The 60,956-nt window shown below is 36.5% G+C and overlaps 3 protein-coding genes across 3 annotated transcripts; 1 reads left to right on the forward strand and 2 right to left on the reverse strand.

Moving 5' to 3' along the window:
* The first annotated feature begins 20,447 nt into the window (after positions 1 to 20,447).
* LOC116113311 (O-acyltransferase WSD1-like) lies at positions 20,448 to 23,102 on the forward strand. The gene is made up of 5 exons (XM_031399466.1): positions 20,448 to 20,633; positions 20,787 to 21,365; positions 22,078 to 22,431; positions 22,604 to 22,741; positions 22,850 to 23,102. Exons 1-5 carry the CDS (start codon positions 20,463 to 20,465, stop codon positions 23,012 to 23,014), a joined length of 1,407 nt encoding a protein of 468 aa, XP_031255326.1. The 5' UTR covers positions 20,448 to 20,462; the 3' UTR covers positions 23,015 to 23,102.
* A 1,246-nt stretch (positions 23,103 to 24,348) lies between these two features.
* LOC116113320 (O-acyltransferase WSD1-like) lies at positions 24,349 to 25,098 on the reverse strand. The gene is made up of 2 exons (XM_031399478.1): positions 24,920 to 25,098; positions 24,349 to 24,702 (listed from the first exon to the last, which is right to left on the reverse strand). The coding sequence occupies exons 1-2, from the start codon at positions 24,974 to 24,976 to the stop codon at positions 24,349 to 24,351; spliced, it is 411 nt and encodes a 136-aa protein (XP_031255338.1). The 5' UTR covers positions 24,977 to 25,098.
* A 4,499-nt stretch (positions 25,099 to 29,597) lies between these two features.
* Positions 29,598 to 40,785, reverse strand: LOC116113321 (O-acyltransferase WSD1-like). Its single transcript, XM_031399479.1, has 5 exons — positions 40,557 to 40,785; positions 39,711 to 40,286; positions 38,272 to 38,625; positions 38,041 to 38,178; positions 29,598 to 29,744 (listed from the first exon to the last, which is right to left on the reverse strand). The coding sequence occupies exons 1-5, from the start codon at positions 40,758 to 40,760 to the stop codon at positions 29,598 to 29,600; spliced, it is 1,419 nt and encodes a 472-aa protein (XP_031255339.1). The 5' UTR covers positions 40,761 to 40,785.
* Between the last annotated feature and the right edge of the window lie 20,171 nt (positions 40,786 to 60,956).

Consider the following 60,956-nt stretch of genomic DNA (forward strand, 5'->3'; position numbering starts at 1 on the left):
TAAAACGGTGCTAAGGGAACAAATCTAGTAGCACAGAGCTCCTCCCAACAATTTCTTTTTCATTGTAAATGGAAATCACAAAATTTTCATCCCCAAATTTAGTTAAATTGAGAAAGCGTTTGAAAAAAGAGAGTAAACGACATGTTCCCTCCTAAGGTTTCGCGAAATGGCAAGGGTCCACCCTTGGTTTCATAAATTTCAGATTCTCACTCTTAAATTAACAAAAAAATTGTTTAATGTAATGGACAAAGAGTAAAGTGATTATTTGCATTGCATTAAATATGAAATGAAAATGAAAATTTTAAATTAACCCTCCACATCTCAAACTGCTCTCACAAGCACCCTCTCTCTAAAACTTTTTCTCTTCTGCCGCTTCTTTCTCCCTCCCTCACCACATCCTCCCATTTCTCACCCTAACCAATATCCATGCTCCTCTCTCCCTCCCTAACCCTTAACCAAACCCTGATCTCCTCTTCAGCACCGTGGGGAGGCCTTGTGGTGGCCAGATTTGGAACTTTGCTTGGGCCAAATGGTTGCTTCTAGGCCCTCGCGGTAGCCAGATTTTGACCGCCATGTTAAGGCCTTGTGGCGATTGGAAATCACCCTCGACACCACCATTAGCATCATCGGCATCCCTTTACCAAAACCCCCAACACCTCATACCATAATTGCCCGTCGATCACCACCCATAGTTTTGTGTGATTGTCCTAGAGTTTGGGGTCGTTTTTTCACTTGTTCTTGGAATTGAGTTGTAGTTTGTGTTAATTTGGAGTTGATTGTCGATTTATAGTGTGATTTTTTGTTCATTTGATTGATTTGTAGTTATTTCCCTAGCTATTTTCCTCGTCGTCGGCCTCTGCTAACCTTGCCACTGCCCACATCCACCACATGTTCAACCAATTGCCCTAACCAGCACCCAGGCCCTGCGTGCACAAGCAGCCCACACACAACACACCCAGCGCATACAGGTGGCTGGCTGGCGGTGGCGACAGTGGCTAGGTGGCGGCAATGGCTAGGTGGTGGTGGCAGTGATAGTGGCAGTTACTAGGTGGTTGGAGATGGGGATGATGTGAAGGTTGAAGAAGAGGGTGTCATTGAAATAAATTTGAAAGTAAGATGATTATTTTCTAACTCTACTAATTTGAGGGTTAAAAAATAATTTATTAATTTATTTGTCAAGGGCAATATGGTAACAATAATACTATACTTACAAAGAAATCTTACAAAGATTTGCATACAAAGTGAGGTGGCAAAAAATGAATGGAAGAGTGAAACAAAAAGTCAAACTTATTAAATTCACTATTCCATTCATTTTTTGACACATCACTTTGTATGGAGATCTTTGTAAAATTTCTTTGTAAGTGTAGTATTACTCATATGGTAATAACACTGTCAGAACCTAAAAATCACTAATGATATTGCTTTAAGGGTGGGCATTTGAAATTTATGAAACCAACGGTGAGAACTTGTTTTTTCGCAAAACGTTGGGTAGGAACATGTTGTTTACTCAGAAAAAAAAAAAAAAAAAAAAAAAAAGAAGGTGGGAAATGACTATTTTATTACATGACATGTCACTAAAGAAAACATGGTACAAAGAAGATTGTACATTTGTAAACATATTTAATCAACTTCCGAGAATAAGTTGATTAAAAGTTAATAATTACCCGAAAATTTTGAGTTTAAAAAACTATAGGATGAGTAAAGATTTTCACTCCTTTAATATAAGATGTAACTTTAAAAGATAAGTGTCGTAATTGTTAATTTGGGGGGTTGGGGTTCACAAATTTCTTGTCTTTTGACTGACTTGAAGGATGGTGGTGGTACTTATAAGACGTGCACAACTGCACTTTCGTTTCATCTTGCCAACTTGTACATTATCCAAACTCCAAGCTCTTCTCTGCAACTATTTAATAAAATATAGCAAATTATTATGCACACTTTGCATTCATATTCTAATGAAATATTAAAGATTATTCCATTTTATGAATTATTGAAAACTTTACTAGCATGAATGTTCAGGGAAGTCAATATTTGCTTAATTGCTTCTTTGCACCAACCAAATCACACAAGAATGTTTGCCCATTGTGTTGCTTCCACAAAAGTAGTTAGACTTCAATATTTTAACATATACTCATACAATTTGGGTCACTCAATTTTTTTTTTTTTTTTTTTTAACTAAGGGTGTTCGGACCAGTTTGCACGTATCTCAACTAATCTCTCGGGACCCTGAAACTACTGACGGGGTAAGAGCTCTAGAGGCCACCCCTATTAACAACAGTGCAGAATCGAACTCGCGAGATTATGTTAGATCTTCCTCTTGCTCTTTTACCATCAAGAGAACTCAAACTTAGGAGACCATGTTAGATCTTTCTTTGCTCTTTTACTATCAGGTCGCTCAATGGTGGTTCAAATTTATTGTTTTGATGTAAATGCTTTTCTTTTATCTTCTAAAAAATAGATTTGTGCTTTAAACTAAAATTATATATGGGTAATATATTTTTCAACATGCATTTTTAAGAATACTAAAAAAATTAAAATTTTAAATATATCAATATTCTTTATGTATAAAATATTATTTATTTCCTTTTTCTTTTTAATCTTTACATGACATATGTTAACCTCATACTAAGATATTTGCGAGCCTTAATATTTATTGGTATTAGGGTGTTTGAATTTGCTATTCTAGTGTTTGATCTTCTGTAAGTTACAAGTTACAGCAGTTTTCTACTCAAGTAATTGCTTAATTAAAGAAATTGATTAAAATTGTATATATCCTAAAACGAAGACAAGATAGGCTTTGATCGGAAAATAATATGACAAGCTTTTTATAGCCAATCAAAGGAATAGATTCTATGGCTGAAGGACAGATGGTTTCTTATTATTGTTGGGAATCTAGCGTAAGAAAAGCCAACCACTTTACAACCAAGACCGTAGTTAAAGGATTCTCATGTGAAAAATCATCCGTGTTTGTTTAAGTTTTTAAACCCTATCCTATCCTATCATCCAATTCAATCTAGTAAAATCTATATTTGTTTTAATATTGATTATTAAATTCAAAATCCAATCATATTATATTAAACTCAAAACATTTAATAATTACTTTTCTCAATAAAAGTTTATAAATTAACAAAAATACTCTCACCTACACAACTATTGCTGGCAGCCGACCACCACCGTTAGACGGTGGTCGGAAGTCACCAGAATGGCACACAATCGGATGTATTTGGCTGATCGTGCACTGATATGGCCGTTTCCAGCCAAATCCACCATGGATATGGCCAGAAACAACTAGATCTATTGTCAAAGATGGATCTGGCTAGAAACGGTTAGATCTGCAGCTAATCATCGTTGATAGCCAAATGACGGCCAGACAGATTTTCTAGCCGTTGTTTGGATCCGGCCGTCAACGGCTAGATCTTTGGCCGTAGATCTAGCCGAAAAAGGTTAGATCGACGCACAACCAACTAGATCCAATCGGTTGTGAGCCATTCCAGTGATTTCTAGCCCTCGTCCGATGGTGGTGGTCGACTATAGTTGGGTGAGTGTTTTTGTTAATTTATAAACTTTTTATTGTGGGGGGTGCTTAATTAAATTAACAAATATAGGGGGTTAAAAAATAATCTAAATATTTTCAGAAAATATTTTTCAAAAATGTATCAAACACATTCTCAGAATCTTATCCTATTTGATTAAATCCTATTAAGAATAGAATATTATTCTAAAAATGTAAACAAACGCAGCTTTTTTCCAAAAATTATAATTTAGAAGGAAATACTAAGAAATATTTGAATATATTATGTTATATTCTTTTTAGCAGAGGGAAATAAATTTTCTTCGGGAGGCCAAGGCAAAGATCAAACTTCATACAGAGAATTTCTAAATATATTATATTATGTTCTCTATTGTTATGCCTAAAAAGTCAGGGCTAACATAAGCTTACGTCAGTAAGCACCAATCAGAGTTTAGGAAGGCTTTGTACCGTCTAGGAGTTGCCACGTCGCTCTATGACAGAAAGAGTATGGCTATCACCAACTTGGCAGATTCAGGTTTCGTCTATGAGTGAATGAGGGTCGCACACTTATCCAAGCCCCAAGTAATTTGAGGATATTTCCCAAGTTATCAGCCAATGGGACGCAAGGAAGGACTTGCACGACAACTATCCACTTGTAGATTTATAATCATTACCTTGAATTCCTCAACTATAAATAGAGGACTCCCCCTTTCACTTTTGGGATTCTGATATGGAACCCGCATTCTAATTAAATCTTTATTTCTAAAGCAAAGACAACCTAAGAGAAAAAGACTGACTTAATATTCAATTTGAATATTCAGTTATTGTACCTCTATTCGCTATATGCGACCTCCTATAATCTCTCATAAATAAAATAGTAGTGGATGTAGGACTCGCTTTAAGCATCCAAACCATTTTAAAAATCATCTTTCATTTATTATTCGATCTTTGCATTTGCTTATCATAATTATTCACATGTAATTTCTAAAAGCTGCTTAACACTTTGCACGTGCGAGTTGTTGGTGTCAAAATCAAGCATCAACAGTTTGACGCTAGAAGGAGGGCTTGATTTAGTATCCACTCTTCATCAGGAATCTCTGATCAATCAGTTCTATTCACGAACAAATGGCTCGTGGTCTTGAAGTCGAGCGAGCTAACACCAGCAACGAGGAGATCCCCCGGGTACAGGATGATACTTCTCCTAAAGTACCTCCAATCCCGCAAGGTACCATGACGAATATTCCCTCGAGCTCACAACTCGACCTAGCTGTGATGAATTACCTAGAGAGGTTCAACAATACTCTCCAAACGGTCAGTCAAAGGCTAGATCGTTTGGATAAGGTTGTACCGCCCAATTCCGATAAAGCGATGCTGCCACCGAAGACGTTTGTAGGTCGCGCTAAAGCGCGAAAACGGGTGAAAAGCCATGTCACGCGCACTACAACGTGTAAAGATAAGGGGAAACATGTGGTCGACAATGGGCCAAAGGGCTCCAAGGGAGCATCGAATACCGGTCGTGAAACAGGTAGAATACCTGTGGCTTTGCGACTTGGTGGTATGTCTCATCATAAGCCATCCAACGCCACATTGCATGGGCACCACCCCCACAAGAGTGCAAAACAAGGAGATTCTCATTATCGCCGGCGTGATAGTTCTGACCATCTTTGCGAGGGAAATGCCCACCATCCGCAAGTCGGTTCTGACCACCGCAAAGGACAGGATAGCTCCCTTGGCCATTCAGTGCCTCCACATGGCTCCAACCAGCGTCTGTCAAGGTATGTTAGAGGATCCGACTGAGGTGAGGAAGAGTCCGACCTGCGATATTTCCTCAACCGCAATCATGGGGGCGAACCCACGTCGCGGAAAGTGATCCCTAGATAGCTCTGCTTTCTTAGATTGAGGAGTTACAGCAAGCTCTGGATCAAATTAGAGCTCAGCAAAATGAGCAAGGGCAGGTCGTTGAGACGTCTCTCTTTTCTCCAATAGTACTGACTGCTCCTCTCCCGTCAAGATTTAGAATGCCTGACATGGGAGCGTTCGATGAGAATTTTGATTTGTAAGATCATCTTATGAGTTTAATGACCTCATGGAGCTTCACCAAGTTTCCAACTTAGCTAAATGTCGCTACTTAGCAGTGACTCTGACTGCCCATGCCAAGCACTAGTTTAGATCGCTTCCACTAGGATCTATTAATTCGTGGCAACAGATGAGTTCATTATTTCTGAGACACTTTTAGGTTAATAGGAAGTGCTCAATGCCGTTAAGCTATCTGAGCAACATACGAAAGGAGAGGAATGAGTCCCTCTAGTCCTATATTGATAGGTTCCACAGGGAGCTGAATAAGGTGGCTAATACACCCGAAGATTCAGTTCAGACTCTTATTATTATGGGAGTTCGCACGCAAACAGACCTGTGGAAAAAGCTGCAGTCTGAGGATGATATTTTCCTCACCTGTTTCTACAACCTCATTGAGAAATATCTCAAGATTGAAAATTTAATGGCCGCCTTGAACCGCCACGACCTCGGTCTTTCGACTAGCGCTCCTAGTCAGAGGGAGAAAAATCGGGGGGAGGGTAGTAGAAAGCCTGATCGCAAATGGGCTAATGATGATCAGAGAAAGTGAAAGAAGCAGCGATTTGAGCCCAAGAAGTCTTATGCCTAGGTCCCTTGTCGTGATCGCGACAAGAATCAGTATACTCCGCTGAATGCATCGGTATCAGCTATTTTGGATAAATCAGAATAAGCTAATCTGCTCGGAGAGTTAGTGCCTATGAATAATCCTCATTCAGCTAGAAATAGCAAGAAGTATTACCGTTATCATCGAGATAATGGGCACCATATTGATGAGTGTCGAGCCTTTAAGTAGGTAATTAAAGACCTCATTAAAAAGGGATACTTCAAAGAGTATGTTGATGGTCCAACTCCTACTCGGGAGAAGGATCAAGGGGACCAGGGGAAGAAGAGCCGTGGTCACAAGGGCCTCCATTTTGTTGGAACTATATTTGGAGGGTCGCACCTTGCTGGGAATTCTTGAAATGCTTGGGAGAAGTATGCTTGAGAAGCTTTCCATGACCCCATGAGTGTCATGAGCATAACGTCGTGATCTACAAAGGTGCGCAGAGAGGAGAAGATTACCTTCTTAAAAAAAGACGCAGTACGATTACATCACTCCCATGAAGATGCACTTGTTATCGTTCCTGAAATAGGTTGGTGTGAAGTCCACATGATGTTAGTGGATAATGGTAGTGCCGTGAATATCCTATTTCAGCTACTATTTGAGAAAATGCAATTGGATAGGGCAGATCTAAAGCTTGCCTCTATCCCAACTCTATGGTTTTACAAGGGATCATCTGATTCTCAAAGGAACAATTGCACTTCCTGTCACTTTGGGTGAGACCCACGAAGTGACTAAGATGACATAGTTTTTGGTAGTAGACTGCCCGTCCACTTTCAATGGCATATTGGGATGACCTCTACTTCGGAACTTCAAAGCTAGGACCTTCATCTATCATCTGAAGACGAAATTTCAACACACCGACAGGGTGCGGGGAAGTTAAGGGTTCTTAGAGTGAATCTCATGACTGCTATGTAGGAGCAATGCAAATGGCGTGCAAAGGGAAAGAGAAGCCAGTCGACATTCCCGAGTAAGCTATGGTGATTAGTAGGATCAAACCATATCCAAGTCCAATGGAAGACAGTATATATCCTCATGTTCAAGAGAAGTATTCCCACGGTGGGCCTGTTGAGACTTTATTCGAGGTACCAGTCGACTAGAGTGAGTCGACCCAACCCGTGTATTGAGAATTGAAAGTAATCTCACCCCTCAGCTCACTGCGGATCTAACGAGTTTCCTCGAACAAAATATTGATGTTTTCGCGTGGACTCATGCTGACATGGTCACGATCAACCCGAATGTAATATGTCATGCGCTTAACATCAACAGTGAGATTAGGCTAGTTCGTTAGAGAAAAGAGAACTAGTGACCCAGAGCATTATGCTGTTCTTAAGGTTGATGTGGATAAGTTCCTCTCAATTAGGTTCATTCAGGAGGCTCATTACCTGAGTTAGTTCACTAATCCTATTTTGGTGAGGAAACCTAACGGCAAATGGCAAACTTGTATTGATTTCACTAATCTCAACAAAGATTGTCTGAAGGACAGTTTTCCTTTGCCTATAATCGATCAGCTCATTGATGCCACTTTTGGGCAGGAGTTGTTAAGCTTTATGGATGCCTACTCGTGGTATAATCAGATCCCGATGTATGTGTTTGAGGAGGAGTATACCTCATTCGTCACAAATCGAGGGCTATACTGTTATAAAGTCATGCGCTTCGGTTTGAAAAACGTTAGGGCAACCCATCAACATTTGGTTAACTGTATGTTTTCCAAGCAGATCGAGAAATCAATGGAAGTCTATGTCGATGACATGCTGGTCAAGTCGCATGTCGCTTCAGGTCACATAGTCAATCTCACAAAGATGTTCGACACACTTTAGAGATATAAAATGAAACTTAATCCTCTTAAGTGTTCATTCGGAGTATCCTCAGGGAAATTCCTGGGGTATATGGTTAACCATCGAAGAATTGAAGTCAACCCCAAAAAGATCTAAGCTATCTTAGATATGAAGAGTCTCGCCAACCGAAAGCAAGTTCAGAGCTTAAATGGAAGGACAGTGGCTCTCAGTCACTTCATATCAAGAGCGACAGATCGTTGTTTGCCATTTTTAATATACTTAAGGCCAACAAGAGGTTTGAATGGACTTCAGAATGTAAGCAAGCCTTCTAGAGTATAAAAGAGCATCTTGGAAAGCCACTTCTCCTGTCCAAGCCACTTCCCAAGGAAATCTTATTTCTTTACCTGTCTGTCTCTCAGTATACAGTCAGTGTAGCTCTCATTCGGGAAGAAGACAGAATTCAGTGGCTAGTATATTACACGAGCAAGCGACTACTGGACTCTGAGACACGGTTTCCAGAGATGAAATGATTAGCTTTTGCCCTGCTGATCGCTTCCAGGAAGCTGGGACCTTATTTCCATGCTCACACAATCCATGTATTAACTAGTTACCCACTTGATCCAAATCCAACCAATTTGCAACAACAAACAACACAATAATATGCCCTAAACTCAAGCTTAAATTCGGCCTAACTCAAATGGAGGCAATGTCACACTTACTTGCAATTTTAGGTGAAGACAAGAATGAACACTTCAAGCATAAAGCAATTCTCCACCAACTTGAATCGATTCACCACCAAATCTCCTTGCCAAGACTTGGATAAAGAAATCTCAATAAGAACACAAAGTTCTCTCAATGGTTAAACAAGTGTTTTTGATATTTCATGAACTAACTTTACAAGGAGAATAGTTGCCTTTATATAGGCAATTACAAGGTTAAAAGGTAATCAACAAATACAATACAAGAAAATGAAAATTAATAAATATTACACAAAAATTACAAGCCTTCCATTCAAAAAATAAGGCCATACCCATTTAATGCAAAAAGGGACATGATTCTAATTCTAGGGTTCATGTCTTTAACCACCCCATTAGTTGAAAAAACTCACTTTATTAGCCCAAAACTTGATCAATGATCCTAATCAAGTCTACTAATGAGGGTGTAAGAGATTGGGCCTTGAAGATCTTGCAATTGGATCCAATAAGGGTTTAAGTGGACTTTCCCCTTGGAATGAGAATTGGCCGAATGGGTGCACTTCAACACTTGGGCTTCTCTCTTGGTGGACTTGAGCTTCCTTTGTTGGGCTTGGACTTGGAATGGGTTGGGCCGAAGTGCTTGGGCTCTCTCTCCCCTTGGAACTTGCTTGGGCCGAATCTCCTCCAATGCTTTCCACACTCCACAATCCAAGTGTTTTAGGACTTGGAATGAAATTCTTTGATTCAACCGAATTAGCAAGTGTTTTAGGACTTGTAATTCCTTGTCCACTCATATTTACAAGTGTTTTAGGAATTGTAAACATTGATTAAGTAGGCAATGGAACTAAGTCAATTCGATCTACATTATAGACCAAAAACAACAATCAAAGGGCAGGCTGTTGCTGATTTTATTTCAGAGTTTTCTCATCAGCCAGATCGGGGATCCGAACAGCCAGCCAACAACATTGTCTAGGAAACTATTCAAAACTTGTCAACCTGGAGCCTCTATGTTGATGGGTCTTCGAACAGGAGAAGAGTCGGAGCTGGCTTTCTACTCATCAGTCCCGAAGGGACTTGTATTTATGGAGTCTTTAGGGGTTCAAAACTACGAATAATGAGGCTGAATATGAGGCGTTATTTGTGGTCTATGACTAGCAAGAGAAATGGGGTCAGATATGATCAACATTAATAGCGATTCCCAACTGGTTGTCAATCAGATTTTAGGAGAATATCAAGCCAAAGAAAAGAATATGATCAGTTATTTGAAGAAAGCTAAGGTCGCGCTCAAGCCCTTCAAACATTATACGATCAAGCAAATCCCAAGAGACAGTAACTCTATCGTGGATGTTTTGGCAAAGATAGCCTTATCGCTGGATTCTGATACTCTAGACATTATTCCTGTTTGATACATTGAGGTTCCCAGCATCAGCTCGTTTGAGCAGACCGTAGCTACAACCGAATCTATTTCCTGGATGACTCTGATTATTCAGTATCTCCGAGATAGGATTTTGCTCGATAGCAAGACTAAGGCAAGACTCTTGCGAACTCCAGCTACCCGTTACACTCTCATCGGAGATCAATTGTATAAGCGAGAGTTTAGCACTCCCCTCATCCGATGTGTGACGAATGATGAAACATACTATATCATGAGAGAGATACATGAAATGATCTATGGTAATCACACTATTGCATGATCTCTCGCCAATAAAACTATCAGTCAGGGATATTATTGGCCCTTACTTCATGAAGACGCCTTCAACTTTGTGAAGAAGTGTGATAAGTGCCAGAGATTCGCGAACATCCCACGAGCTCCTTCCCACCAGTTAATGACGATGACTAGTCCCTGGTCATTCTCTCTGTGGGGAATTGATCTCATCAGGTCCATGCCAACTAGTAGAGAGGGCATTAAGTATGCAGTGGTCGCTGTGGATTATTTCACTAAGTAGGTCGAGGTCGAGATCGAGGTCGAGGCAGAGCCTTTAGCCGTGATCACTACAAAGAAGCTCAAAGACTTCACTACAAAGAAGCTCAAAGACTTCGTCTTCAAGAATATAGTATGCCGCTATGAGATTCCTCATACAGTCATCTTTGATAATGGGAAGCAGTTCAACAATAAGGAATTCAAGCCGTTTTGTGAAGAGTTGAGGATTCATAAGAAATTTGCCTCAGTAGCAAGACCGTAGGCTAATGGTCAGGTTAAAGTTGTCAATTAGACTATCACCTTGAAGGCCAAGCTTGGCGCAGCCAAGGGCAATTGGGCTGATGATCTCCCAGAAGTTCTATTGGCATATAAAACAACTTCGAGAACATCTACTTTATAAACACTCTTCTCGCTAGCATATGGCTGCGAGGCAATGGTTTCGGTGGAAGTAGGTGTTAGTGTATGCCCTAGGAACCAATCGTGTCGTCGGTTCCAAGGCATTATGTTTTGTATATATATGTGAATATATATAGTTTGTATATACATTTTATCTTATCAATAGAAGAAAGTGTTCTTATTTCACATGTGGTTTATTGCTTCATTTATATATATGTATTACATGTGAAATGTCCGGATGATACAAATCTTTAGAAGATCAAAATCATCAAAGTATTCCCTACATAGGTAATATTAATTGGGCAATAATATTACATAGTAGGCATGCTGAATGCCTCCGTAGAATATCATGTGATGGTATTGGTGTGGGTGATTATAAAAGTTATATCACTAGGGCATTAGCATGGATACGCGGTTAGTGAACTGTTTATCGAATATGGCCATTTATGATGAATCACATGGACATTTAAAATGTAGTCAATGATTTATCATAAGATCGTACTAGTGTATTATTAATCCTTAGACCTGAGATATCACGGTTGGATTCTGCATAAACGCATATGGTTCATATGGTGTATAAACATGAGGCTAATCATGCCATGTGTTAATAAGCCGATTTGGCCATGTGTTGTTTATGTGTGAGGACAAGTGATAGTCAAGATGGGATCCGTTGACTTGGTATAGATTGATATCAAGTTCCAAGACAAATGTCAAGATACATTGGAAAAGGGAAATCTCCGGCTGGGGTATATAAAATGTTACATGAAAGGTTGTTTCATGGTGACACGTTCCATATGTATTGAATTAAAATTAAGATAAGGATTTTGACATACCATGAATCCGTTCTTAATTGGGATTAGACAACGGAAGGATTTGATTATACGTGTATGATTGTAAAAGGTTTGTTGGAGTATATCTTCATTGTGACTTAGGGGTTATAGAGCATTGCTAGATGCCTACCATAATCAGTGGGAGTTTTATTCATAAAGAGTTATGACAAAACATATCGAAATAAACTGTGATATTAGGCCTATGGCTAGGCCATAGTGAACCTAAGAGGTCACACATAAAAACTAAGGAGAGTGGAGAAATAGCCAAAGAGAGTTGATCATCCAAGGTTGGCTAGCACCTACCAAGGGTAATAAAGTTATTTATATTAAACATTTTCTTTGTATTAAATTGGATTTTACAAGGGGTTGTAATTGTAAACAATTAAGGGTTAAATTGTTAGGTAAACAATTTAAGAGTTAAATTGTTAATTGTGATTAAATGTTAATAAAATGTTATCATTTAAAGAAGTTTAACAACTTCATAACAATTATGGAATTGTTTAAGGAAGTCCAAAACAATTATTGAATTGTTTACAAGGATTCCTATATAAAGAAAATGATATATCAATTTTTGTGTAGAAAAAAAATCTCTAAGAACCCTAAATCTCCCTCTTGGTCAAATCTCTTCTTCCCTTGGTGTGGATACTCTTTTGCTTAATTTCTCTTGAAATTAAGAGGCTCCAAGGTTGCTAAGGGCTTAAGGTAACATGTTCTACCTTACTTATTTCAATTTGATTGAATTTTTTTTTTAAACTATGACTATACTTGTTATAGTATGATATGCATGATTCTCCATGCATCCATCTTACAGTAGGTACTAGCTTTCTTCGGAGGGAGTTTTATAATAAATCAGACAATGAGGCACTCTTACATGCAAGTCTAGACTTAGTTGAAGAACACCGCGATAAAGCTCGATTAAGGATAACTTCCTATCAGCAACAGGGGAAACGATTCTTCGACTCTAAAGTTAGGAGAAGAGACTTCCAGGTTGGCAAACTAGTTTTGAAATAAGTCATTCTCGGCACAGGAGAACTAAGTGCGGGGGTATTGGGACCTAACTAGGAAGGCCCATATCACGTCGCCAATGTAATACGACCTGGAATGTATCACCTTAAGAGGCTTAATGGTTCTGAGATGTTGCGAGCTTGGAATGCTGAGCATTTTCGCCCTTATTATCAGTAATTCCGAACTTGCTTTTAGCTTGATCACTTTTTTTTTTTAATTGTAAAGTTCTTATCATTGTAAATATCATGAATAAGATTGTTCCGATTCTCGTCAAAGAAAGTTGCAATCTCAAGTTTTTAACAATCTTGTTATTTATAACATTTTACAAGATTCAATGATCGGATATGTTATTTTTGTTTTGTGAAGTGCTTTAGTTATAAAAGTACAATCACAATTGGTCAAATTTCCTTTTTATATATTTCATGAATATGTACAAAGGATGACCAGAAGCTACATCAACAAAAGATAAGCAAAAAATACTTTATTTAAGCAGAGAAGAGAGAGATCACTGGTCTTCATTTTTGGGATCCCTAGCCACAACCTCTTGGTCCTTTGGTTGACCGCGGGCCTCCGAGTTATCTGCTTGATCTTTAGGAATATCCATTTCTAGCTGATTGGCCCCTCGGGCAAGCTCTTGTTCCTCTCTCTCTTCGGCCTTGAGCATGGAAACGAGAGTGGCTTGGTACTCATCTGGGAGGTCGGAGATATCCATGTCCGGATTTCTCGACCGCAAGCTATAAATAGCTTGTATTGCCTAGTGAGCAGCCTTCCTCTCGAGCTCAGGTTCTATCGCTTCATCTGCCCGATCAGCGAAGTGTCTCGCCCTTAAGCCAGCTCGAGATTCATCTACAACGCCCTCTTCTGCTTTTTTGAGTTTTTCCATAACTCAGCCCAAGTCTTTTAAGTTGCTTTTTCGCACTCCGTGCTCGCTTGTAGCTCATTTTCTCTCTGGCCCAACTTTTTGGTGAGCCTCACCATTGTTCGTTGGAGCTCCTTGTTATCGTTGTTCTTCTTCTTGAGCTCGATCTCTTGAAAGTCAGCTGCTCACAGAACATAATTCCTTTCTATCAAGTACACGTTCACCTAAATATGGGAAGCCTTCACCTCTGCATCTGAAGCTGCGAGATCGTGCTTCAGTTTGGCAATTTCCTCCTTCAATTCGTGGAGTTTGCTAGCAGAATTGATCTTTATTTTCTGTTGGGCCACATTCAGGGCGAGCAAACACTGCATGGAAAAGAAATATAAAATTAGTTTTTTAAGATCTTAAAAAACTAAGAGGTCATTTTGTAAGGAAAAGTTCTCAAAGAGAGCATATCAATTTACCTGACTTTGCATTTGAAGGGCGGTGGTCACCAGGTCGGTGGGTCAAGAAGCCACAAACCTATCAAAGGTTGTGGCAAGTTGACATTCTAAGAGGGTGTAAACCATCGATCGTAAGTGGTTTGATAGTTGTCCTAATAGATCCAACACGGACGGGTCTAGCCTCGTGGGGGTAAGACCCCCTTTGACCCGTTGTTCGTCTACTTCTCCTTGAGCAGTCGTGGTCGACCCTTCTTCCCTTCGCGAACTCTTGGGGGCAACTGAGGTCCTGGGAGCCTCCCTTGAGGGCACTCCTGTAGAGAAGACCTGATAAGGCTAAAACCTATTTGGCAATGCCCCAAAGCCTTCTAATTCAGAATTAGTTTCTTCTTCGGTGGGTATTTTCTTTCTTTTCTTAGTCTTCTGGCCCGTGGTCTTTTTCTTTAAAGCGCGAGCAGCCGCGGACCAAGGATAGCTTCCTCGTGTCGCTTAAGGGGTTGTTGCCCTTCGGCACCAATTTGTATCCCCCTCGCTAGGATATCGCTGGAGGTCGCTCCAGTTGGTTTGGTCGGATTAATCCTGGGGAAGGTGAACCCCTCAGGTTTCTTCGATGTCTTCAGGGCCTTTGGTGGCATAGTTGTTGCATGACATGAAAAGGCATCAGCAAAGAGAGTCTTCCTTTGTTAGTAAAGACTTAAAGTTTTTCTGCATGAGAAATACTTACGTGCTAGAGCTTCCAAAGATGCCTCAGGGCTGAAAAAACCGTACTTTCGTAAATTGGCGGTAGTCATGAGCAGTTTTGCGTCGCAATTCTGGTCGGGCAATCGACCAAATGCCTCGATGCGACTGAAGTCAGCTAGTGTCGACAATCTGGTTGTTTTGTTTTCTGCAAGGAAGCAAAAAATTCATTAGCCTTATTTATCAAGGAAGAGTTAAAGGACGAGCAGTCTGAAAATTAAATGAAAAACCTACTCGGTTCATTAAATTTACAGATTCCATCGTATTCAAAGAAAAAATACCTGGTTTCGTAAGCCCCGACATCGCTAGGGTAACGAAATATCTCTCTTTCGATTGTTGATCGCTTGGAAAGGTAGTATGAATCCTTATCTTTACTCTTCTTTAGGTAGTAAGCGCAGTCAAGTTCCACTGTTATTGGCTCATTGAGGTTGTGTTTGCCAAACACGATATACATAACGACCGCTATCATATACGCATTTGGCGATAACTGGAATGGTGCGATCTAGAAATGGTCAAAAATCAACCTGATGTAGGGTTGGAGGGGTATCTTCACTCTACATTTAAAGATCGCTTCCAAAATTGCAGCCATTCCCTCGGGAGGGTCCTGAGCAGTGTACAACCTGTACTAGTACACATTTACATTGATCGCGTACTGGTCTAGTGCTTTTTGGATTTCATCCTTCGTGACCATTGTTCATACCACTTGCCTGGGGCTTGCTGAGGTGCCCGGTGGTTGCGAGCCTCCCTTTCTGGTTGTCCTCGCCTCAGGGGTGTCCATCGCTCTTAGAGTCTGAAAATGTGCGACATGTAAAGGTGACTTCGTCTCTGTTTACATTACCCCATACAGCGACTCAAAAGAGTAAAAAATACCTTGATTTCTCTTCTATAGCTGCCAAAACCCTAAAGATTTTTAAAAGTGGTTTTCTAAAGATCTATGCCTTAGGTTTCAACTCTTAAGAGTGTTTCTTTTTAAACACAACCCGAGGATGCTCATTGTCTAAGTCTATTAGACGTTTACGCCCACCATTACTGTAAAAACTAAGTTTTTTTTAACAGAAATAAAAAAGAGAAAAGGAAAAGAATTTTCTTTACCTCTTGGTTGCTAGGAATAGATGTTCTATCGTACCGACGAGTGCGCATTCACCGGGAAGTAGGGGTGGGAAAAATATTCTGGAAACTGAACCAAACCCTAAACTGGTCCGAAACCGAACTGAAAATTAGGTTGTTTTACAAACCAGTTCAGTTTGTAAAATTTAAAAAACAGAAAAACCAGTTCAGTTTTTTGTTTGAGATATTTCTCAAACCGGTTAATTGGAACAGGTATTTAAAACCGGTTAAACCCTAACTATATAAGCAACATGCATTTTGTTTTTAAAATTTTTTTTTTTTTCTCTTTAGTCGTCTTCGCCTCCAAGCTCCAATCTCCATTCTCCACACCACACACTCCACTGAGTAGCTCCACATCTGCCTCCACTTACTCCACTCCACTCTAGTACTCCACTCTATCTTCGATTCTTCAGCTTTGTTCTTCATCTGTTCGTTGGCAGCACCCAACAGCTCCACTCACTCCACTCCACTCCACTCCACTCTAGTACTCCACTCCATCTTCGATTCTTCAGCTTTGCTCTTCGCTTATTCGCTAGCAGCACCCAACAGCTCTACCTACAGTGAGTTGACAGTCCGACACCCATCCACTCCAACATCCATTTCGCCGACAGCCACTCACCCAATAGCACCATTCAGCACAACAACCACCCACTCAGTCACTCACTAGCAACGAGCCGACAACGACAGTCCACATTGTTGCATTGTAGTTCACAGCAACCCCCACTCCACCGCCGTTCAAATCTGTGACTGTAATTATATATAAAATAATAAATATTTGAATTTAGGGACTTAAATGTAAAAATTGAAAAATTTTAGGGGTTAATTTGAAAACCGGTGAACCGAACTGAAACCGGTCCGGTTTCGGTTTGCATTTTGTCTAAACCGAATAAACAATTTGGTTTCCGATTTTCCTAATCTGGTTCGATTAACCAGATTATCCCACCCCTACCGGGAAGAGGATGAACTGATCTCTTAAGTGTAAAAAACGTTGTTTTTCTCTCTGAAAGTTTAAGTTCTTTGAAAAACTTGAAATGGGCTTAGGGTTTTATAGGGAGGAAGACGAAGCTTGGTTTTCTTTTATAAGTGACATTTGGGCAGGACACGTTCATCAATCTGCGCGAAGAGTAACTATCACGCTTCGTGGAGATCAATCGACATTTCCCTTCATTGAAATCTTCAAACGTTGGCGTGATTATCTCCTCCACATTAAATGCGCCCTCATCTACATTTAATGCTTCAAAAGGGAATGTTGTTTCAGCATAGCTTGCATTTAATGCTCATGGTTGACACTTATTGCGTAGAGACACGTCTGTCAGATAAAGCTTAATTTATTGACCGAGATAGCTGTCAAGCGCAACGGATAACATCTGAAGAGGTCGTGCGAATAAAACACTCTTCTCTTTGTATCAAACTTGAAACGAAATGATTTTCAGTTTTCAACAGTGAAATATCCTAAGTGTTTTCAGATCGCTAAAGTCAAATAAAGCTCAAAACACGTCGTTATAACACTGAACAAGATCTGTCATGGGTCGTTGAATCTTTTGGAACAATCAACTCAAGTCGCTTGTGTAACTCTTGAAGATTCATGTCGTGACCTTCTGGCTCGTTGGTCGAGTGAAGCTATTAGCCTCATGTCGTTTGTAACAATGTGACTATCCTCAACTGATGGCTCAGGCAAATACTTCTCGTAACAAGTCAGGTCGCAACATAATCGTGAAGTTCTCAAGGTTCAATCCTTGAATCTTAAGAACTGGGGAGCTTCTGTTATGCCTAAAAAGTCAAGGCTGACGTAGGCTTACGTCAGTAAACACCAATCAGAGTTCATGAAGGCTTTGCGCTGTCTAGGAGCTGTCATGTCGCTATATGACAGAAAAAGTATGGTTGTCACCAACTTGGCAGATTCAGGTTTTGTCTATGAGTGAATGAGGGCTGCACATCAGTCTAAGCCCCAAGTAATTTGAGGATATTTCCTAAGTTATCAGCCAATGGGACACAAGGAATGACTTGTACGACACCTACCCACTTGCAGATTTATAATCATTACCTTGAATTCCTCTACTATAAATAGAGGACTCCCTCTTTCATTTTCGGGATTCTGATACAGAACCCACATTCTAATTGTATCTTTATTTTCAAAGCAAAGACAACCTAAGAGAAAGAGACTGACTTAATATTCAATCTGCATATTTAGTTATTATAAATTTGTTTGCTGTTTCCTATATGCGACCTCCTATAATCTCTCATATATAAAATAACAGTGGATGTAGGATTCACTTTAAGCATCCGAACTACTTTAAAAATTATTTTTCATTTATTATTCGATCTTTGGATTAGCTTATTATAATTATTCATATGTAATTTCTAAGAGTTGTTTAACACTTTGCTCGTGCGAGTCGTTGGTGTCAAAATCAAGCATTAACATCTATATTTTGATAGAAATAAATCTACATATATGTATAATTTTTTATGTAAATTGATATAATCACACAAATTGGTAATAGAGTTAAAAATTTATAATAGAAAAAATGAAGTTAAAAGGACAATGTTATAACAATAAAAAATAATGTCAACCCAGTTTATATATTACCTATATATTATTAAATTAGAAAATATTATATGTAAAAAGAAAAGCAAGTACGAAACCATATATATATATATATATATAAACGCACTCTTATCTTTGAATTGACCTTAAATAAGAAGTCAATGAACATTAAAAACTCTATCAAATCTATAAATTTATAATGACTAAAATAATTTAGATAATGTGACCAAGTCCAATGTTTTGGGCTTTGGCCGGCCTTAATGGTAGGATTGACAGCAATTTAATATATATATATATATATANTTTTTTTTCTCTAGAAACATTTTTCCTGATGAAGGCAACCATATAATATAATATCTAAGTAAATAATTTGAATAGTATTCATTATTAATTCATCCCAGTTACTCTTTGTGCAAGATCTGTTTTTTGGGGCATTATTAACAATAAGTCAAGAACCATGGTTTTTGTTCGTAGTGTTTACACATGTATTGTTTGATTTTGTTCCAGAGAAGAAGAAAACGACTTTATTACTTTAGCTCAAAAGCTTAGTTAATGCAAATGTTTATTACAGCTAAATACAAACTTTAGTAAACTCAGTAACTATGGTCAAGTAAACCAGTAAACCATAGTTAGGCTAACTAACCACAGCAGTTAACAACTAACCAACTGAATTCTAACTAACTAAAAACTAATTAAACCAACTTATCAACAAATTACAATTACATTAATAATCCAAGACCCCCCTCAAGTTGGTGGGTGATGAATATCCAGCACCCCCAACTTGGACAATAAATGGCGATGAAGAGTAGTACGAACAGCCTTAGTAAATAAATCAATAGGCTGCTCTTGTGTGGGAACATGAATAGGATGCACCAATCCTTCTTTAATCTTTGTACGAACAATGTGACAATCAATGTCAATGTGTTTCGTACATTCATGGAAAATAGGATTAGAGGAAATGTAAATGGCTGACTGATTATCACATCCAAGAGGAATGGGCAGCTGCAGCGAAAAACCAAGATCAATTAGAAGCTGAGTAAGCCAAATAAGTTCACAAACCATGGAACATGGCATGATATTTAGCTTCAGAGGAAGATCTAGACACTGTAACTCGTCGTTTAGATTTCCAGGACAGCAAAGAATTGCCCAAAAAAATACAGAATCCAGTTACTGATTTACGTGTCATAAGGCAAGAAGCCCAATCAGAATCACAAAAGGCTTGAAGATGCACTGTGACATGAGCTGGAAAGATACCATGTTTGATTTTGTTTCAGAGAAGAAGAAGACGACTTTATTACTTCAGCTAAAAAGCTTAGTTAATACAAATGTTTATTACAGCTATATACAAACTTTATTAAACTCAGTAACTATGGTCAAGTAAACCAGTAAACCATAGTTAGGCTAACTAACCACATCATTTAACAACTAACCAACTGAATTCTAACTAACTAAAAACTAATTAAACCAAATTAATCAACTAATTACAATTACATTAATAATCCAAGATGTATGACCAATCAATTGACATATATATATATATATAATTGTTTTGTCCTCTGTATTAAAACCCGGACCGGTTCGATCGGGACCTAGCAGCTTCTTCGGTTTGGTTCAGGGTTTATAACAATCGAAAGAAACAAATAAATGCAGTAACAGTTAGGTGAAGATGTGGAAATGGGTTGTTGGTCTTTCTTTGAACCGCGTTATCCCCATAAATGCAATACGACTTTTTTCTGTTCAAGTTGTTCTTGGTCATGTGGCCTTCAATAATATTTTTATACGTGCACCTACCAAATTAAACAGTTCCAAGTTGTGGTTGACAAACGAAAAGATAGATTTTTTGAGTGTATAATAGATGATTAACACAACAAACTGTTTAAATGCATTCGTATCAACTTGGGACTCTGATTATTATATATATGGAGTCACAAGTATTCACTACTCAAAGAAAGAAAAATTAGAAATGGAGCTGAGAGAACCTGTAAGTCCTACGGGTCAATACTTGAACAGCTCAGCTCTTTCGCTTAGTGTTTATGCTTTTCTGGAATTTGAAGTGCCAATTGATGATTTACCATTTATGCCGTTGATCAAGGATGTGTTTCTCTCCATCAACTCACGTTTCTCCTCCATCATGGTAATACGCCACTGATTTGCTACTGAAATTAATTGTTCTATTGCGTGCCATTATATATATTCAAGCACTTGTCCTTCATATATCATATAAATTACTTGTTATTATGGTATTATATGAGCTTATTATGTATTATATATGATAATTGATCAACAGATTGTAGATAAAAACGGAGAGAAACAATGGAAGCGGGTTGAAGTGGAGATCAAAGACCACGTAAACGTGCCCATTTTCCCCTCTGGACTTTCAGCGGAATCTTATGATAAACATCTTGATGACTATTTCGCCAAAATAGTAATGGAAGAGCTTCCGAAATCCCGACCTTTATGGGAAATCCATATAATCAAATACCCTACCAGCAGCGCGGCCGGTGTTATAATATTCAAGCTCCACCATGCCCTTGGTGATGGCTTCTCTTTAATAGGAGCCCTCCTTTCATGTTTACAGAGGGCTGATAATCCTTCTCTTCCATTGACATTGCCTTCTGTTCAGTTAACCTCCAACAGGAATGGTGACTGTAATCACAAAATATTGAGGAGTGTGCCAAAGATTTTTTCTTTGGTTTCTAAGACTGTAACAGATTTTTGTTGGAGCATATTCAAAAGTACTCTGGTTGAAGATGATCAAACTCCGTTACGATCTGGTGACGTTGGAGTTGAGTTTCGGCCAATCGCCATAGCAGCAATGACTTTCTCTCTTGATCGCATCAAGCAGATTAAGGCCAACAATGGAGCGGTATGGTTCGGTTCTTGCTGCATAAACTAGCTAAACAAAATATCATTTTAATTAATAATAATTTAATTAAAAATATCTTAATCAGATAGGAGTAACGGTCAACATGAATTCTTATCATAGTCGTAGTAATGGTCAGCATGAAAATCTTAAATAAGCGTTCAAATGAGTGGAAATTTGGACAGCGATATTCCATAAATCGATCATCATTTTTTTTTTTTTTTTTTGAAATGTTTCACTTTGAATAATGATATAATTTAAGTAACACTTAAATTATAAAAAAGTATGCTGAAAGTTGACTTGCTTACCTATCAACAACTTAAGTTTATAATATTTTGGATAGTTGGAAGTTGCTTACTAATTAACTTTTTCAACAACTTAATAAAATGTTATTCAGCTAGGGGCCTAACGAGTAAAGATTACTGCAACCTACTAAGTGGGGGAATCATAAGTTATGGGTTGAGGGAGTGATGTGGCATTGAAACCTACGATTGGTTGTGTTCCCATTCCAGCCGTAACTCTAAATGTTAAACTTCCATTAAGTCATGCATGAAGGTCTTGTCTATTTCGGAAAAACGGCCTATGAATTTATGAATAAAGTAAAGAAGGAACAATAATGCAATTCAAATTAATTACTCGAGCTGTTTAATTTTCTTCCTGTGTTTATGATATTTTTAGTTTTTCAATGAATTTTCTCTCACTGATATTATTACAGACGATTAACGATGTCGCTGTGGGAATAATCTTCTTGGGAATGCGGTTATATATGCAAGAAATGAGCCAGGACTCGTGCAAAGCGCAGACTACCGCGCTGGTGCTGCTTAATACCAGGGTGTTTCGAAGTTACGAGTCAGTGAAGGAAATGGCTATGCCTAGCGCCAAGACGCCGTGGGGGAATCGTTTTGCCTTCTTACATGTACCTATACCTCAGTTAACTGATGCTATATCTTCAAATCCATTGGATTTTGTCTCCAAAACACAGCAAGTTATGAATGACAAGAAAAGCTCCTTAGCTGTTTTCCTCACTGGTCAACTTCTGGAGTTTTTAAAGAAATTTAGAGGCCCTGAGGTACGTCTAAACATATATAATGAGTTTCCAGTGTTCTAAATAATCATATATTTGAAATTTTTTCAATCATTTATAACAAGAAATTATTAAAAGTATAACAAGTAAGTAGGCACCGGAAGATGTACACTAATTTTGAAGGAATATTGTTTCCTGGGCATATTTTGTGCTACAGGCAGCTGCTAGATATATTCATACCACTTTAAAGAACTCGACTGTGGGAATCTCAAACCTCATCGGTCCAACGGAAAAGATGGTTTTGGCTAATCATCCGGTTAAAGGTTTGTACTTCACGGTGGCTGGGGCACCTCAGGTACTTATTTTTCATTAATTTACAAGTATAATTAGCCACTTTAATTTGGTTGTCGTCCCCTTTATCATCTTGGAAGTAACGTGCTTCAATGGATTGGATTAATTACAGAGTCTTTGCATAACAATAGTAAGTTATATGGGAAAGCTTCGGGTTGCTGTGGGAGCAGAAAAAGGATTCGTCGACGCCCACAAGTTGAAGTCTTGCATAGAAAATGCTTTTCAGATGATACATACAGCTGCCTGTGGAATTGCTCCTCAACAAGCAAGAGCATGACACAAAGTGCTTTTTAATTATGAATAGTTTCAAACTAAAGTATTATGGAGATTAATCGGTGCTCGGTGGTTTTGCTAAAATACTAATACACATTAATAATGTTTCCTTCTTATTTATTATTTTTTTTTTTTTTTTTTGTTGGATGTTTTTGGGAATATTGTACACAAGTATGAAAAATAATATAACACTTACAAAATTTCTATGGAAAGTTTTTCATACAAAGTGATGTGTCAAAATATAATTAAATGAGTTGATGTAAAAATTATTCACTGTTATTTAATATATATTTATTAAGTTGATTTTTATATAAATTCATCTAATCATAATTTGGTATATCACTCTAAATGAAATACTTTGTATAGTCTTTATAAGTATATTATTATTCATGTATGATATAGATAGTGGTGTTGTGTATTTAATTTGTATCAGTAAATTATAAGAGCTTTATTCTTGTATTACTTTGGTAGTTGTCGTAAATGTTCTGAATTATTCTAGAAATTAGAATAAATAATCGATCCATTCTTCTCTTATGTGCATTATCTTAAAAATAAGCTTCCTGATCCGTTAAAGTACGGGGTTTATTCGAAGAAAGCTGTCATTTATTATCAATTCCTCATTAATACGATAGAATAATTATGATATAATATCTAAAATTAAGACTTTGTAAGAAAAAAGATCCCAACTGTGATTTGCGAATTTATTAATTTGTTGAGTGAGGTGACAACAATATTGTATATATCATCGAGTCTCTTCTATAAAAGATAAAATAAAAAAGTGCTATTTTGTATCACTTCGAAAGAAACAAAACGGTAACACATATGATAGAACCAAACTAAATATAAGGCTGACAATCAGCCTGGTGAAACTTAAATCAATGCTGGGTCCTAACTAGGCGTGCTTGTCACATCGTCACATAATGAAACACGTCAAAACAAAATATAATTGAATAATCCCTTTGATATAATAGCATGTTTATGAATGAAATTGGACAAGTCGATGATATGTATCAGTACCTGTGTGCTCTGCTCACGGTGCAGAACCAACCCACTCTCAATTCACGGTATTGAGAAGACCAAACAAGTGTTTGCAAAAAACTCTTCCCCCTTCCAAAACAACTCATGGTTACACATAGGCAATTCCGTACAACTTGGGAAACATGCGTATCCCATAATAATGAAAAACATTAACTACAAAAAACAAACAACCAAGCAAATAAAAGTAACAGACAAAAGTCTGATAATAGCCAGTAAAACAATAAATGATAATGAGATCAAATCCCGTGAATCAAGCAACGTAATCGGCCAACTTAAGCGAAACCTCCGAGTGTGTCTCCGTTACTCATTAATGCTGAAGTAGTCGACAACTCTAACAAAAGGAAGAGAAGGATCATCAGCTCTTTGTAAACATGAAAGAAGAGCTCTCATTAAAGAGAAGCCATCACCAAGCGAATGGTGAAGTTTGAATATTAAAACACCGGGTGCAGTGGTAGTAGGGTATTTGAATATATGAATTTCCCATAAAGGTCGAGATTTTGCGAACTCTTCCATTCCTATTTTGGAAATATATTCATCAAGATAGTTGTCATAAGATTCCGGTGAAAGTCCAGAGGGGAATATAGGCACGTTTACATGGTCTTCCAGTGTAACTTCCACTCTCTTCCATTGTTTCTGTCCATTTTCGTCTACAACCTGTTGATAAATTTCCACCCGTTAATTAACACCATATACACAAAAAGGGAAAATCATAGGGTTTGTTGCTTGTATATATGTATTAAAAAAGGTGAATTAATATATATGCATGATGCATGGTGGTGGTATTGAATGGAAAGCAGAAAGTTGTTTTCAATATAGTTCAATTAATAACTCTACATAGAAACAGACAGGAGATAACGAAGAGATTACGTACCATGACAGAGGAGAAACGTGAGTTGATGGGAAGAAAAACATCCTTGAGTGAGGACATAGTTTGAGAATCATCAATTGGTACTTCAGATTCAAGAAAACAAAGAACAGATAACGAAAGAGCTGAGCTGTTCAAGTATTGTCCCGTGGGGCTTACAGGTTCTTTCAGCTCATCCAATGTAGTTTTGCTTATTTGAGCCTATCTCTCAGCTACTAACCACAGACACTCTACTGTTTATATAATCCTAATTGTGTGTGTACACGTAAGCGTCAAAAAGAATAACATCAATGCCAATATGCTTTGGCCATGCTTTGTTGTCTCACAAATCTTGGAAGTTTGCTAGGATTATCAATTATGATTTGAATATATAAATAAAAAAAATCACTACGAAATGAATTCGATTTAAAAAAAATAAAAATAAAAAATATTATGACCAATTATTTAAGCATGGCTAAAACAATAGAATATATAAATTAACAGCGATGGGCAGCATAATTAACTTGATCGAAACATGGTTTGCTAGAAGCTGCCCTACATGTGCAGTTGGATCACTGATTTGATTTTTCTTATTATAAGGTTACAATACTGCGTGGTCTTGCAAATTTCATCTCAATTTACAACTAGCAATTTTAATACTTACTTCAGCCCAATTCTCAAAATTTTATAATTAATTTTGTTCTGATCAAATTGGTAATTGAAATTTAATTATGTGGACAGTCTGTCGATTATGTGGCTGATTAATTACTCTCTTCATTTTATAATTTATAAATGGGAATTTCCAAGTGGCAAATTATAAGTGTGATGGTGGGAGGAGGTGATAAGTCATCTGAAAAGTGTACATATTAAAGGGAGAGTTGCCCAATGGTTGATACTCGGGAATAATTTACCCGGACAGACAACCAAACCCTAAATTAGGTTTTTTTTTTCTAACTCTACATGAGAAAACGACCTTTTTCCACCCAAGATTTGATTTAATAACACTTTCCCACCTAAAAAATTTTAAAATAACAATTTACTACCCAAAGTTTATTTTCTGACCAATCGCCGGCTGATTTCGGTATCGTTACGACCCTACACCACCACCATTTTTCATCACTACTCAAACCTTGCTCCCGCCGACCCTACCAATTGCCAAAAATCGAGCAATTTGTGAAATACATAGCCACCCCTCCCAAGTCAGATTCTGACTAATCTCAACCACCAAAAGACTCATTGGCATCCCCTCTTCAAAAGCCCCAATAGTTTAGACCGATTTCATTCTCCGTTCGCAACCGAATTAGAAAGTGTATTTTGGATAGTAAACCGAATATAAACTTTAAGTAGTAAATTGGTATTTTAAAACTTTCAGTGTGAAAAAGTGTCATTAAGACAAACCTTAGGTGGGAAAAAGTCCTATACTCAACTCTATATTAATAATTTATTCTGAAGCTAGGTTTGGCACTTTGGCAGAAGTTCTATACATCCAGTCAAACCTTACCTTTATATTGATCCACTTCACCATAAACATTTTTAGTAAAAGAGATAAGGAGTATAGGACTTTTTCCTATCCAAATAATAGTTTAATGACACTTTCTCACCCACGAACTTTTAAAATACCATTTTATTAGTCAAAGCACAATTCCATTAATAAATTTTATTGTGAAGAAGGATAAGNCCAATAGTTTAGACCGATTTCATTCTCCGTTCGCAACCGAATTAGAAAGTGTATTTTGGATAGTAAACCGAATATAAACTTTAAGTAGTAAATTGGTATTTTAAAACTTTCAGTGTGAAAAAGTGTCATTAAGACAAACCTTAGGTGGGAAAAAGTCCTATACTCAACTCTATATTAATAATTTATTCTGAAGCTAGGTTTGGCACTTTGGCAGAAGTTCTATACATCCAGTCAAACCTTACCTTTATATTGAGCCACTTCACCATAAACATTTTTAGTAAAAGAGATAAGGAGTATAGGACTTTTTCCTATCCAAATAATAGTTTAATGACACTTTCTCACCCACGAACTTTTAAAATACCATTTTATTAGTCAAAGCACAATTCCATTAATAAATTTTATTGTGAAGAAGGATAAGATGGTCAAAAGTTTGTTATAAATAAGGGCATGATGGTCGATTAATATTTTGCATACAAAAATTAAAATTTAAAATTGAAGTTTGGATAATTATAGGGTTAATGGTTGCCACGTATTTTCTTTGTAAAGTGATTAAACAAATTAATCAAATCTGAATGAAAAAGTGAATAAAAAAATCTAAAATGTTTAATCAAATCTCAAATCTCTCCTGAGAAGAAAGTGATCAAATCTACCCCTACCCAAGTTTACTTATCCTGCTCATCCTCACAACAAGGGCTATGGCATTTTCTAGTGTTTTAACGGTCTGAAACAAAATTGGCTCAAGCTCAACCCACTAAAAAAATCTTCTCACTTTCTGTGGAAATTATCTCTTCGTTGCCAACACTTTCTTCTCACTAATTCCCATTTTTTTGTCTTAATTTCTTTCAAATAAATAAAAATTAAACCCATTTGCTTTTCTAATCTTGTTTCATCATTATAGGTAAAATCTTGTCAGGAAGTTCGGTTCGAAGAATTTTGGTTAGAGAGGCAAACAACTATGCTACCATAGCCCTTGTTGTGGCAATGAGCAGGAGAACTAAACTTGGGTAGGGGCTGAAGAACTGAGAAGAAAGTGATTAAAAAAATTAAAAAGAAAATGAGAAGAACTGATATAAGAAAAAGAGAAGAAAATGTAAATGAAAGTAAGAAGAAAGTAACGAAGAACGAGAAGAAGAGGAGAGGCGATGGAAGAAAACGAAAAAGAAAAGAAAAGAAAAGAAAAAATTTCATATTTTATATTTTATATTAACATTATTTTTAATAAAAAACTAGAGGTATAAATTGGTAATTCACATTATATGGGGGCATATAAAAAAATTCGGGTGCCTTTGTTTTAGTATTTTGGATATTATTTTTGAAAAAAAGTAAGAGTTGGTAGTTATTACGAGGTATGATTTGAAAAATAACAAAAACACCTTCTTAGGTTTGTTAATTTACTAAACACCCCTATAATAAAATATTAAAAATTAACAAAAACACTTTCACCCACCCATTAAATACTGACAACCGGCCACCACCATCGGAGGGTGACCGAAATCTAGTAAATGTGGGTGGGTGGGGGTGCTTTTGTCAATTTCTAAACTTTTTTTTGGGTGTTTAGTTAAATTAACAAACTTAGGGGGTTTAAAAATAATTGAATAAAACATAATAGTATTTTCAGAATAGAGAAACAAATGCTTATTTTGGAAATGATAGGAATAGGATATGGCAAAAATAGGGAAACAAACGCACCCTCATATTTAAAAAGTAGGTATATTAGTAATTGACTCATTGATAAATATGGCATAAAAAAAAATTAATTCAGATAATAAAAGGCATTTTTGTCTTTACAATGAATTAACGAAAATTATTAATAGAACATAACGTCTGAATAGTAAAATAGTATTTTAAAAATATTGGTAAAAAGGTGTCATTAAACCATTTTTGGGTGAAAAAAAGTCATTTACTCACAGAGAAAGTATTGGTTTAATACGTAGTATCTAAAAAAAAAAAAAAAAACTGAAGCAATTATAATCTCAAGAACTAATTAATTTGAGTCGAGATCATCTATTAAATATTTGAAGAACAAAAACTATATTTTAATTAGTTTATTGTATAGTATGTTTGTGTCATGAGATTCCAGAGAATAGTGTTCCCTAATACCTGGTTTTTACCTTTAAGGAGACTTGAGCTTTTAATTAGTTGTACACAAAAAATAGCGAAAACAAATCCTGACAAAAATAAAAATTGCCTCTGGCGTCAACTTTTACCTAATTAGAAAATAACCATGTAATAATAAAGAATTAATTATATATATTCTGACATATATCTGTAATGAGAAAGAGATAAAGATAATGTTACATTCAATGACCAGTGTATTTCTTTTTTGGTTGGCTTTGGCATTTATCATTCTGAGGTCAGAATTGTCGGCGGAATGCCGTTTAGATAATTCTCTAACACTTTGTCAAAGTTTTAATTGATTTCGTCGGCAATTCCAACAAATAGGCTGATGTACAGCAATGCAAAATACCGTTGAGATATTTAGTGTGTACAGTTGTATTAATATAAGTTGTTGTTGAAATGACCCATATCTCCACTCACATTCACAAACAAAAGTCTTGCTACATAAGAGTTAACTGATTTCCCCATCAACAAATTTTAATCATTGGTGTATTCTGGTGATTATGACCATGGCATGGCACTATACCTTACTCAAGTTGCCAGTATATTAAAGGTGAACAAGTCATGCATAATAGACTCAAGTATTCACACAGTACAAGAACGATTTAAACAAATAGGAGATATCATCTGAATATCAAACAACTCAGTAATATAGTCAAATCAAATGATCAAACATTAATTAATATAACCAGTAATTGCTGGCCTTCGCCCCAGTGTTCACACAGTACAAGAACGATTCAAACTAACATTTTACATATAATTTAGGTTTTGAGACTTATGAAAGTAGATATATGTAGTCTCTAGAGAAAACTATTATATAGCTAGGACCATCCTTAATTTGATGAGCTCCAATAACAATTAACATTTGGAGTGTACGCCACTATTCAGAATTTAGTGGTTCAAGACGTTTCAGCTCAAACAGCTTTGACCTTTGAGTATCATGTCGAAGGCATTCTCCATGCATGACTTCAGCTTTTGGGAATCTATGAACCCATCTTCTGATCCTATAGCAATCCTCAGCTGCCCCATGTAGCTCACCAACGTTATTACAAGACTCTGCAACACCATCACAAACAAGTTATTCAATTCAACTTCAACTCATTTTTGCTGGAAATTGAACTCAATCTTTATAAGTGGCAGTAGATTTGTATAATTTTAGAATTTTTCATATTTAATTATGCACGATGAATTAATTCATGTCAAAAGTAGAGCCTTTGATACGGCATGCCTGACAAAATTAACCATCTTTTGTTTTACGAACAATTCACTCTATAGAGTGTGTTTGGTTTAAGAAATGTTAGATTATTGAGAATGTTATATTAATAAAAAATTAAATTACCTTAAAGATTATTAGGAATCTTTAGGGAAATGTATTTGGTTAGTTGGAATAAATTGGTGGGTATGTTATATAAATTACTTAATTGCCCTCATTTTTAAATATTAATATAATATTATTTTTATTATTAATTTTTAAATTTTTTTTTAACCCCCAACATTCCATATTTAGTTAAAATGCCCCAGCTTATATAAAACTTTAATTTGTAACAAAATCACCCCCACCCACCCTAAGTCACTGCCAGCCGCCGGCCACCACCACCGAAAGTCACTAAAAATCACCAGGAGTCACCAATATAATCATTTCCGGCCATATTGATGGCCAAAAACGACCAGATGGTCGTAGATCTGGCCGTTAACAAACATGGCCTAGATCTGGCTGTTAACGGCCAGATCCATTGATCTACCGGAAATTGACAAAATAGATCTGGCCCTTTCCAGCAAGATCTACGACCATCAATATGGCCAGAAACGACCATATCGGCAACTCCCAGTGGCAACTCAATCGATGGTGGTTGGTCAACTGCCGGTAGTGGTGGTTGGTCAACTGCCGGTAGTGGTGGTTGGGTGGCGGTGGTAGTCTACAATTTGTTTTAAATGTAAGGGCATTATTGTCCAAAAACTTAATTAAACAGGGGTAAAATTGTAATGGCAGATTAATGTAAATTGTTTTTAAAACAAGGGCATTATTGTCCAAAATTTTATTAATAAGGGATAAAATTGTAATAAAAATAAAATTACCAAGTAATCTTAAAATACCTAAGAAAATGTAGATAATCAAATTACTACTATTGGTTTGGAAAGATTACCAGAATCTTATATTACTTGACAACCAAACGTGGTAATCAAGTAATATGAGATGACATTACCTTAGTAATCAAACATTACCTCCAACCAAACACACCATATATATTAATTACAAGTATGTATTTTGTAATTAAGAGATAGAGTGAATATTAATAAGGACACATTTCCCACCCAAGGTTTGGCACTCTATATATTGATTACAAGTATGTATTTTTTAATTAATATATAGAGTGAATATTAATAAGGATACCAAGAAGAAAAATAATAATAATAAGGTAGAACGACACCTTCCCACCCAAGGTTTGGCACTCTATATATTGATTACAAGTCTGTGTTTTGTAATTAATATATAGAGTGAATATTAATTAGGATACCAAGAAGAAAAATAATAAAAATAAGGGAGAAAGACATTTTCCCACACAAGGTTTGGCAAAACGACCTTTCCCACCCATTATAGGCCTTTTCTTTTCCTAATTCGGGAGCTTTTTTCCACCCCCCAGGTGTTTCCGACTAGGGGTGAGCGATTCCAGGTAACCTGCATTTTTCGGGGGAACGGGAACCCCACAGTGCAGGTTCACAAAAAAAGGAACCAGAATCGGAACCTGTTAGTTCTAGTTCTTAAATTCAAGGAACCGAAACCTGAATTTCAAGTTTCGTTCCTTACCCAGGTACCCTATAAAAATATCAATTACCCCCTATTATTTTAAAAAATGACAAAAATACCTTAAAAGTTTACAAATATACCCTTAGCAATTTAAGAAAACCTACATTTAGTAGTTTTGAACTTTTGATAACTCATTCATTTGTGTCCAATGTGACTCATAAATCCTCTAACACTTGAATTCAATCAATTCATTATAATTCACGTAAAATTTCTTAATCAAAACCAAAGCACAAACAGATTCCAACCAGGTTCCAAGCCGGGTACCCGCTTCAAGTTCTTTTACCCGGTTCTGGTTCTGGTTCCAGTTCTGAAACCTGTAAGAACCGAAACTGGAACTGCATAGTGTCCGTTCTAATAAAATGGAATCAGAACCTACCCACACATTGTCAATTCCAAGTAGGTTCTAATTCTACCCGCTACCCATGCTCACCCCTATTTCCAACCATAGTCTAACCAAGGTTGATTGTGGTACTCCAAGAGAGGTTAGGAAAGCCCCTTTTAAGTTCTTCAATTTTTGGGCCCATGACACTAGATTCTTGGAAATTGTAGAGTTGGTTTGGAGAGAAAATGTGGATGGCAACCCCATGTACCAGCTAGTGACGAAACTTAAGAAACTTAAAGGAGAACTTAATTAGGGTACTTAATCGTAAAGAATATTGGTGTATCTCGGAGAGAGTTAAGGAGGCTAGGGAATCACTCTTGGAAGTTCAAGACAAATTAGCCATTGATCCTTTTAATAGAAACCTTATTGATGAGGAGAATGGTAAAGCTCTTCGTTTTAAAATGTTGAGCTTGGCGGAAGAGAGCCTTGCTAAACAAAAGGCGAGGGTTAATTGGCTTAAGGAAGGAGACCAAAACATGGCATTCTCCTTTAAAACCATCAATGGGAAAAGAAATAGGGAAAAAAATTCCTCTTTGGTTCTTGAGAATGGTTATGTGACTAGGGCCAATGCTAGAATCAAGGAGTTTATGGCGTTCTACCAAAATCTCTTTCAAGAGAAGGAGCCTAAAACAAATTTTGAAAGCCTTGAAGAGCTTATAGCTCCTTATATAAGGGATGAAGAAAAGATGTTTATGGAAGTTGAAGTAACTAGGGAAGAGATTAAGAAAACTTTTTTTGAGCTTGGTAATGATAAAGCATACGGCCTCGATGGTATGATGCCCACTTTTTTAAACGAGCTTGGAGCGTAGTGGGAGAGGATGTTATAGAGGCTATCCAAGATTTTTTTAGATTTGGGAAGATCCTAAATGAAATTAATTGTACCATTATAGCCCTCATGCGGAAATGTGAAAACTCATCCACTTGTCATGACTTTAGACCAATTTCTTGTTGCAACATAATCTATAAATGCATCTCGAAGATTATTGCAAATACAATCAAGGATGCACTCCCAAGCTTTGTTGATCGAGCCCAAGCTGCTTTTGTTAAAGGTAGGAAGATTGGAGATAACATTCTTATATACCAAGAGTTGGTGCACCACAATGGGAGGAAATCAGCCAAGAGTAAGAAATGTGCCTTGAAAGTTGATCTGATGAAAGCTTACGACTCGGTGAATTGGGACTTCATCATCGAAATCCTTAAGGGACCATTTGGATCATATAATGTTTTATTATAGGTATATAATATATTAACAGAAAAGAAGATCACCTTGAAGATTACTGTGAATGTTTAAAAGATGTGTTTGGTTGGTTCAAATAAATTGGTGAATAATATGTTTGGTTGGGAGGATAAATGGGTGGGTATGTTATATAGATTACTAAATTGCCCTCCTTTTTAAATATTAATATAACAGTATTTTTTATTATTATTATTTTGAATAATTTTTTTTAAACCCCTACATTAGAAATTTTACTAAAACACCTCAGTCATATAAAACTTTAATTTGTAGCAAAATAACCCCCATCCACCCCAAGCCACTATCGACAACCCGCCACCACCGCCGACCGCCACTGACAGTCGACGAAATGGCGCACGATTGGCCGTATATGGTTGGTCGTGCATCGGCAAAGCTGGAAATGGCTATGGATCACAAATCTATGGCAGAAAAACAGCCAAATCTATTTTCATTTCACGGCCAAAGATGTGGCCATTTCACGACCACAGATCTGGTCGTGAAAAGGCCAGATCTTTGGTTATGCCATTTCATGGCCATAGAAACGCCAAATCTGGTCGTTTTTTTTCCATGGATCTATAATCCATGGCCGAAAAAGGCCTTACTGGTGCACAACCGGTCAGATCCTGCCGATCGTGCACCATTACGGCTACTAATTTTGATGGCTAGTGGTGGTGAGTCACGATGGGCGGTGGTCTTGGATGGCTGGGGGTATTTTGTTAACTTTTAAACTTTTTTTATGGTTGGGGTGTTTTAGCTAATTTCTCAAATGTAGGGGGGTTAGGTAATTATTATTTGGTAGACATTTAAGGCCAATTGTGTCTAAAATGGTTTTTAATTAAGGGCAAAATGGATAGAAATATCATATTACCTCGGTAATGTTTTAATAACACCCCCTAGCAAGGTAATAAGATTACCCCCTACATTACCAATAGTAACTACTATTTGCAATAAAAGATTCTTGTAATATTTTATTACTTGCAAACCAAACACAAGAATCTTACAAAATAAACAAAGATTACCCCCGTTATCTTATTTGCCCCCGATCCAAACGACCCCTAAGAGGTATGGTTTCCCTCCTAAAGTTGTTTACTGGATTGAGGTTTACATTAAAACGCCTATGTTTTCCATTGCCATCAATGGGGAGTTGGGAGGTTTTTTTGGTAGCTCTAGAGGGTTGAGGCAAGGGGAACCAATCTCACTGTATCTTTTTGTGATGGTTATGGAAGTTCTCTCTCGGATCCTTGGGAAAGTAGCTAAGGATCCTAGTTTCAAATTCCACCTGAGGTGTAGTGTAGAAAACATCACACATCTTTGCTTTGCAGATGATCTCATGATATTTTGTAATGGGGACATGTTATCTATTAGGTTAATTAAGCAAGCTTTGGGAACTTTCAAGGAATGGTCGGGGTTGGAGGCTAACTCTAGTAAGAGCAACTTGTTTTGTTCCGATGTCTCAAAAAAGCAAAAAGAGAATATTTTGTGGGTTATCAACTTTAGAGGAGGAAATTTCCCCATCTGGTATTTGGGCGTCCCTCTTAGTACAAGTAAATTGAAGTGTGTTGATTGCAAAGCTCTTATTGACAAAATACTTGCAAGGATTAATTCTTAGAGAAACAAGTTTTTGTCTTATGCAGGATGAGTCATTCTCATCAAAGTTATTTTGTGGAGCATCCAAGTTTTTTGGTCGTCAATTTTCATCCTTCCCTCGAGAATGCACAAGGAAATTAAGGCCTCCCTTAGGGCTTTCTTATGGTTCAGGTGGGGGATTTGAAGAAAACTAAAGCAAAGATTGCTTAGGAAGATGTATGTGTTCCAAAGGAAGAAGGGGGTCTAGGCATTATGAGAACTAAGGAATGAAACAAGGCAGCTATGATGAGGCATATTTGGAACATTGTCCAAATTAATCCCTCTTCGGGATGGGTCTCTTGTATCAAAACTTATCTATTTAAGAACAAGAGTATTTGGGAAATTCTCATTCCCCATGATTGCTCTTGGACTTGGAGGAGCATCCTTAAGCTTAGAGGTGAGGCTAGGTTGAGAATCAAGTGTGAGGTTGATGATGGGAGACATATTCGGCTTTGGCATGATAATTGGCACAATATTGGCCCGCTTGCCCTCAAATATCATCCTCGGATTATTTATGAATTCAATTTATCTAATGATGCTCGAGTTAGTGAGATTTGCGATCGAGGTGAGTGGAAATTGTGGATTGCAAGCTCTTGGGTGTTATTGGAAATGAAAAGATTGGTCAATTTCAATCCTACCATGAGGGAGGATATAATTGTTTGGATCCCTTCTATGACCAATGGTTTCTCTATTAGTTCGGCATGGAATGAAATAAGGATGAGGAAAGCTAAGGTTGATTGGTCCCATCTTGTGTGGTTCACGAAATCCATTCCAAGACATGCTATTATTCTTTGGATGGCTATTTAAGGGAAGCTCAACACAAAGGATAAGCTTGAGAGGTACGACATTTCACATAACTCTTGTTGTTTTTGTAATTCAGCCCAAGAAACCTTGGATCATCTCTTTTTCTCTTACCCTTCTCTAAGTCTATTTGGAGTCGGACCCTTGCCATTAGTTCTATGGGCTATAAGGTGGTGCCTTGGAATGCTTATATTCATGGCTTATCCTTAAATTGGAAGAGAAATAAGCTTAAGTATTTATTGGCAAAGTTGTGTTTCAATGCCACTATCTATTGGATTTTGGGGGAAAGAAACAATAGGGTGTTTGGAGGGGAGTGTAAAGATGCACTAACCATCCACAATATCATTAGGTTAGTGGTAAGGGATAGGGTCGTGGAGCTAAGGAAAATGAAAAAGACCACGGGAAATAGAAGCCTTTTGCAAATTTGGGGGTTACCGATGTCTATTTTTTATGGGTGATCACTCTGGGTTTTGTGGTCTTGGTGGTGGTGGGACTCTAGAACAAACTTGTTATTGAGGTTCTTTGTCGAGCATAGGGGGGCTATGAGGGTAAAGGTGGTTTTTTTTTTTTTTTTTTTTCTCCTATTTGGGCATTGTGTTTTAGTTTTCTTTGGTTATGTTCCTAACCCGGGGTATGTCCCGAGGTAGTGTATATACATAGCCTTGTAAAGGCTTTTTTTTGGGTCTTCACCCAAGGGATTATCCTGAGGTAGGCTGGTCGCCTTTTATAGGCCTTTTGTATATTCTTTTTCTTTTTTCTAATGAAAGCTTACTTACCCAAAAAATAAACAAAAAAAGTTCCAAAACAACACTTTTCCACCCACCATTATCTTCTGTTAGAAAATCTGTTACTATTTGGCTATAAAGATGAAAATACCCCTTATTATTTGACTTAATAATTCATTTATTATTTTATGTAATGTCAATAGATTCAATTACCAATATACCCACTCATTAAATATAAAATTGTTGATATACCCTCAACTATTCATGGGAACTAAATTACCAATTTATCCTTTCAATTTTTTTATTAAAAATAATTTAATGGAATTTAATAAAAAATTATATACAATTTTTTTTCACAAACTCATAATATACAAGATATACCAACTTCCAACAAACACATTAAAATTTTCAAGCACATTAAAAACTGAATCTGGGACTCCAAGATATATATAAAAATAGATATTTTAAAATGGGCTTTGCTTTAAATAATCAAATAGATCCATAAAATTATGAATATCAATAGGGAAAACTTAACCTAGAAACGTTATCTTAAAGTTTTCCATTTTCTGGATTAATAACCTGTGCATTGTTAAAGACACCTCAATTATTCAGGTGTTGTCTATTTAAATTTGTTAATTTGTGTAGGGCGTATATTAAACTTGCTAGAAAATAATGATAAATATACTTTTTTTTTCTTTAATACCTTTACCAATAAATGAATTTAGTTGGGTTTAATCTAATTTTCAAATGCGCGCATGCCAGGGGATGGGGGAGGGGTACTCATGTGCGCGTAGGAAGGCTGGGGGCTCGCGTAATAGGCGCTGGGTAGGGTTTTTTGTCGAACGGGTGGTGGGCGACTTGGCAAGGTAACTCTGTGAAGGGATTGGATATGGCGAAAATCATCCAAATCTTCCACAAAGCAGAAATAAAAAACAACGCTTCAAAATCAAATCAAACTCCACAAAATCAACAAAACAATCCACTTTCAACTGTCAAACACAAATTTCTCCAAATAGCAGCGGCAAAGGCAAGGCTATGGGTGCAAGATGATGAGGAACGATCGGTGGGGGACGATGGGGTAGATGGAGGTAGCGGCGAATGGCGAGGGGGTTGGATGCGACTTTTCGTAGTCGTTAGGTTGCGCAACTTCTAAGGAGATATGAGGTCTTTGAGGCGGAAGCTTGGTAGAGTGGTAAGCAGAACGGGTTTGGGGCGATGAAGAGCTGGTGATGGAGGCAGGCATAGTCATTGAAGGCGGGGAGAGAGGTCGACTACGGTGTCGACAAGAGGCCGACTCAGGTGCCGACAGGAGACTGACTCATGGCTGAAGGTTGCAACACCACCAGCCCAGGTGGCGGTTGTAGGATACGCCAATGTAGCAACCTCCAGCGTAGAAGGAAGAGATGATGGCGAAGAAAAGATAAGAAGACAAAAAGGCAGAAGGAAAGAAAGAGAAGGAAAGGAAAAGAAAAGAAAAATGAAAGGGAAAATTTCAATTTTTAAATTTTGATTTATGAGGCTTCAAAGTAAATTGATTATCCTTCTTTAGAAAGGATTATCTTACCCTTCTTTAGAAAGGATTTTTCTAACAGAACATAACGGTGAATGAAAAAGTGTCGTTTTGAAACTTAATAAATGGGGGAGTGGCGTTTCGCTAAACCTTTAAGTGGGAATATGTCGTTCTACCTATTAATAATTATGAATGCTCTAGAAGTAGCTGTCTTATATCATTTTTTTATAGAGCAAACGGCACATTAATATTTTGATTAGGAGCGTACCTGTGGTGAGCCGAACACCATAAAGTACAAGCCGTTAATTGGATGGTTGGCCAAAGCCGTTTTCTCGACGGGCCCTATCATATTTGTGATTGCCATGCTCGAGTTGTTGAGTGTGCGATAGACATATTTAGCTGCTGCCTGCAATGCAAATATATATATAGCATTAATCTGGCAATTTATGGTACTTTGAGGGAATAAATAATAAATTAATTAAGTTAAACATATGTATACCTCAGGGCCTCTAAATTTCTTCACCATGTCCAGGAGCCTAGCAGTGAGGTAAACACCGAATGAACTCCGCTTACCCTTGATTATTTCATGTGCTTTCTTGATGAATTCCAGGGGATTTGAAAGCTCAGCATCAGTTAACTTGGGTATCGGCATTTGCAAAGTTGCAAAATGGTTTCCCCATGGTGATTTGGAGTCAGGTTTAAGCATCTCCTTCACTGAACTGTAACTCCTTAACATCCTGATGTTTAGCATCAAAACTGCTGTAGAATCCATATTACTTGACTCCTGGCTAACCGATTGCATGTATAACCGAGTCCCCAAGAAGATTACTCCAGTAATAACATCGTTTACCGACTGTGTCATATGTAAGGGAAATTAAATATAATTTGCAGTCATATTATGAAACAAAATAGGGGTAAAGAGAAAAAGATTGTAGCCAAAATGGAATGTTAATAAATTTTAGAGATGAAATTGATGTATTTATATACTAAAATTGAAAATTTAATTTTGCTGAAGGTTTAAGCTATATATCATCTGTCCTGAGAACGATACTTTGGGTTCCTAAACTATTCTTAAGTTCATGTAATTTACTAAATGTGAATGAACTATCAAAATTCAATTAATTAAACTTGACATTAGAATGGGCCTCAATGTAATATATTGAACATTATCATAAGTATCCCCAACGGCCCAACCCCAATTGGTAAGAGCCTTTTCAGTGAAGTCATTTAGAGTAAAAGGTCCTTGGAAAGTATCATTTAATAATGTGTTTGTGCACAGGGAAAAGTAGGGTAATGTGTGGGATAAGCGTGAAAGAAAAATTGTCATAAAAGAAGTGAAACCGCTGATATTAATGCCTAATGTAATTTCAGTATTATTCTAAAGATATAATTAATAAATACATTTATGACCCCAATTTTAAATACATTACAAATTATTATATATTTTTCTTATTTATGATATTGTATATGAATATAAATATGAGTGGTATTACATATATAAACTACTTATATAAACTCTTGTATACAAACTATTGTCACATCATTTATCTATATTAATTAGTATTTATTGAATTATTTTGTATATAAATTCATTCATTTGTCTTGTGTCATATAGATTTATAGGAAAGAGTTTGTACATATGAATATTATTTTATAAAAAGAAATTAATCCATTAGGTTTCCGCTCCCTCTATTATTATGCGGCCATCCAACTACCGTACAATTATTATCTTGAAAGTTATGCCAGTTAAACTTTCAAGATAGGCGGCAGCAAACAAATGTCTCCTCAGCTACATCATCAAAACTATAATTTACCTCCTGCTTAGTGATTATTCGAGTTTTAGTTTTGACCATCAATCAACAAACTTTTCGCATATATCTTACTGAAATTTTAGTCAGATAAGTACTAAAAACTTGCTATATACATTTATATACTTACCACTCCAAGCTTTGTCTTAATTTGCTTGATTTGATAAAGAGAGAATATTATTGTTGATATGCTCACTGGTCCATACCCCACTCCGATGCTGCCTGATCGTATAGGCGTTTGTCGATCTTTAACCAGACTGCTCTTCAGGCTCCGACAAAAATCTGTAGTAGAATTAAATATTGAAGACACAATTTTAGGCACATTCCTGATTAAGCCATTGTCGCCATTTTTGCTCGAAATTATTGGTTGCGTTGTGACAGAAGGAAATGTCACTGGAAGAGAAGGATCGTCGGCTCTTTGGAGACATGAAAAAAGAGCTCCCATCAAAGAGAAGCCATCGCCAAGTGCATGGTGAAGCTTGAACATTATAGTACCAGCTGCATTGCATGTTGGGTATTTAAAGAGGTGAATTTCCCATAAAGGTCGGTGCTGTGAAAGCGGTTCTATGCCTATTTTTGAGATATAGTCATGCTGGCATTTTTCGTAAAATTCTGGTGTCTTTTCTGCTGGGAAAATAGGATCTTTTACGTGGTCTTTCAGCTGCACTTCAACCTTCTTCCATTGTTTAACTCCATTTTTGTCAACCTGTTTAAGAAGTGTTCCACACTACTTCAACGTATGATAACAATAAATCATAATTCATAAATTGTTTAGCAAAAGCACTTTATGAAGAGTTATCAGGATTCGACTAGAATAGAGAAACAACTATATTTCTTTCAACGGCAAAGCATAAAATTCTTTAAGAGTCATTTATTGTTCGGAGAACAAATATTTAACAATGAGAGCAATGGGGCCTTTTAGTTTATAATAGAAAATTAGCTATAATAAACTCTCACACACGTATATAGGCATTACCATGATGGACGAAAAGCGCGGGTTAATGGGGAGGAGCATATTTTTGAGCAATGGGATAGTTTGGGAGTCATCAATGGGCACTTCTGTTTCCAGAACACCAATAACGACAATGGACAACACTGAGCTATTGAAATATTGCGCAATAGGGCTCACAGGCACAGGCACTGGTTCTTCTTCGGCAGCTACTATCTTGAATGACTCCATAGCTGTGCTTTTGTTTCTTGTGTTGAGCTTGTATGTTTTTCCACTGAGCAACAAGACTCTTTATATCAACAGCAGTTAAATAAGGGCATCAACCACTAAATAAAAATCAATAAAGGGCATTCAATATCTGGCTTCTGATTTCACTCTCTACATATTAAAGTTCATCCAGAAGTAGGCCATAAGCCCATAACTATTCTTGACCAAGCGTCTTCAACTTCAAGTAATTGCCCCATGGGTCATAATTTCTCGGAGTCTCAAATCTAACCATTTTAGTTGTCTGTTTGAACTGATGATTAATGCACAACCTTTCGGGTTACGTGATAGGGAGAATTACAAGTTCCCACCCAAGGTTAGACATTACTAAATTCTACCCAAAAGGTTTCAAAAAAACAATTTCCCACCCATCGATAAGATTCCTTTAGTGAGATATATTACTTGACATGTTTAAAGCTACGAAAAGACTATAATACCTTTTACTAGTTGACTTTATAATTTTGAATGAGGTTGAATAATATTTTTCCACCCAAACTTTATTAAATATATTTTTCACTCCTAATTTAGTTTATATTAATTTTAGGGTTAATAAATTTAAAAAACAAACTCAATTATTTAAAATAAACTGTGAACTCGCTGACCACGGTTGCCAGCGAAAGTCGATGTCATTGGATAGATCGTAGGTCAATCTATCCAACAACACTAACGGTGTGGTTGGACTCGTCGTCGGAGATTGAACCCATATTCTGCCGATGACAGTTGGTTGACGTACACGTCGGCCAGTTTTTATTCTTCATAGATTTTTTTTAGAAGTTAAATAAAAAAAAAAAAAAATTGAAATTGGAGATGGGGGTTTAAATGGTTAATTCCCAAGTTGGTGAATATAATTGTCATGCATTTGTAATTTAGGGTTGTAAAAACATTAACCCTATAATATATTGTGTGCAAACCGAAAATAATGTTGACTTTTAACAATGGGTGGAAAATTGTTTTTTTTAAACCTTTCAAGGGGAAAAAATTATTTACGCCTAACCTTGGGTGGGTGGAAAATTGTCATTCTCCCAAGTCCCAAGTGATACAGTGAAACCGTTCACCGGGAAGCCATCAGTTGATTAATTTGTTGATTTCTGACATGATAGGATATGATTTAAATTATAAATTAAAACTGGGAGAACGGCCTTTTCACCCCCAAGGTTTGGCGGAACGACACTTTCCCACCCATCAAGTTTCAAAATGACATTTTCCCACCCTCGGTTAAATTCTGTTAGTGTTTACCGTTTTGAGCAAGGGTACGTAATATGGTTAATTTACATCAAGCCGCAAAAATATAAAATAAAAAATTGAAATCTAGGGTTTAGCGCTGAATGGTTGCCAAGTGAAGTTGACTTTGAAAAAAAAATATCAAAAAGTTGCGTAACTTTTTCTCCCATATTCTATTGTAACTCTCTCTCTCCTCTGAAACTAAAGTGACACTCTCTGAAACTGAAGCACTGCGACCTAGAGCTCTATCGTAACTCTCTCTGCTCTCTAAATCTGAAGGTTTTCTCTCTATTATGTCGTAACCCTTTCTTCTGCTCACATATTGGCTTCTTTTCCAAACGCAATTGCCTTCTATTTTGGTATCTTCTTGGGCTGATCATGGCAGTGGTTTGAATGCACGACAATTCCTTGGATATTTTGTGTTCTTCCTGTTCTTCAAAACTGAAGCGATTGGGAACTTAAGGTTTTTGTTTTATGTTAAACTCTCGGGGTTCAGTTGATTTCCACAACTTTAAATTCTTGCATCGTGCTATTACATAACCATTTGGTTCTTCTTACAAGGTTCAGATACACCCAGTGGTAGTAATTTTTAACAGCATGGTTTTGTTTTGTGTCTTTGAGTAGGCTGATTCATTTGCATAGTTTTTCAAATTTTGACATAGGGTACTTTGTTCTTGTACACTGTACTTCTGTGATAATTTGACATTACATACAAGTCTATTGGCGATAATTGTCACTTTTATAAGTGAATGGATTATTCATTTTAAGAGTTTGGTAGTATTTTCGTATGCTAATAGTTTTATGTGACAATCTGAGACTTAGTTTTTTTTAGTGTTAGAAGTTTTGCGTATAACCTCATTGAATAGACTTGTGATTTTTGTTCATATATCAAATATGTGGTAACATATGGAATGGACTTTAAATGCAGAATCCTCATATACTATTGTGTGAGGCTCTCTTAGATCAAGTGGTTGAGTTGTTCCATTGCTCGCATAGTGCAACTTTGGCTCTTCTACCATTTGACTGCAGAGACACACAAATAAGAAAAAAAAGAAAAAAAAGAAAGCACGTACTTATTTACAGAAACCTTTTTCGGATAATAAAAATAAAAAATGAAGAAAAAAGCTCTTTCAAGTGGCAAACAAGAGTTTGGACATCGTAAAATTAAGCTTATACCACTGGTTTTCTATTTTCAACCTACAGTCGCTTGAGAGTAGAAGTTATAAAAAATTATTTATATATGTGTGTATGTATGCGCGCGCACTACAATTTTATAATTTAGATTCTTTTTTTCAAATATTAATAATACTAGTACTTTGTGCAGTAACTATAAGGACAAAATAATAATTCTATAGGTTTAAAATTTTTAAAATTCCAACATTAACTTCGTACGTTTGAGACATTATTTTTAATGAAAAACAAGGATACATTAGTAATTTAATTGTCATATAAAGTTGAGGATATACTAGTAATTTCATATTTGAACAGTGGGTATTTTGGTAATTGACTTTATTGACATGACAAAAAATAATAAAAAACAATAAAGTCAAATATGTAAGGGTATTTTTGTCTTTTTAATCACCTACTAACAGAACCTAACAAAGAGTGAGAAAATGTCATTTTGAAACTTGTAAGGGTGGGAAAATGTCGTTTCGCCAAACCTTGGGGGTGAAAAAGTCGTTCTCCCATTAAAACTTAATGTCTAGACCATGGTTATCAAATCGTGTATCGTATCGTGTATCGAAAACCTAATTTTTTGAATCATGTATCGCATATCGTATTGTATCGTAAGATACGCCTTTTTCAAAAAAATTAATAAAATAATCAAAATTTTCTAAAAATTAATATAATCCCCAAGATTAATTAAAGAATTTTGTGGTATTATTGACTTTAAATTACGGTATTACATAATCAAAACTAATCACAAAATTCCAAGATCAATGTCAATATCTATATCTCTAATTATATTATTATTATCATGTAAAATGGGTAATATATATTTCTCTTCACTTTCTCTATGCAAAATAGGTAAATTTGGACAGGTTTTAGTGAATCGGGTTGGGTGACTCGGTTTCGACCCAAATTTTTTTTTGGATCTTTGGCCTAAATTAATAAAATCGTATCGATATTTTTAAGGATACGAACGGATACGTATCGTATCGTAGGATACATATCAACGTATCGAATGGTTTAGAATATACTTTCTGATATGTATCATTGGCGACCTGTATTGAATCGTATCAGATATCATAGGATACTAACAACCATGGCCTAGACATGATCATAAATCTGAGCATGCACCAATGTGGGATACAGTCCAAGCCGAAGCTGCAACTGCGCCCATGTAGCAGTAATTAAGACGAACGCTGCACTTGAAGAGCCAGCCAGCTGATAATGATAAGACAGAAATGAAAGGTAATATCACAAACTCTGGGAGAGCCGCGACTTGCATAAAGAGCACAGGAAGAAGACAAAATTATAATCGAGATAGATAAATGAGGAAATTCTGGATACGTAAGGCAAGCATTGATTTGGAGGACAAAATTGGTGAGAATAAATATTGTAAATGAGATCATTATCAGTTTATTCTGAAGCTAGGTTTGGCTGAAGCTCTGCTCATCCAGTCAAACCTTACCTTATATTGAGCCACTTCACCATAAATATTTTAGTAAATGAGATCATTATCAGTTTAATATTGTAGTATCTTAAGAGAGAAAAACAAAATTTGAAGCAATTATAATCTCATGAATTGAGTTAACAGGCTAATGAGTCCCCTTCTTTTTGGCACTGTACCTCCCAATCAAATTCGTGGTAACACTCATAATGATCAATTATACAAAGATCTCATTTTAGTCCAAATGCTCGTAGCATTTGTCCTGACAAATACCAATTTAAAGCTTCTCCTCCACCAATAATGCCTACTCCTTCAACACGTTCTGTTTCGAGTAATAAGTTTTTCATATTCACTATATAAATTTTTGAAAAACAAATACTATGTTTTAGTTATTTTATTATATATGTATATTTGTCTGAGATTTCAGAGAATAGTGTTCCCTAATACCTGTTTTTTTTTTAACCTTTAAGGAGACTTGAGCTTTTAATTAATTGTACACATAATTAGCAAACACAAATCCTTTGACAAAAATAATACCTCTGGTGTCAACTTTTACCTAATTAGAAAATGAGACTTGTAATAATAAAGAATTAATTATAGGAAAATGATAGAGTTACCGAAAAGTTTACACTGAATTTGTGCACCGAATGACGTAACAAAATTCTGACCGTTAATTAATATTAACTGATAATAAATTAATTATCAAAATTTTATTACGTCTGTACAAATTCGATGCATACCTGTCAATAACTGTAGCATTACTCTTAATTATATATTCTGACATATATCTGTAAGGTTGAGAAAGAGATATAGATAAATGTAACATTCAATGATCAGTTGTATTTTTATTTTTTTTTGGGTTGGCTTTCGCATTTATCACTCTGAGGTCAGAAATTGTCGGTGGAATTCTGTTTAGAATAATTCTCTAACACTTTGTCAAAGTTTTTAATTTGATATTTCGTCGGCAATTCCAACAATTAAGACTGATGTACAGCAATGCATAATACAGTTGAGATATTTAGTGTGTACAGTTGTATTAATATAATTTGTTGTTGTTAAATGACCACATATCTCCACTCACATTCACTAATAAAAGTCTTGCTACATAAGATGTTAACTTCGCTCAATGAACTGATTTCCCCATCAATCAAATTTTAATCATTGGTCGCATTCAAGGTGGTTAAAGAAATTTTGAATTATTGAAAGGTAGCATTTGGTTCAGGGTGATATAAGATTAATCCTGTAATTTTTATTTAATTTTCAAGATTCTCTCATTTAGTTGTCAAGTAATAAAATATTACGTAATCTTTTATTGCAAATAGTGTTTACTGTTGGTAATATTGGGGGTAATCAGATTACCTTCCCAATGAGTGTTATTATAAGATTACCGAGGTAATCTTAATTTTGACCTTATTTTTCTCTTAATAATTTATCATTTCGGACATATTTGCCCTCATATATCTACCAAATAACAATTACCCAGACCCCCTACATTTGAGAATTTAGCTAAAACACCCCCGCCACAAAAAAGTTTAAAAGTTAACAAAATACCCCCAACCATCAAAGACCACCACCGGCCACTAGCCACCATCACTGGCCGCCGGCAAAATTCATCATATCGGCACAAGACCGGTGGGATCTTACCGGTCGTGTGCCGATAAGTACGTTTCTGGCCATGGATTTGTGATCCATGGTTGGAAACGACCAGATTTGGCCGTTTCACGGCCACATCTTTGGCCATGAAATGGCCATATTAACGGCCAGATCTAGCCGTGAAACGACCATATTCACGGCCAGATCTGGCCGAATTAGGCCTTATCAGCGTACGACCAGCCAGATCCGGCTGGTCGTGCGCCATTATGGTGGCTTCCGGTGGTGGTGGTGGCTGCCAGCGGTGAGTGGGGTTGATTTTGTTATAAATTAAAGTTGTATATGGTTGGGGTGTTTTAGTAAAATTTCAAATATAAGGGGGTTAAAAGAAATAATTTAAAAAATAATAAAATAAAATAATAATAAAAATTATATTATATTATTATTTAAAAATGAGGGCAATTTAGTGATTTACATAACATATCCACTCATTTATCCTCCTAACCAAACATATTATTATAACATACCCATCAATTTATTCCAACCCACCAAATACATTTCTCTAAAGATTCCTAGTAATCTGTCTTTCCAATAATACAATATTTCTCAATAATATAACATTCCTTGAACCAAACGCACCCGAAATATTATATTAATGGAAAGTTAAATTACCTTGAAGATTATTAAGAATCTTTAGGGAAATGTGTTTGGTTAGTTAGAATAAATTGATAGGTATGTTATATAAATTACTAAATTGCCCTCATTTTTAAATATTAATATAATATTTTTTTATTATTAATTTTTGAATAATGTCTTTTAACCCCCAACATTTCAGATTTAGCTAAAATACCCCAGGTTATATAAAACTTTAATTTGTAACAAAATCACCCCTACCCACCCTAAGCCACTATCGGCCCCCAGCCACCACCGTCGACTGCCACCGTCGGAAGTCACTGAAAATCACCGGGAATCACCAATATGACCTTTTCTGGCCATATTGATGGTTGAAAAATGCCAGATGACAGTAGATCTGGCTATTAACAAACATGGCCCAGATCTAGCCGTAAATGGTCAGATCCATCGATCTACCAGAAATGGACATAATAGATCTGGCCATTTTCAGCCAGATCTACAACCATCAATACGGCCAAAAACGGCCATATTGGCGACTCTCGATGGTTTCCGACGTCGATCAATGGTAGTTGGTCAACTGCTGGCGGTGGTGGTTGGGTGGCAGTGGTGGTGGTGGTCTATTATTTGATTTAAATGTAAGGGCATTATTGTCCAAAAACTTAATTAAACATGGGTAAAATTGTAATGACAAATTAATGTAAATTGTTTTTAAAACAAGGGCATTATTGTCCAAAAATTTTATTAATAAATGATAAAATTGTAACAAAATTAAGATTACTAAGTAATCTTAAAATACCTAAGAAAATATAGGTAATCAGACTACTACTATTGGTTTTGCAAGATTATCGGAATCTTATATTACTTGACAACTAAACATGGTAATCAAGTAATATAATATGACATTACTTTAGTAATTCAACATTACCTCCAACCAAACACCCCATATATATTAATTACAAGTATGTATTTTGTAATTAATAGATAGAGTGAATATTAATAAGGATACCAAGAAGAAAAATAAAAATAATAATAAGGGAGAACGACATTTCCCACCCAAGGTTTGGCACTCTAAATATTGATTACAAGTCTCTGTTTTGTAATTAATAGGTAGAGTGAATATTAATAAGGATACCAAGAAGAAAAATAATAATAATAATAATAATAAGGGAGAACGACATTTCCCACCCAAGGTTTGGCACTCTATATTTTGATTACAAGTCTGTATTTTGTAATTAATATATAGAGTGAATATTAACAAGGATACCAAGAAGAAAAATAATAATAATAAGGGAGAAAGAAATTTTCTCACCTAAGTTTTGGCACTCTATATATTGATTACAGACTTGTAATCAATATATAGAGTGAATATTAATAAGGATACCAGGAAGAAAAATAATAATAATAAGAGAGAAAGACATTTTCCCACCCACGGTTTGGCAAAACGACCTTTTCGACCCGTTATGGGCCTTTTCTTTTCCTAATTCGGGAGCTTTTTTTCACCCCCCAGGTGTTTCCGACTAGGGGTGAGCGGTTTCGGGTACCTTGCATTTTTTGAGGAAACTGGAACTGCATAGTATAGGTTCCCAAAAAAAAGAAACCAGAACCTGCTGGTTCTAGTTCTTAAATTCAAGGAACCGAAACCTAAAATGCAGGTTCCGGTTACTTACCCAAGTACCCTATAAAAAATCAATTACCCCCTATTATTTTAAAAAATGACAAAAATACCTTAAAAGTTTACAAATACACCCCTAACAATTAAGAAAGCCTATATATAGTAGTTTTCAACTTTTGATTACTCATTCATTTATGTCCAATGTGACTCATAAATCCTCCAATCTCTAGGCAACACTTGAATTCAATCAATTCATGACAATTCACATAAAATTTCTTAATCAAAACCAAAACACAAACAGGCTTCAAGCAAGTTCCAAGCCGAGTACCAGCTTCAAGTTCTTTTCCCCGATTTCGATTATGGTTCCAGTTTTGAAACCTATAGGAACTAAAACTGGAACCGCATAATGTCGGTTCCAATAAAATGAAACCGGAACCTACCCGCACAGTGTTGGTTCCGGTTTCGGTTTCAGTTCTACCCGCTACCCGTGCTCACCCCTATTTCCGACCATAGTTCGACCAAGGTTCATTATGGTACTCCAAGAGAGGTTAGGAAATCCCCTTTTAAGTTTTTCAATTTTTTGGCCCATGACATTAGATTCTTGGAAATTGTAGAGTCTGTTTGAAGAGAAAATGTGGATAGCAACCCCATGTACTGGCTAGTGACAAAACCCAAGAAACTTAAAGGAGAACTTAATTAGGATATTTAATTGTAAGGAATATTGGTGTATCTCGGAGAGAGTTTAAGAGGCTATGGAATCACTCTTGGCAGTTCAAGACAAATTGGTCGTTGATCATTTCAATAGAAACCTTATTGATGAGGAGAATGGTAAAGCTCTTCATTTTAAAAGGTTGAGGTTGGCAGAAGGGAGCCTTGCTAAACAAAAAGTGAGCGTTAATTGGCTTAAGGAAGGAGACCAAAACATGGCATTCTTCTTTAAAACAATCAATGGGAAAAGATTTCCTCTTTGGTTCTTAAGAATGGTTATGTGACTAAGGCCAATGCTAGAATCAAGGAAGAGTTTGTGGCATTCTGCCAAAATCTCTTTTGAGAGAAGGAGCCTAAAAGAAATTTTGAAGGCCTTGACGAGCTTATAGCTCCTTGTATAAGGGATGAAGAGAAGATGTTTATGGAAGTCGAAGTGACTAGGGAAGAGATTAAGAAAACTTTTTTTGAGCTTGGTAATGATAAAGCACCTGGCCCCAATGCATATGGTGCCTAATTTTTTAAACGAGCTTGGAGCATAGTGGGAGAGGATGTTATGGAGGCTTTCCAAGATTTTTTTAGATCTAGGAAGATCCTAAAGAAATTAATTGTACCATTATAGCCCTTGTGCCGAAATGTGAAAACACATCCACTTGTCATGACTTTAGACCAATTTCTTGTTGCAACACAATCTATAAATGCATCTCGAAGATTATTGCAAATAGAATCAAGGATGCCCTCCCAAGCTTTGTTGATCAAGCCCAAACTGCTTTTGTTAAAGGTAGGAAGATTGGGGATAACATTCTTCTTTACCAAGAGTTGGTGCGCCACTATGGGAGAAAATCGGCCAAGAGTAAGAAATGTGCCTTGAAAGTTGATCTGATGAAAGCTTATGACTCGATGAATTGGGATTTCATCATTGAAATCCTTAAGGGGCCATTTGGATCATACAATGTTTTATTATAGGGGTATATTATATTAACGGAAAGAAAGATCACCTTGAAATTACTAGGAATGTTAAGAAAATGTGTTTGGTTTGTTCGAATAAATTGGTGAATAATATTTTTGGTTTGGAGGATAAATGGATGGGTATGTTATATAGATTAGTAAATTGCCCTTCTTTTTAAATATTAATATAACAGTATTTTTTATTATTATTTTTTGAATAATTTATTTTAACCCCCTACATTTGAAATTTTGCTAAAACACCCTAACCATATAAAACTTTAATTTATAGCAAAATCACCCCGCCCCAACCCAAGCCACTGCTGGCAACCATCCACTGCCGTCGGTCACTACTGACAGTCGACGAAATGACACATAACTAGTTATATATGGCCAACCATGCACCCGCAAAGCCGAAAATGGCCATGGATCATAAATCCATGGCCGAAAAACAACCAGATCTATGGCCGTTTCACGGCCAATGGCCTTTTCGTGGCTAGATCTTTGGCCACGCCATTTCATGGCCACATCTTTGGTCGTGAAATGGCCATAGAAACACCAAATCTGGTCGTTTTCGACCATAAATCACATAACCATGGCCGAAAAAGGCATTACTAGTGCATAACCGGTCAGATCCCGCCAGTCGTGCACCATTACGGTGATTGACGTCATTGGCCGATGGTGGTGAGTCATGACTAGCGGTGGTCTTGGGTGGTTGGAGGTATTTTGTTAACTTTTAAACTTTGTCGTGGTTGAGGTGTTTTAGCTAATTTCTCAAATGTATGGGGGTTGGGTAATTGTTATTTGATAGACATTTGAGGGCAGTTGTGTCTAAAAAGGTTTTTAATTAAGGGCAAAATGGGTAGAAAAATCATATTACCTCGGTAATGTTTTAATAACACCCTCTAGCAAGGTAATAAGATTACCCCCTACATTACCAATAGTAATCACTATTTGCAATAAAAGATTCTCGTAATATTTTATTACTTGTAAACCAAACACAAGAATCTTGCAAAATAAACAAAGATTACCCCCGTTATCTTATTTACCCTTAATCCAAACGACCCCTAAGAGGTATGGTTTCCCTCCTAAAGTTGTTTACTGGATTGAGGTTTGAATTAAAACACCTATGTTTTCTACTGCCATCAATGGGGAGTTGGGAGGTTTTTTTGGCAGCTCTAGAGGGTTGAGGCAAGGGGACCTAATCTCACCGTATCTTTTGCGATGGTTATGAAAGTTCTCTCTCAGATCCTTGGGAAAGTGGCTGAGGACTCTAGTTTCAAATTCCACCTGAGGTGTAGTGTTGAAAACATCACACATCTTTGCTTTGTGGATGATCTCATGATATTTTGTAATAAGGACGGTTAATTAAGCAAGCTTTGGGAACTTTCAAGGAATGGTCGAGGTTGAAGGCTAACTCTAGTAAGAGTAACTTGTTTTGTTCCAGTGTCTCAAAGGAGGAAAAGGAGAATATTTTGCGGGTTATCAACTTTAGCGAATGAAATTTCCCCATCCGGTATTTGGGCATCCCTCTTAGTTCAAGTAAATTGAAGTATGTTGATTGCAAAGTTCTTATTGACAAAACACTTGCAAGGATTAATTCTTGGAGAAGCAAGTTTTTGTCTTGTGCAGGACGAGTCATTCTCATCAAAGTTATTTTGTGGAGCATCCAAGTTTTTTGGTCCTCAATTTTCATCCTTCCCTCGAGAGTGCACGAGGAAATTGAGGCCTCCCTTAGGGCTTTCTTACGGTTCGGGTCAAATTTGAAGAAAACTAAAGTAAAGATTTCTTCGGAAGATGTATGTGTTCCAAAGGAGGAAGGGGGTCTAGGCATTATGAGAACTAAGGAATGAAACAAGCCAACTATGATAAGGCATATTTGGAATATTGCCCAAATTAATCCCTCCTCGGGATGGGTCTCTTGGATAAAAACTTATCTACTTAAGAACAAGAGTATTTGGGAAATTCTCATTCCCCATGATTGCACTTGGACTTGGAGGAGCATCCTTAAGCTTAGAGGTGAGGCTAGGTTGAGAATCAAGTGTGAGGTTGGTAATGGGAGACATATTCGGCTTTGGCATGATAATTGGCACAATATTGGCCCACTTGCCCACAAATATCATCCTCAGATTATTTATGAATCTAGTTTATCTAATGATGCTCAAGTTAATGAGATTTGCGATCGAGGTGAGTGGTCGATTGCAAGCTCTTCGGTGTTGTTGGAAATGAAAATATTGGTTAATTTCAATCCCACTGATAAGAGCTTGAAAATACATATTTTGTTAGTGATTCAATTGGAATATTTGTGGAAAAATGTGTTTTTATTGTGAAATTTGAGTTAATTATTTCATAAATACCTTTTATGGGATCACGGGGTGTATTTTGAGTATTTTTAAGTTAAAAATGATATATGAATGAAGAAAAATGATTTCGATGGAATTCGTGACAAGTAGGAACAAACGGTGCAAGAATCGGAGTTGAAACGAGAAAGTTGTGACATGTTGAAGATGAGACGTAAAACCTCGAAATTTGTCAAGATGAGCATGGTTCGATGTTTCTATCATAACTTGAGCTGTAGAAATTGGAATTCGATGATTCTTGTGGCATTGGAAAGCTTATTCAGAGAGATATAAAGTTTGTGTTGATCACTTTGCCAAATTCTTAAGATTCCAGACTTGTGGGACAGAAAGAACTATCATCACAGCGACCGTTTATGTCGCCGCAGCAATGGATCACGGGCCTGTTTAAGTTATTGTATTTTCCTATTCCGAATCTGAATGGGTTAAGGCATTTAATTCTTTCCTATTAACCTATAAACCCTAGCACAATAAATAAGGGTCTTTATTTAGTCTTTATAGGAGTTAGAGAAAGAGAAAGAGCGGCTACTATTTTGGAGATCGGAATTCTAAAAGTTTTTGTTCACCAATTAGAGAAGTTTTTCTATTTTCTTTCTTGAACTCATGTTTTTTAATACAATGGTTGTTTTTATTAGTGTAATTATGAACTAAACTCTTTTTCTAGTGCTAAAGATGTAGCCCAATTTATGAATATGTGTTGACGTTATTGTTTTTAATTTAATTAAGCATTAATTATAAGTTTTATTATTGTGTGTAATGTTTTCAATTCTTTTGGATCCGAGAGTTGACTGATATCATGGGTTGGGTTGAGATCGAGAGATAAAACCTGATTAGTCTAAGGTAATAAAACCATAGATTGAGCGAACGCTAGAGATATGTTACCGCAATTTGTAAGGCTCTGGTAAATTCCATAGAACTTAATGATCTCTTAGCTTCTAAATCCAACTTAGAGATATTTTTGGGTTGTTGCTTAAGGGTTAATTCGCTAATTGTTCGAGAGAAAGTTAGTGGAATATTAGGGAGTTTGGCCTTTAGAATAAGTTTAATTAGGTTAGCAATAATTCTCAATGCATAGGATTTAACTGGTGTGAAATCTATGCCCTAGGTTTAGTTATATTGATCTTTTTACCCAAGTATTAATACAATTCTGCTTTTGTTTACTTTTTAGTTTGTTTTATTTTTCATTAATTCATTCTTAAAATTATGTTTCATCAAATAGCAATAAAATCGACTAGTTTGGTGCTTGGTAGGTAGTTCTCTTGGGACTCGACACTCGTTTACTCGAGCTTTACTATTTGTGTGATTTCGTACACTTGCGAATAGCATGTCACCCTCCATGAGGGAGGATAGAATTGTTTGGATCCCTTCTATGACTAAGGGTTTCTCTATTAGTTTGGCATGGAATGAAATAAGGATGAGGAAAGCTAAGGTTGATTGGTCCCATCTTGTGTGGTTCATGAAATCCATTCCAAGACATGCTATTATTCTTTGGATGGCTATTAAAGGGAAGCTCAACAAAAAGGATAAGCTTGAGAGGTACGGCATTTCACATAACTCTTGTTGTTGTTTTTGTAATTCGGCCCAAAAAACCTTGGATAATCTCTTTTCTCTTGCCCTTCTCTAAGTCTATTTAGAGTCGAACCCTTGCCATTAGTTCTATGGGCTATAAGGCGGTGCCTTGGAATGCTTATATTCATGGCTTATCCTTAAATTGGAAGAGAAATAAGCTCAAGTATTTTTGGCAAAGATGTGTTTCAATGCCACTATCTATTGGATTTAGAGGGAAAGAAACAATAGGGTGTTTGGAATGGAGTGTAAAGCTGCACTAACCATCCACAATATCATTAGGTTAGTGGTAAGGGATAGGGCCGTGGAGCTAAGGAAGATGAAAAGGACCACGAGAAATATACGCCTTGCACAAATTTGGGGGTTACCGATGTCTATTTTTTATGGTTGATCACCCTGGGTTTTGTGGACTTGGTGGTGGTGGGACTCTAGGACAAACTTGTTATTGAGGTTCTTTGTCAAGCATAGGGGGTCTATGTGGGTAAAGGAGGTTTTTTTTTTTTTTTTTTTTTTTTTAGCTTTCTTCGGTTATGTTCCTAACCCGGAGCATGTCTTAAGGTAGGAAGAGATTTTGTCTATAGACATAGTCTTGTAAAGGCTATTTTTTTTTAGGTCCTCACCCAAGGGATTATCCTGAGGTAGGCTGGCCACCTTTTATAGGCCTTTTGTACACACTTTTTCTTTTTTCTAATGAAAGCTTACTTACCCAAAAAATAAAAAAAAAAAATTTCAAAACAACACTTTCCCACCCACCATTATGTTTTGTTAGAACATATGTTACTATTTGGCTATAAAGATGAAAATGCTATTTATTATTTGACTTAATAATTCTTTTATTATTTGATGTCATGTCAATAGATTCAATTACCAATATGCCCACTCTTTAAATATAAAATTATTGATATACCCTCAACTATTCATGAGAACTAAATTATCAATTTCTCTTTCAATTTTTTAATTAAAAATAATTTAATGGAAGTTAATAAAAATTTATATACAATTTTTTTCCACAAACTCATAAAATACAAGATATACAAACTTTCCAACAAACACATTAAAATTTTCAAGCACATTAAAAACTGAATCTAGGACTCCAAGATATATATAAAAATAGATATTTTAAAATGGGCTTTGTTTTAAATAATCAAATGGATCCATACAATTATGAATATCAATAGGGAAAACTTCACCCAGAAACATTATCTTAAAGTTTTCCATTTTTTGGATTAATAACCTGTGCATTGTTAAAGACACCTCAATTATTCAGGTGGTCTGTTTAAATTTGTTAATTTGTGCAGGGCGTATATTAAACTTGCTAGAAAATAACGATAAATATACTTTTTTTTTTCTTTAATACCTTTACCAATAAATGAATTTAGTTGGGTGTAGTCTAATTTTCAAATGCGCGCACACCGGGGGATAAGGGAGGGGTACTCATGTGCGGGCAGGACAGGCTGGGGGCTCTCGCAATGGGCATTGGGTAGGGTTTTTTGTCGAACGGATGGTGGGCGACTTGGCAAGGTAACTGTGTAAAGGGATTGGATATGGCGGAAATCATCCAAATCTTCCACAAAGCAGAAATAAAAAAATAACGCTTCAAAACCAAATCAAACTCCACAAAATCAACAAAACAATCCACTTTCAACCATCAAACACAAATTTCTCCAAACAGCAGCGGCAAAAGCAGGGCTATGAGTGCGAGATGATGAGGAAGAATCAGTGGGGGATGATGGGGCAAATGGAGGTGGCAGCAAATGGTAAGGGGGCTGGATGTGACTGCTCGTAGTCGTGAAGTTGCACAACTGCGAAGGAGAAAGGAGGTCTTTGAGGCAGAAGCTCGGTAGAGTGGTAAGCAGAATGAGTTTGGGGCGATGAAAAGCTGGTGATGGAGGCAGGCAAGGTCGTCGAAGGCAGGGAGAGAGGCCAGCTACGACACCAACAAGAGGCTGACTCATGGCTAAAGGTTGCAACGCCACCAACCCAGGTGCATGGCGGTTGTAGGTTACGCCGACATAGCAACCTCCAGCATAGAAGAAGAGATGATGGCGAAGAAAAGATAAGAAGAAAAAACAAAGAAGAAAAGAAAGAAAAGGAAAGGAAAAGATAAGAGAAAGGGAAATTTTCAATTTTTAAATTTTGATTTATGAGGCTTCAAAGTAAATTGACTATCTTAGCCTTCTTCAAAAAGGATTTTTCTAACGGAACATAATGGTGAGTGGAAAAGTGTCGTTTTGAAACTTAATAAATGGGAAAGTGTCATTCTCTCTAATAATAATTATGAATGCTTTAGAAGTAGCTACCTTATATCATTTTTATTATAAAGCAACCAACACATTAATATTTTGATTAGGTGCATACATGTGGTGAGCCGGACACTATAAGTTACAAGCCTTTAATTGGATGGTTAGCCAAAGCCATTTTCTCCACGAGCCTATCATATTTGTGATTGCCATGCTCGAGTTGTTAAGTATGTGGTAGACATATTTAACTGCTGCTTACAATGCATATATATATACTTACCACTTCAAGCTTTGTCTTAATTTGCTTGATTTGATGAAGAGAGAATATTATTATTGATAGGGGTGTAAACAAGCCGAGCTAGACCGAGCTTTCGGCTTAATGAGCTCGGCTCGTGTGCTACAAGATCGAGCTCGAGCCTGTCGAGCTAGGAAAAAAGGGCTCGAACTCGCACTCCCTCGAGTTCTAGTCGAGCTCGAGCTGGCTCGCGAGCTTGACTTGTTAATGAGCTCGCAAGCCTATACTCGAGCCCAGCTCCTCAAGGCAAGTTTGACCGAGGCAAATTCCAACCCTGCAGTTTATTTTTCCCTCCAAAACCTATTTAAATCCACAAATTTGCATCAATTAATACCTACTGCATAGCTTGCATCATATTAACCATGATAACTATACAACAAAATACAAGTGTACCAAGTTTTCATCAAAATATAGTCTAGAAAATGAACAAAAAAATACAGTCCAGGAAATGAAAAAAACAACTGTCCAACAATCAAAATATAGGTGGTTGTCGTCTACAGACGGGCTGTCTTGTACTGAAACCACCATTTTCCCCCGGCTGCAAAAAATGTTAAATTTAGTAAGTATCTTTTTAGGTAACTAAAATGAATAATCATGCAACAAAATCGAAATGAATCAAACTTTTACTTGCATGTGCCTCCTACCATAGCCAAACATGTACTGAATCCCAGGAACTTACGAGATAGGAAGTGTGATCTCCAACAGTTGCTCCTCTTCCTGAAAATGACATAGAAGGAGTAATTGAATTTAGTTAGTATAAATATAATGTAATTATTGAATTTAATCAAAAGAATATTCAATATAACTTACTTTGCACCCTTTCTTCACCCCATTCAATGTCCGACACCAATTGCATCCACATAAAAGCATCTCCACAGTGTCGAGTGTTGTGGATTTTCACAAGTGTACGAAATCGTGCAAGTATTAAAGTGTATACGAAATCGTGCAAGTATTAAAGTGTATACATACGGATGTCGAACCCAATGGAATTACTATTATCAATTACCAATTAAACTATCCTATTACTATTTGATCAATCCAAATTTTATCAAGGAAAACCTAAATTAAATAAAATTAACAATTGAAATTAAAAAGAAAACAACTAAAATAAATCTTTGGGTTTAGAGCAAGATGATTAGACCTAGGACATAGATTTCACACCAACTCTTATTCATATATATTGATCACTTATACTAATTTTATTAAGCTCTTCCTATAGGTCAAACTCCCTAAATTTTCAATAACCTTCTCTCGAACAATTATCAAATTATCCCCTAATTACTAACCGGAATGATCTCTAATCAGATTTAAGCAATTGAAGATCATTACGCTCTATAGAGTTTACCAAAACTTCATAAGTCGTAGTAACCTATCTCTAGCGTTTACTCAACCTATGGTTTTACTATCGTAGAACAACTAAGTATCATTTCTCGATCTCAACCTAGTCCATTAGTTCATTCAATTCTTGGGCCCTTAAGAATCAAAAGCATTAAGCATAATAATAAAACTTATGAAGAAATCTTAATAAAAATCAATATTAATAAATCAACACATAATCAAAAGATTGGGCTGCATCTTAGCCCTAGAAAAATAAAGTTAGTTCATAATAAATATGAAAGAAACAATCATCTTTATTAAAATAATCAACATAAGTTTATAAGAAAGAAACAAGAAGAACTTCCCTATATTGTGAATCAAAGCTCCAGAAATTCTGACACTTTTCTTCTCTACAGGTTTTTCTTCTCTTATTCTCCCCTCAAATAATTCCCAAAATAATGCTAAGAGACTTTTATTTATATCCCACAAGGGTTAGGGTTTTATTTTCCTCAATTATATTTAGTTTAGGACTCTTAACCTTATTTTCCCAATAAAAAACGGAAGAAAAATTCCTAACTATCATGACTGTACCCTAGCACTGTGCTACAGCACGGTCGATTCTAGACAAAGTATGTTGCAACACAGTGCTGAAGCACAGTGATAACTCTTCTTCTTTAGTCCAAATCCCGCATCATTCCTCAACACTCCAGAGATTAAAATTTTTAGCATGATAACGATGGAATCTGGAGAAGTGGTAAACATATGAAATGTAGCCCTTTGAATTAGATTTCCAACAGTAAAAGAATAGTCTTGATCCGAGGTCTATAGCTCAAGATATTGTCAAAACACTGAAGCATGCTCAAACTATAGCATAATCTAGAATCTCCTCTTTACTTCAAAGCTCCATAACTTCTTTAATTCAACTCCGATTCTTGATCCATTTGTTTCTACTTGTTACTCATTCCATTGTTGATATGACTCTTCATTTGAGTATAATATTTAGCACTAATAACCTGCAAAACACTCAAACACAACCGTGATCCCATAAAAGACAATTATGAAAATATCAAGCAACTTTACCAAATTAAGCCTAATTTCTCACAAATAATCCCCATAAACCACTAAGTAAATGTTTATTTTCAAGCTCTTATCATTGGGAGCCAACAAAGATCGATAAGTATCAATAACCCTACTCTCGACTCTGAAAGCAGACTCAAAAGCAACCGTAGTGATAGGGATAGCTAATATGTCATGAACCATGGCAGATAAAATAGGGAACTTCGTTGCATTTGCCTTCCATCATGTCAAAGCATCAAACACCGCAGGATCCCCCACACATTTATTACACCCCTCTCCCAATAACAATCTAACTCTGATTTAGTTTGCTCAACCATCTCGACCACATCCAGAAACTCACTAAAATTATCTCAAACCTTTGGCCTGTCAACTGCTACCCCCGACCCCTCACCAACTACCCGAAGTCCATCCCCTACAGATGTAGAAGTGCGAGCAGCAGTCAATGCTCTACTGGCATCGACATACGCCCCATAGACCTCATACAAGGCATCCCGAACACTAACAGTATTTGCTAGCACTTCAGCCTTAAGATACATCTTAGGGAACGCCTATTGAATCACCCTCATCTTCAGTCTAGGGTCCAATACAGTAGCCATAGCCATCAGCAAATTACATTCCTCCCAATATTTGTCAAACTTTTGCTTCATTTTCCTAACCATGGTCCTTATAAATTCATCTTCATGTTCACTCTTATTATCCAACATAATCTTGATTGAACAAACTTGTTTTAGAAACAAGTTTGATGTCGGATAATCACTCCCCGATATGAGATTGGCCGCACCACTGAACACCTTTAAAATTTCACAAACTTTCTTTACTTTGTCCCAATCCTCCTCCTTGGGACAATACTGATAACTGATATCCCTCTCCTCCAAACTAGAGAAAACACGTCTAAACTTGATTGCAGTTGCCAACATATCATATGTTGAATTCCATTGTGTTTTGCAATCAAGAATAAGCTTGCGAAACGGCAATCTTTACTGAAAAACAATCTTTGAAAACACCTTTAGCCTACTCTTCGATGAATTTATATATACCACGTTGTCACGGATGTCCTGAATAATGTGTCTAATTTGATAAAGACCATCTTGAACAACAAGATCCAGGATGTGTGCACAACGCCTAACATGTAACAACTTTCCCCCACACATGAGCTTCCCCGTAGCTTCGAAATTTTCCTTTAAGACCTTGACTGCCACATCATTAGGTGCAGCATTGTCCATTGAGATCGTGTGGACTTTTGCTTCAATTCCCCACTCCATCAAACACTTGAATATGGCATCAGAAATGGCAACACCAGTATAGAGAGGAGGGAAATGAACGAAGTTCAAGACCTGTCTATTCAACTTCCAATTTTCATCAATCTAATGCCCAGTAAACACCATGTATTCCATCTTCTAATTGCCTGAACTCCATAGATCTGTGGTCAGACTTATCTTCCTAACACCCTTCAATATGGTCTTCAACTTATGCCTCTCATTATCAAACACTTTCATACAATCATTCTTGCAAGGAATACGGGAAATCAAACTCCATTCAGGAATCCTATACTTCAACATATTGTTCAACCCCTCTTCCTCCACAATAGAAAATGGATGCTCATGCATCAGCACCCAATGTGCAATCAACTCCCTCATCTTAAACATATTGAATTGGCCTCGTAGAGCATGAAGGATAGTATTGGTACCCTGAGAACTAGAAGCAAAATTTATTTGTTGTTACCTTAAGGAATCTTTTCTCTTCGCACACCTCTTCAAATGTCTATTGAATTGGTCATGCTTCCAGTGGCAGTCATTCTCACCTTGGTTTTATAGTGAATGCACTCCCCTTTCTTTGTACCCCCAAGGAGAACCACCTCCCTAAATTCTGACCACACTGCTAATGTGTTGGCTCTCTTCTTCCTCTGTAGTGGTTGTCATTGTCCACAACATTTTCGGGGCTACTCACACTTGCTTCCGTACCACCTATGCTTGCATAAACGTTACGCTGAT

Source organism: Pistacia vera, unplaced genomic scaffold, assembly GCF_008641045.1.
Source record: "Pistacia vera cultivar Batoury unplaced genomic scaffold, PisVer_v2 Contig678, whole genome shotgun sequence".
Classification (NCBI taxonomy): domain Eukaryota; kingdom Viridiplantae; phylum Streptophyta; class Magnoliopsida; order Sapindales; family Anacardiaceae; genus Pistacia; species Pistacia vera.

Bases quoted from the DNA above. Each gene is read 5' to 3' on its own strand.
- LOC116113321 (XM_031399479.1), bottom strand. From the start codon at position 40,760: ATGGAGTCATTCAAGATAGTAGCTGCCGAAGAAGAACCAGTGCCTGTG. The intron at 40,287-40,556 runs GTAATGCCTATA...CTTCTTAAACAG, and splicing joins CGCGCTTTTCGTCCATCATG to GTTGACAAAAATGGAGTTAA. The intron at 38,626-39,710 runs GTAAGTATATAA...CATATGACACAG, and splicing joins TTAAGACAAAGCTTGGAGTG to TCGGTAAACGATGTTATTAC.
- LOC116113320 (XM_031399478.1), bottom strand. From the start codon at position 24,976: ATGTCCTCACTCAAGGATGTTTTTCTTCCCATCAACTCACGTTTCTCC. The intron at 24,703-24,919 runs GTACGTAATCTC...ATTTATCAACAG, and splicing joins CACGTTTCTCCTCTGTCATG to GTTGTAGACGAAAATGGACA.
- LOC116113311 (XM_031399466.1), top strand. From the start codon at position 20,463: ATGGAGCTGAGAGAACCTGTAAGTCCTACGGGTCAATACTTGAACAGC. The intron at 20,634-20,786 runs GTAATACGCCAC...ATTGATCAACAG, and splicing joins CACGTTTCTCCTCCATCATG to ATTGTAGATAAAAACGGAGA. The intron at 22,432-22,603 runs GTACGTCTAAAC...TTTGTGCTACAG, and splicing joins AGAAATTTAGAGGCCCTGAG to GCAGCTGCTAGATATATTCA.